General features: G+C 41.4%; 1 protein-coding gene across 1 annotated transcript; it reads left to right on the forward strand.

Moving 5' to 3' along the window:
- Positions 1-11,296: 11,296 nt before the first annotated feature.
- On the forward strand, positions 11,297-58,737 carry srcin1a (SRC kinase signaling inhibitor 1a; the record flags this gene model as incomplete). The annotated part of the gene is made up of 21 exons (XM_083895884.1): positions 11,297-11,321; positions 12,146-12,525; positions 17,901-17,927; positions 27,505-27,700; positions 28,761-29,089; positions 30,585-31,402; positions 32,160-32,261; positions 32,649-32,776; positions 35,251-35,271; positions 35,968-36,113; positions 39,120-39,295; positions 40,130-40,260; positions 41,354-41,501; positions 42,520-42,826; positions 42,919-43,183; positions 43,731-43,870; positions 43,965-44,117; positions 44,556-44,684; positions 45,903-46,784; positions 49,255-49,392; positions 58,234-58,737. Exons 2-21 carry the CDS (start codon positions 12,169-12,171, stop codon positions 58,735-58,737), a joined length of 5,097 nt encoding a protein of 1,698 aa, XP_083752010.1. The 5' UTR covers positions 11,297-11,321; positions 12,146-12,168.
- Positions 58,738-60,948: the final 2,211 nt, after the last annotated feature.

The following is a 60,948-nucleotide window of genomic DNA, read 5'->3' on the forward strand; positions in this document are numbered from 1 at the left end:
TGTGATCTATTCAACTTTTTTAAAACGACAGCTTTAAAATCATTATTTGTGAACGTAGACATGAATGACAGAGGCAAAGAAAGAAAATAATAAACTTGATGAGCCTCATTTGTCCTTACTTGCATTTATATGAAGTCAGTGTAGAACATAGTTCTGTATTTGAAGAAGAATCCTGGTACAGCTCACATGAAAAATGACTGTAGAAGGACCTTTGAGAACAATAGCAGTGTTTCTACCATGGGGAAGAAAAGATAACAACTGTCTACGTCAACATAAGTTATGGCCGCATGAGACATCGACTCGTCACAACTTTTTTGTCTAATTTATTTGCCTTGAGGTTCCAACTGTAAATTGGATGATCATGCTATTATACTTATGTCTGTAATTCGAAATGCACCACGAATAATTAACAAATTTAGAATCAGAATCATTGCTCATGATACAGCTATACTCCAACCAAGAACAGCAAATAACTGATATTCACACCTATACTAAGATATTAATGGTAAAAAAGAACAATGATTATATACAATGAAATATAAATTATGTGTCAAATATAATATAACAACGGAATAAATACATACAAATATACAGTATATAAAGAATATTTGAACCTGGTTTTGTTCTTGATCCTTATTGGTTGGATGTTGTGTTTAATTCATTTGATTTGTATAATACTTATATTATTGTCTGTGTGATCTGTGAGTGTTTCTTGGCCAGGTCACTCTTAGAAAAGAGATTCTTTAATCTCAGTGAGGCTTTTTTTTTTTACCTGCTTAAATAAAGGTTATATACATAAGTGAAGTGTGTTTACCTAGGTTGCCACTGGTGACGCTGTTGCCCAGCTCTAACGTTCATCTATCACGCTGTGTTCTGTCATCACTTTCAGCCTCTCAGCCCCAGCAGGTTTGCTGCATTGTACAGCTCTGATGAATATGTTCGCTTAGATCGGGCTTGAAAACAAACCAGGTTAATTCTCATATTTGAGCAGTGCCTCCATCTCCTCATATTCCATCTCATATAGATGGAATATTTGGATTTAAATATGAAAATAAAATAATATCCATATTTCTTTTTGTACGTTTACAATCACCTGATTGCATGAAGTATTGTTTTTCATTACCCAGGATTCATTACCTGAGCTCTATTGTGTATTTACAGTAGCCCGAAATGAAAGAAACCAAACATATTTTTGAGTTTTGATGGAAACTGAAGGTGAGAGTGATATACAGTATATTCAGCTGCAACTTCACCAATAAATGTTGTTCACTTTTACACACTGCAGCTTTAAAGTAGCAGCGGAGAGGAATAAATGCAGCGTCTCATTAATCACATCAGGTGTGGTCTGCAGTACTTTCCTCCTGGTTCTGTTCTTTCTTGGTCCATTTCCCTCTGCACGTAGGAGGTCTGCAGCAGTTACACCACACTGCAGACCAAAAATGACACTTGACGTCGAGTGCGACGGTCTGTCATTGTGCTGGACAAGGTCAGACACCCAGAAGAACCGTTTCCAGTGGGAAAGGATCAATAACGTATCAGATTAGCAGCAATAAAAACAATAATGAATTGTTGTACGTACATATACAAATGGATATTTGAGTGGTCTGCTCACTTCTGCCCTGTAGTCTGATACTTGTACTATTTGTATTTGTAATTTGCATGTTTTTATGGTTGATGTTTACGTTCATGTGGCAGTGGGCCAAGTCTTCTTCTTTATAGCTGCAAGTGCCAAGGGGTGAATTGTCCCCCATTTCATTTTATGGGGGGTGATATTAACAGCGTTTGGAAGAAATGTTTAGAACAGAGATACTGAGTCAGGAGTTCGAACACCACTCGTAAGTCTTTTGCAGTGGTTCAGCTTTGACGCTGTACACAGATGCTTTAGTGCAGGTTTGGATGTTGGACTCTAAAAACACTCGCTTACACCTGCCACTGCTTTATTCTCCACGCAAGGGGCGCTCGGCTGCTGGTGTCGATCCCTGCTGACAAGGGTGGGGTACACCTAGGTCACAACGCTGTTTCTTGATCAGCACATAGAGACATGACATGACAAGACTATTTATGTACATTCCAATTTAGAATGTCCAAATAACCCCTGCATGTTTTTGGACTGTGGGAGGAAACCAGAGAACCCTGAGAAAACCTATGCTAACGTGGAGAGAATATGCAAACTTCCTTGTGAGAGTGGATGGTTGTTTGTCTCTATGTGTCCCTGTGATGGACTGGTGATCTGTCCAGGGTCCCCACAACCTTCATGTGGAGGATAAAGCAGTAGAAGACATTAAATGGCACTATAAACTACTTACTTCACCTTTAAATAAAAGGTGAAGTAAGTAGTTTATAGTGCCATCTAGAGGAGAGGCTGAAATTTACAACAAAGAACTGCTCCTCCTGAGCGCTACGGTATCCTCAGCCGGTCAAATGTCGTCCTCGTCGTCTTTCTCCGTGTCAGCAGATGAGGTTCGTGAGGCGAGGGAGAGGGTGAGCTACCGCGGCCGTAGCAGACGAAGCGGAGAGAGTGGAGGCGGGACTTCCGCTACAAGTAAAGCGGCGCTTGATTTGTTCTCTCGCGTTTGTCCTTACAGGCTCCTGTAGAAACATGGCGTCGTGGCAATGCAGTAGCGGCCCGTGACCATGTTATTTTACATGACTTTTTGAAACACTACAAAAATGAAACCAAGAATATTATACAGCGACTAAACAATGCAGGAGCACATAATATGTATACAAAAGTGGATTTTGGGTCAAATAAACCCATAAATACTACACAGTGTCCCTTTAATGAATGTTTACACCATATACATTTAGTAAAGTAGTTTAAACACCCTATTATACCCTATTTATTGTTTGTTTTAAACAAAACTGACATGAGCTCATACCTAGTCCACACTGGACCACCTGAAATGACAGTTTTGAGTACATATAATAAGATAAGATAGTGGTTTATTCGTCCCACAGTGGGGACATTTACATTGTCACAGCAGCAAAGACAGTAAAAATAAAGGTCATACATAATAAACATACATCTCCACATATGTTAAAGTACAATATAGAAATAAGACAATGTGATTTACAGTAGATATTTATACAATACCAAAGTGATCTCTGAAAGCAGTTGAAGGTTAAATGAACAATAGACTTCAAGTCATTATGATGCTGCTGTGTTTTTATTTATCTGATATTTTCAGATCTTTTACTCACAGAAACACAGTGAAGGGCAGTGTCAAGCTTTTATTTTCTTTAAAGGAAGTGACTTTGACGTTGACGTTTTGTAAATGTTATTAATTATTTTACAATCCCAACTTCCTGTTGTTGTGAGAATGAGACGTGTCTCAGATCCACTGTCTGATGATCGAATGACACTTTTATCTCTGGAAATTAGTAAAAAAAAAAACTAAATTTTTTTTGGGTGAAGCGCGGCCCTTTAAGTTATGCTGCACTGCATCTGCCTCCATGCAGTGCAGTTAGGGGCCTTTGACTGAGCTATTTTCCACCTGTGGACACCAAGTCAGTGTTGCACCCTGTGGGGATGTGAGGTACAGGCTGCGTTGACAGAGGGAGGTGCAGCTCTTTGATGTTTTCCACACTTATCTAAACATCCTCTATCTCCCATCGACGGCACCGTGTTTTAAAGTCGATTACCTTTGCCTGTCTCCGTCTAGCTTCTTATTCAAGGTAGCACCTGCCTTCCCGGTGAGACAAACTGAGCAGCACTGATGTAATGAGGTGTGGCTGGTGTGTGTTCCTCTTCACAGCCAGTGGCAGATGTACGTGGACCTGCTTTTCGACAACAGCCTGTAATTAAGAGGCTCGCTCTTTCCTCTCCCCTGCTACTGGACTAATGTTATTACAGAAAAAGACAGCCGGCTTCTACCAGGACGACAAGAGAAACAAAGAGATGCATTATGCATGCTATAGCTCTCTTTACTGTGTGTCCCTGCCACATTTTATCGGCCTATCTTCTTCTCGAATTTATTCTCCACGTGAACACACACATTGTTTGTCTGTAGCGTCAGATATACAGCCCCAGAGATGCAACGGTGGAGCCGTAGCATGCTCTAATTGTCTGAGAATGTGTGCCTCCTTGTATTAACAGGTACTTTTCCGTGCCTCCACATTACTGCTGCAATTTTTTTGGACTCGCTTCTGCGATATTCCCCAGTGTTGCCCAGGGAAACAAAGTTTGGCAGTGGGAGGGTTTGTGGGTGGGAGCGAGACAGATGGAGACAGAGGAGTGAGCGATTAATGAAAGCATGGGTGTGTCGCTTCTTATTGTGCTTGTTTTGATGATTGACAGGGTTTTCCCTTCACCTTGTGCAGCACATTGCAGGCGTCGCTGTCAGTTTCACATGACACCGCCTGGAGCCGTCTGATGAGCTCACACTGCTATTACGTCGAGCAGCGCACACCAACCTTGCTCTGATGGCTTGCTCTCGCTGCCCGACCATCTATTTCACCCCTTTTAACCCTCCTCTCCTGGCACAGTGGTGCCTCTAAGCTTTTAGAGATTACCTTAATGGAGGAAGAAAAAAAGTGAAATGCACAGTCCTGCTGGGTTATGTGTCTTTTTAAGTGTATAGCAACGAGCGCGACCGGCGAGATCAGAGCGATGGAAACAAAAGTTCCCCTTTTTTTCAAGTTCAAAGTCTCTTTCGCTCTCTGAATCCAAACGTCTGTCTTAATTTATCCACGGGAGTAGTAGCACGGGAATCACTTGCCAGTCACTTATCTGGATTAGTGTCATGATCACATGCATTTCCTGTAGAATACACTTAAAATTGTCGTGCTTAACTTTTGATTGTCACACGTTGCTGATTAAGCTCCACACATCGTTTAGGGATTTTGCTTGATTTTGAAAGAGAACTAAATGCTCTTAAAAATTTGGTTCTCATCATAAAAGCGTGCATAGAGTGGTCCTGTTGCACATATATGTTAGTTATGGAGGTCTACTTACATACATTAACTTGTTTTTATGGTCAAAAACCTCCTAGTTGCTGTAAACAAGCCGATAGAAATCTGTTATTATTGAAGCTCTCGTCAGCCGTGCTGTTTCAGACAGAAATCTCACCCCCAGAAGACAGACTGTCTTGTGATTGGCCAATACAGTGACATAATCAACACACCCGCTCTCAGAAGCGCAGCTCCCCCCTCTGGAACGGTGGATGCACTGCTACTCATTATCAAAACTTTGTTTTAACGGGCATGTCCCACCGAGAGGAGACCCAGAGGAAGACCCAGGACACGCTGGAGTGACTACGTCACCCGGCTGGCCTGGGAACGCCTTGGGGTCCCCCCGGAAGAGCTGGAGGAAGTGTCCTGCGAGAGGGAGGTCTGGGCGTCCCTTCTCAGACTGCTGCCCCCGCGACCCGGCCCCGGATAAGCGGTAGAAAATGGATGGATGGATGGATGTTTTAACAGTGTTTAAAAATAGCTTCTTCGCGACTCCCCGCCGCAGTCCTTTTTATGACTTTGACCCAGAGTCAGACCCAGAGTCAGAAGACACTGTCACTCGTGAAACACCTCCACAACGGACGTTATTCTTCTTCTGCGGTTCAATGTACGCAACCGGATGTGCCCGGACTAGTGCCCGGACCAGCACGATCTGCTGTTCAGGAGAACCGGTGTTTACGTAACCGGACCGGGTTTTTTCAGAGATCTCGCTGAGCCCGAGATTACAATAAAACACAGCGTTCTCAGCAGTGGCTGAACTGTTTGTTTCAAAACTTCAGGGCTTCTTAAACAAGGTAACGACGCAGATACACATTAAACAACAGCGTTAATTGGAACTTCCAGTCTAGGTCCACGTTAAAAATATGAATATTTACTATACAAATTGAATCCAAAGTCGTTACATGAATGCACGTTTTGTGAAATCCAGAACGACCACACTGTGCAGCTCCTCAGTCAAACTCTACAAACTTGTTTGAGTTTGAAATACACAGCGTAGAAATGCTCCAGGCAGTAAAGGACACTGTGAAAGCAGAAGAAGATAGCGGTGACCTTTTGCTGTTTTGAGGTGACAATGGATGACACAGACACACTGAACTGTCCTCTTGTGCAGACAATCAAGACATCTGAAACGTGGCACGTGGAAGCATTTTTTGGTCTTAGACCATAGACGACCTAAAAACAAACAGACTTTGTGCAGGAGAATATCTAAAATCAAAGGATTTTGTAATGAGGATCAATAAGAAGTGGAAAATACATTTTGAACCCAGCAGCTGCTTCTTCAAATTCAACGCATTGTTTTTCATCTCCTTCAGAAAGACAACCACATACCTTTATAGTTGTTTGTATAATAATATAATCCATAATAATGCTAATTAAATACAAGAATAAGCTGTGGAAACTGTGAATGGGCATTTCTGTTGAATAATGTGACACTGCAGCAAACAGGGTTGTTGGCTTGTGACCTGCAGGTTTTTTAAAGGCCTGATTGGTAGTTTTATATATTCCCACTGGAGGACAATAAGTTACAATTGCCAGCAGCTGGAGACCTCGTTGATTGGCTTATTTCCTGTTGCCTGTAGCCTACAGCAGACACGCTGGATTTGCAGCGCGCTGTTTCCACCTACCTCTGCTCAAATGTATTTATTTATTTTATCTTTTCCACACTTTCTTGTCTGGTTGATATTCAGCTGGCCTATCGTCCCTGTGCTGTCACAGCTGGCAGCCCACAAGGAGGCCTGCCATACTTGTAGTAAATTAGGTCGTGTATAGGGAAGAGCTCACCTTGCCTTCCACAACCACCTGGATAACAACATAGCCTCTGGTCAGGACCATGCTTTATCAGGATCCTGGGGAAAACTTAAAAATAATAATAATAATAAATAAATAAGGAAAAACTGTTTTCTTTTAATTACACAGTGTGACATAGAGGGATAATTGAAAGTTATGTTGATTCTGAGCTGAGTCTGTGAAATGACTGAATGATAAGACGACAGACTGCATATGTGAGAAAAACTTTACATGTAAACCACAGCTTTATTGAAAAAACAAAAGAGAGGATACAACAATTTCAACTGTGTATTTTCACTCTTATACGTAAATTATAAACCTCTATGTCTATATACTATATTCAGTGCTTTACACATTTATTGCTCCACCTGTCATAAAAACTAAATATTTTAGACATTTTTTGTGTAAAACGTAAAATGTTACTGTCATTTATTTGGCAAAAAATAAACATGAATTTCACAAACTAGTCAAGCAAGCATTAGTCAATTTGACATCTTAATAATAAAGAAATAATAATGTGTTTTGCTCCTTTTGTCAAAATAGGTCATTTGAAAATTCATGGATAAGAATAATAATTATATTTTAGCATTAGAAAAATCTAATTTCGGTTAAAGAGCTTCTATACTGTTGTATTAACCATTACAGAAACATAAAAACATGATTTTGATAATTACCAATGCTGTTAATTTAGGGCAGATGATGTGGTCTAGTACATTTTGTTAAGAACTATTACACATGTATGTATAATGGCACAAACCTCCACAGCACTGAGGTTTGTGCTAAAGAGCCCAAAACACACAGTCGTGAGACACAACAAACAAACAATAACAGTGAGAGCCATAGTGTTTACCAGTGAAAGCTTTTCAAGAATCCAGAGTTTAGTGTTTGTTATTGTGTGTCGTCTGCTGCATTCATGAAACATCTCGAACACCCGTACACTCACTGTGACCCACTTAAAATGCCCAAAACATGAAGCTATAGTCCATGTATATATATATATATATATATACAGTATATATCTATATGTGCATATGTTGAGCAGTGCCCTCTTTCCCTGACTTGAAGGTCCAGATAAGAAGTTGGCTGCAAAGCAAGAAAAAGTCTGTACTTCATGATTTGGCTGCGGTGAAAAGCAGAATATCATATTTTTGTATGTATACATATGTATGTGTGTTGATTATTATTGTTGTGGGAGGGCTGGCAAGCGCTTAATGTCGCGGCCTGAAATCACTGACGTGCTTTATATAAATAACCCCGTGAAGGTGGCTGAGACGTGACTCACGTTGAAAAGTTACTTTCTTATTGAGGAGCTTGATCCTCGGATCCATGACGGAAACACATTTTAGGCTTCACTGAGTCGGACTGCTGAAACAGACTACATCACTCACAGGTTTTTTTTTTTAAATGCTTCAGAGTATCTTTTTCCCCGTGCAGGTAATTTCTCCTCCCCAGTTTGTCTTGTCTTATCTCTCACTGCCCACCAGAGCAGGCTCTTTTTATTTAGTCAGGTTAATGCTCCTGAGTGTGCTCTCTATCTCTGCACTGCAGCCCAGGCCTCATTGGCTCCCCTCACAGATTGTATCGCCTCTGATTGTGGGCTCTTGTTGCCATTCAAGTCACTCATTATTTAGTCGACCAACAGGCTGCACCTTTTCCTGGAGGCTCTGAGACTTTAGTTTTTTTTGCTGTGCTTCTTGGACATGCTGACAAACACTGCTTTCTTGTGATAAAAGGGTTCAAACCATTGAGGACCTTTTATGTAGGTTTAAATGATGCTCGCCTTGTGTGGGCATGCACTGATTGTTTTGGCTGTCAGGCTTATTGTCTGCAAGATTATGTGGAAATGCAGTTTATTGGCTGTGAATGACAAAAGTAATGATACATTCTTGTTCCTGTTTTTTTTTACTCTTCTGCCCACACAACTTTTATTTCCTTTGTATTTAAGAAGAGAGTTTTGTAAACGGCTTTGCAGAGTATTCACAAACTTCACTTTTTGGGAAAGTTTGTGGATGTATTCCAAACCAGAGGTACTGTTACACAACTAAGTTTGGGCCTTTTATCATTTTAACCTTTGGCATTAAACGTTCTTAAACGGAGCTGTTGCTGATGTTGGTTTGTGTGTAAAATTAGGCAACATTTATTGTTGAAGTTGCACGTTTACAGCTGAATATCTTTCACCATGTCCTTCATTTCCCAAGTGTGTACGAGAAACTGTGTAACCTTCAAACATTGAATTTACAAAACATCATCTTCATTCTCTGCTGAATTAAAATGGTTTTTTTTGCATAAATATTTCACACTGGATTACACAGTAATGTATGTGAATTAATTCACACCTAACTAACTATAAGTTATCAGACTGAAATCACAGTTTCAAACAACACATTTAATAAATTGGAAATATATAATGTTGGAAGTAAAGCTGAGCCGATTATGTACATTATTTTATCGATAATTTGTTTGGTTCATAAAATGTCAGAAAATGTTTCCTGAACCTCGAAATAATGATGTCTTGTTTTGTCCACAAACCAAAATGATTCAGTTTGAACGATCTCTTTGTCAGATCTCAGAACGAAAACCAGAACATATTCACATTGAAGAGGCTGAAAAACCAGAAACCTTTTCAAAAAAACCTCTAAAACCAGATAATCAATTATCAACATACTTGAAGATTAATTGAATAAACAATCAATAATAGGTTAGTTGAATAATCCCTGCAGCCCTTGAAGTTTGAATAATAACAATAATAACAAAATATGATATATTCAGTATTTTCCCGGCTACTTCTCATCAATAAAACTTTCTAATTCTGATTGGGAGCAGGTATGTTGAAAATGGAACTGCATATTCTAGATATTTTACCCACAATCTACTCAGCGTTTTACTGTTGTACAGGATCTTCAGGCTCAATAAAAGGCCAGAGCACATAGACCCAGGCTTTGCCAACCATTGTAATGGGACCCTGTAGTCAGGTCCTGGTTAGCTGATGCACAATAAGCTCCAGTCTAATGAAGTGTAAAGCAGAGATCTGGGAGGGTGCAAGGAGGGCAAGAAGAAAACAGCCAGTGGCCTTGGTTTGTAGCGTTACACTGGAGCTCAATGCTAATACTATTAACTGGCAAGTCAGTCCATTCTGCCTCTCCTCTCCTCCCCTCTGCGCAGTTTATCAGCACTTCATAATGTGGTGGATGCAAGGGCATGGTGCAGAAACAGCTGATCTCACTCGAGTACGATCTCTCTCTCCATCTCTATCTCTGAGAATGAGCAGAGTGAGAAGTGGGTTCAAAGCCGATGCATAGTTTGATCTCAGCCCCCTCTGCCCTTCGTCCACCGGGGAGTGTTTCAGCCTCACATCTGGCCACCTTCCCCCGCTCGTCCTCTGCGTTCATTAACAGTCCGTTTGTTGCCTCTGCTGCTCACACGCTCTGCTCATGCTAACGCTACTGATGAGCATTTAATGTACAGATGGTCCACTTTGTTCAGTCCTATTAAGCCTGGGCACTTTTTCGTTCTTTTTTTTACTTCAACTGGTGTCGAATGTCAGAATCAGTGGTGTTTGCTGGTCTCTGAAACAGACAAACTCAAATGCTATAATAGTGTGTTTTTTTTATTTACAGTTTATATGTACAGATGAAAATGGTCTGTATCGCCGTGCAAATCAGGACTGAGTCAGGAAAGGCTCCGTTGTTGTGTATGTTTCTGCAATGCTGTCCCAGCATCCTCGCCTGCCGACTGCTCTATTGACTCTCAGAGAAGCTAAACTTCCATGGAAGTGAAGTTTTTGTCCAATCGAACCCTATGAAGAAAAAAAAAAAAAACTATTCTGTGTCGTCCCATAGAGAACAGTTAAAGCAGAGCTTCAAGTGGTGGAGGCTGCTATGGTACATTCACCAAAAAATATTTTTTTAAAGACTCTGTTTTAATGAGATTTTTGAGATAGCGGAGAAGATTCCCGTCTTGGTCACTGTTGTTCAGTTTAATTCAGTTTTACTTTTGCTTTGGGTTTAAGACATTGGGAGATTATCCTGTCTTTAAGTGATATTGATGGAATTGTTATTAGTTTGTCAACTTTGCACAGGCACCTCAGAACTTTGAGGTTGCTCAGACAGAACAACATATTTACAGAAATGTAAACACAACACAGTACATATTTGACGCTGAGCTTCCCTTGCTGTATTTGAGCCATCGCCACTGATCCCTGATTATTTTCCACCTGCATAAAACGTTGAATAGTGATAGTGATTAAATGTGCATTTTTTTTTTTTAGAAAACTCTGCCTGTGTGAAAAATGCATGGAAACTCTCATTTGACATTCTCGGTGGGGTTATTGAAAGACACTATTAACATTCATTGCAAACCATTTCCCCATATGTTGACCTTTTTGAATTCATTATAATGCATTCATGATGCATTAGCCAATTGTAATTCAGACAAAGTGCTATGTCTTTCTGAGATTGCACTTTTCTGATGATCATGTGATGATGTCCTGATGTGTTTGTTCGCACATCTGTGCTCAAACACACAAATTAACTCTTGGCATGTTTCTCTTCTAGCCAACGCCGGGGCCTGTTATCCTAAGCAAGGTAATGGGCGAATGGCAGCCTGCTTTTTTTTTTTTTTTTTTTTATTGTTTACCACCACTTACCATCTTTTTGTTTTTCCCCAGTCATATTTTTTTGTTTGTGTAACCATACATATCCTCCCTGACTGTCTCCCTTTCTTTCCTGTGCACCTTCCACTGCAGGCTGTGTTGTCTATCAGTCACAGATAAAAAGCCAAACGCTGTCAGAGTGATGCGCCTCCTTTATAAAAGGACAGCAGAATGGGTAAACCCCAGAGACGGGACACAGAGAGAATATGTAAAGAATGTAGCAGAGGGTGTCAGAGGATTGAGGGAAAGCTCAGGGAGAAGGACAGGAGTGGGCGTGTGTGGAAGAACAAGGTCAGAATCGCTCCGTTATGTTCCCACCTGACTTTGAGTTGCACCATTTTCAGTATCTGTTTTCCCACTGTTTTCTAAGGAAACAATAAAATCACAAGCAGGTATATCACTATGGGACGTATAGCAAAACAAATTTGGTTTGAGCCTCTTCCTGTGATGTATTACCGAGGTATTTTACTTTCCTCATTTTTCTTCCCCTCAGAACTTGAAATCAATAACTTTGCAGGAAAACTGCTCTGTGCTGGTGGCAAATAGTCTAACATCCCATCCCATTTTCTCTCTCTTTCTCTCTGTCTCTCTTGCTTCTGTCTCTGTGCCGTAATTTCCCCACTCTCCTTTCTTGCATTCACGTCTCCACCCTGATCTCCTCTGCATGCTCGTGTCTTTTTGCACATGACTCCCCTCCTTCTTTCCGTCCTCTCCTTCATCCTCCCTTCTTCTCTTCTCTCTCTTCGCCCCCTCCAGATCCCGAGCGCGGTGGCAGTCACATGATCTCCACAGATGACTTGGAGTATCCACGAGAGTACCGGACGCTGGACAACAGAGGCCGTCGCTTCTCCAATGTGGGCCTCGTGCACACGTCGGAGCACCGGCACACGGTCAGTGCCGCCCAGAGCCTGGAGGCCCTGACCAACCTGCACAAGGCGGACATGGAGCGCAAGCGGGATGCTTTCATGGACCACCTGAAGAGCAAGTACCAACAGCAGCAGCAGCAACAGCAGCAGCAGCAGCAGCAGCAGCAGCTGCAGCATCCGCACCACAGCCCGCACCACAACCCGCCGTCGCCCTCGCCTTCCCACGCCAGCATGAGGGGCAGTCAGTCAGAGCGGGCAGCACGTGAGCAGGTATGAACTGCACCACCTCATCAGGATTTTTAAACAGTGACCAGTTAGTGACTCACTCACACGTCCATACAGCGCAGCATTTTTTCTATCACACTGTAACATCAGGAGAAACTTGGGGTCAAGTGTCATCTTCAGGGACACATTAGTTGGGGATCGAACCCATAACTTTCCTGTTGGAGGACAAGGCACAGTACCACCAATCCACACATCATCGTTAGTAATGCATCGATTATTAAATGATTTTCCAGTTTTGATAATCGACTAGGTTGGTTTTAGTGTAACTTAAATTAGATTTTTTTTGGTTTCCTTGCTCTGTTTAAATAAATCATTAAAACCGATTTATTTTGGTTTGTGGTCAAAACAAGACACAAGAAAACATCATCTTTTTCAACAATTAATGAAATAATTGTGAGATGCAGAGCTATTAATTAGTCAGCTAATGTTGTTCTGAGGTGGATTTTTCCACTTAATTACGTTCTTACGTCTACATGTCTCTCTCTTGACAGCAGAATTTGTTAAATCTGTGATTGGATTCAGTTCAGTTACCGTTGTCATGTCAATGGTTTGATTTGATCCGCTGCATTGCAATGCAGTGTTCCATATCAATTAGCAAAAGCTGTCAGATGAGAACATGAGTATGTTTTTTAAACATTTCTTTACGAATGAAATTGAAATGAGTCACAATCAAAAAGCAATATTATGTGGCTTTAACTGATTGTGTGCTGTCACTGTGTGACTCACAATCGTCCATGTGTGTGTACCTGGCCGTGTGTGTCTTAGAAATGATTATTTTCAACATCCCTATCATTACAAAAAATGACTGAATGTCACATGTGGTCAAGGGTATTTATCATTTAGTTGGAGCCATATTTATCATTATTTACACTATTTCTTGTCGGATCTCGTCAGATAAAAAGCAGCACAGCGATTCACAATACGATGATGGAGTCATGGACAACCTGCTCCCTGTTTGTCTGCAGAACTTTCATTGAGGAGCCACTCGTAACACTCTGGGGATAATGTGTTTTTCATCTTTTCATAGATATTTATCTCCTCCTTTCTCTCACTCTCTTGCATCTCACACACACTCTCACACACACACACTCTCACACACAAACACACTGTGTGAGCACCGCTGCTGTTTGTATTTTAAATACATTTTTGTGTAATAATGACGTGACAGAGAAAAAACACATCAGGCGAGAATGAAAGGGAGAGCGAGTGAGAGAGTGAGGGCGGGTGAAAGACAGGTGGAGTCCGTAGTTGCTGTGGCAACCTCACCCATATATGGCTAGTGGGGATATCGCATTGCAAAGGTCAGGTTGTGTGAATAGGGAGGAATTATAAAGACAGAAGCGAGCGAGAGGAATAACAAAAAACCACCACAAGGCACTCAGTTTAAAACAAACAGACATAATCAGCAGCTGTGAGAGTGGACGGTCCAAAGGTGACAGGGCATTTTCACTGCACTGGCGAGGAAACAGCAGCAGCAGCACCAGAAGCAGCAGATTCCTCGTCATCTCGTGGATGTGCAGAGCGTGGACAGAGAGGGAAGGAGGAAAGCGGGGAGGAGGAGGAGGAGGAGGAGGAGCTGGAGAGGAGCAGAGCACCCAGTCAAGCAGCCCACTGCTCAATTAGCCAGCACCAGCAGGAGCCAAGCATCCATCTGTGAAGGAGTTAATCGGCTGGTGTTGTAATGAATTAAATAAAGAGTTTCCGCCGCATGTGCTACTGAAGAGAGGGGGGGGGGGGAGGAGATTGACTGAGGGGAGAAGGAGAAAGAGAAGGAGGGGAGGGTAAGAGAAGCAGAGGGTGGGAGAGACGGGCAAACAAAAAAAAAAAACGCGATGAGGATTTGCTGCACCTGACGGACAGCCTGAGATGACTGGAGTGGTGGAAAGGCACAGGTGCACTGCAGGTGAGACGGGACTGGAAGCCAGCTGTCATAGAGATGTGTGTGTGTCTGCATGTGTTTGTGTGTGTGATTGGGAGGGGTGGGAGAGTAGGGGGCGAGGATGTGCCGGCCGGGATTAGTTTCCACGCCTGTTGTGTTTGTTGTGGTTGTTGTGGCGACAGTGTGTGCGTATGCTCAGAAGCCAAAGCTCAGACTAGACGAGGGCTGAGTGGACGATACTGTCAACTGCACACAGAGAGTCCTTTTTTGTCCGTCTGTCCTCTGGGTGAGCATGCGTTTATGTTGTGCAGACTAGTGTGGCTGTTTTTGTCTTTTTTTTATTTAACTTTAGAGAAAGAGTCCAAAGGCTGCGGTAACGTGAACCAGAGCGCAGGGAAAGAAGTGACGGGGAAAGAGAGTAGGAATGATGGAGAAGGGAGGGTGCAGAGAGGATGACGACATGAGAAAGAGACGGGGGTGGAGGAGGGGTGGTGAGAGTGCAGGCTGCTTTAGATGCTGGTCAGGTAACACTCTGCTCTGCTCTTGTGAGGCTACGTACCTCTCATTGAGCTTGGCGGCCAATTCCAGTGAGTGCACATCCACGTTTGTGTGTAGATCCATGCATGAATGTGTTTACGTTGCAGTCAGGGAATACATTTAAACCCCCAAAACCACTCAAGTTTAATCCAACTGACATAAGTTGTACAGCCTCCACAGAACTAATAGCATATTCATTTCAAGAGCTTCAATCAATGTGTCATCAGAGATTAGTCTGTCTTTATTTAGTAGAAATACATTAAATGCACTGATGTTTGCCAGGATGGATGTAACATTACAGGGGAATGACATAGTGTCTCTCTCACACACACACACACACACACACACACACACACCCTCCCAAAGACATATTTAAAGTCCAAGCTCAGTGCATCTGCCTCTGTCAGCAGAGCAACAGCTAGAACAGCACAAGGTGCTGGAGCATAATTGTGTTAACTTAACCTGAGAAGTGTGAGTAAACCTCATTAAAGCAACAAACAGAGAAACACCGGCAGATACAGACACACACACACACACACACGCACACACACACACACACACACACACACACACACACACACACACACACACACACACACACACACACACACACACACACACACACACACACACACACACACACACACACACACACACACACACAGAAAACCACAAATCACTCCTGAAACCATTAAAAGCCTTCACAGTCATTTGGGTTTGTGGGGGAAAATAAAGTCATTAACGTTGTCTGAACAAGTGAGCGGCAATTATTTATGATGCGCCAGTGATGCCAATGAGCTGCTGTTAGTTTAAGCAGATTATCCTGGATGAAACTCGACAGGCACTGACTGACACACTATGTGGTGGTCAAATCCAAACTGAAAAGACCTAATGTGTGTAGTGTCATGTCTCATCACTGACACTGACCTACTTTTTTTTCCCCAAGTCTGACTGAGAAACAGGTTTCTGAAAACCCACAGTAAGGTGTGATTCTTTTATACTTTCAGAACCCTGACTCCATGTTTTCTCAGATTAGATACAGCCTCTTAAAGGTGTCCCTTTATTTTATTATTGGACCATTTGTTCTTAAGACCAAAATACATGTATAACTAACAACTACCTATAGCTCCCGGCGCCTAGTGTGAGTTGATTTCTGTTGTTTGATATAATTAACAAACTGACATTTGCACAAGATAAAATAATTCTCGTTGATGGTTTGTTTTTAGATGATATAACGTGGTGGATGTCGAGCAGCCTCATCAAAGATCTCCTAAAGTCCAGTAATGTTCATAAAACATAGCATACTGCAGTTATATGTCAAGAAAGCAAACATGGTTTCATGGTTTCAGGCAGTCTGTCCCCACTGATCGCAAAAATAATGGATTAATCCAAGAGGGTTAGTGATGAGACACTTCCCCCCCCCCCACACACACACGTTACACCAGCTGCCGTCCAGATAATGAAAATATGGTCAGACGAGAGTGCGTCGACGTATCAGTCAATCAACCAATCAAAATGAGAGACGACAACTCCCGTTAAACTGGAGTTGTCTCGGCTGTAATTAAATCAGCTCACACACAAACAACACGAAGCAAGACTTTGTGCCAAAATGCGAGTATAAAAAAAAGCACTTGGATCACGGCCAAATGAGTGAACATAATGAGAATGAGATTACAATTAGGTAATAACGATGGAAAATGCTGCTGCTAATGCTCATGTTTACTCAAATAATATCAATCGTTTTTTGAGACAGTATGAAAAAGGAAGGCTGATAATGAGAAAAAAATAAAACACCAGACATCATAAATCAAAACTTTTTTTTTCCTCCCTGCGACAGGGAAAGTAATGTGGGTCCTGGGGAAGCGAAGCTGGATGGACTGAAAAGTGCCTGCAGATAAGAATAAGAAGTAGAATAACAGTTTGGATTGGAATTAAAATTCATGAACTCTGCCCAGTCCTTCTTTTTTCTTTTTTTAAATATTCCATGTCATTTTTGTGGTTTTCCTGCACCGTCATTGGCTTGGCCTGGCTTTCTGGGCATGAGAAATTCACCCTCCCGAGGCCACGCACTGGCAACATATGAGCACTTTTTCCTACATTGCAGCACAGTGGGAAAGGGCCGTCGCACAGGCGAGATATACAGCGCCGAAAAATGAGCAGGTGAGGTGGCAAAGCTGGGATGAAAAGAAAAGAGCACACGACAGGTGGATTCAGAGTGAAATAGACAGTGGGGGGAGAGGGGGGGCTGAGGAGGAGTGGTTGCTCGCCTGTGGTGGAGAAGTCTGGGAGTGAGGCCAGAGTTGCAACAACAGAGTGGGCTGCTGTTTCATTCGATTTCGCTCTTTTCATTTCTTCACCAGAGCCACAGCCAACAGTGCAGTCTTGTTTCAGGTGCATTGTAACCAGATGCCTGCAAAGCACAGGCTTCAGTCTTCACAGGCTCACACAGATGAGATGAACACTTCTGACGCCTGTGATTGTGATTTTAAGGATTTGTTTGTTTTGATAAACCTGTCAAACATATACCAGTATCATGCTCTGAATCTCCATACATATTTAATAAAAAGCATTCCAAAAAAAGAACAAATAAAGGCAAGAATAATCGAGTACCTTAGAGAAATAGTAAGCATTATTAACCCCATTGTGTTGTATCTGAAAAAGAAGGCAATAAATGTCAACTTTTTGTCCATAATATATTCTTTCAACTAAAATGTTTCAAACATGTTAAAGCCCTCCGCTTTGTTCAAAAAATAACTCAATGATTCAGCATGAAACTGTTCCATATATTAAAAAAATAATAATAATAATAAAAAAAAAATATGCACAAAACTATTCATGATATAAAAACTTTCTTTTTTTTTAAACCCCCATTAGGACATACAGTCAGAAAATATCTAACTCTCTGCTTTCTTTTTCCTCTTTTGTCCTTCATGAATCTCCACAGCAACAGCCCAACTACTGGAGCTTTAAGGTCAGTGCTCTGTGTCAAAGAGTCCCTGTGTGTGTGTGTGTTTGTCCTTCCTGTGTGTGTGTGTGTGTGTGTGTGTGTGTGTGTGTGTGTGTGTGTGTGTGTGTGTGTGTGTGTGAGAGAGATTGTGGAGTGGAGTGCTTCAGGTTGCTGTAGCAGAGGTGTCAGAGTTAGTGACAGCCTAAACTTCTCCAGCTCCATTTAAACTGCAGAGCCAATTCCCCCAGGATTTATGAAACCGCATCTCCACCTGCTTGGGTGCAAACACACCCAGAAGTCACGTGACCTCGCTGAAATATCACTCCGGCTCCGACTGAGACACGGAGAAGAAATTAGAGGTGCCGTCGAAGGGCGTTATTGAAACAATGCTGTGACATTAGCAGAGACGCATGAGCCGTGACTTTAGCTGCTGAGGGTGATTTATTCATAGATTGCAGAGATGAAATATGGAGTTGTGTACGCTGAAATGGCACTGGCATCAAGATGCATCGAGATGTTGAATTTAAAGAAAATTTGCGTATTGTAATGTGTATTATTTTGTCGAGGCGTCTCAAAGACAGAAATGCAGGTTAAACAACTTATCAGTGTGTGTGTGTGTGTGACTGTGTAAGAGGAAGAGCCTCAGGCTTATCTATAGTGTAGTCTTCCGTAAATCCCTGCGCACAATATCATTTGGACAGGGTGGAAATGTTACTGAATATCAATAACCATATGCCCTGACCCATGGGGAAGGCTCTGCTATTTATCTCTCTCTCTCTCTTTCTCTCTCCCACAAGTACTTTAACTTCAAACAAGAGTGATGTGAAGTGGAATTTAAAGCATCGTCCGTGGCATAAATCTATTACCCAAGCAAACGATTTGAACCTCTGCCGGACCCTCAGGTGGGCTGCAAAACACTGTAGGTGTGTGACGGTGAAAATTAAACCCGTATGTCAAATCATCAAGTTCTTTAGAGGGAATGATGTTTCCTCTAAAGAACTTGTTTGTTGCAATCGTTAGTGTTTGATCTCCTTTTTGTTTTGCTCCTGCAATTAACCCATAACGGATCTGTGTCACAGGAGCACCTTTGGTCAATTGCTGTGTGAATAATACACAACTCCTGATATGGACATCCTGGGGGTGTGAGTTATAGGTCACATCTTCAGGCTTTACAAAATGCATTATTTTGTCTTCTTATGTGTTACAAACAGGAGTGTAGTGATAATTGTGCAGAAGTTTTCTTTTATTATTGTTCATAAAAACGAACCAATCACGATTTGAATTCAGTCCGTTTTTCAAAATTTTGAGTACTTTTTGCTCAGTTATGTTTATATAGTTGGGGGAAAGGAAACACAAAATATTTCATCAGATTGCCTATAGGTTGAGCAGAAAAACAGGATATATTGCATATTGCATATTCTTATAGCCTCTGTATATGTTGTAACACAGTAATGGTAAAAAGCAGCCTAAATACTCTGCTTTCTTAGGGATAATCATTGTAATTCTTAACTAAAAAGTAAAAAAAAACTGCTGAACTGCTTAGAGCTTATAGAGCAGGGGTTCTCAAAGTTTTGATACCTGACGGCCAATTTAGGAACCCAACATTGGACTGAGGGCCGCCAAAGGAAAGGAAAAGGAAAAAAATACAGAAATAAATTATTTATTTAATTTAATTTAATGACCAGATTGCAGTTCTACAGTTTAGCGTTAAGTAATATAAGCGTTAATATAATGTAGTTTAAGCATTAATATAATAACGCTTTATAATTTACTGGGTAATTACCCAGTATTTTGGCCATTGTTCTTACCTTCTAATTACAGGTAAATACCAAGTAACACATAATATTTATATATAACCAAGTAATATTTCTGTTACCATATATTTACTGGATAAATAGCTAGTAATTGGGGGCTGTAGCTACCTGCTTATTACCCAATAATACACTAAAATTCTCCATATAGAAACCAGGTAAATACCCAGTATTTTTGTTTACACTTATTGGTCTGTATCCAGTAATGTCCAATAAACATTTAAAAAGCTTAGTGGCTCCTGGATTAAAACTATCAACTGTAATTCATTGTGGTATAGAGCCTTTCGGTTTAGAATGATGAAAACGGGAGAAAAGACAAAAACACGTACAATTCGAAATGAAAAATCACTCGCCAAAATAGTTGCAGATAAATATTCCTGCCAGTCATCTTATCGTTTGCTGTAGTTATTGTCGTTGGTCTAAAAAACTCTAAAAACTTTTTATTCATGATTTGGTTCCTTCTTGTCACAGTAAATTGCAGTTCAGTCAATCAGTTGATATTGCTTTGCAGCGGCCAAGAAACGGAAAAGAAAAAGACCGTCTTTATTTCACCGTAGAACCCAAGTCTCCTCCTGGATTCTGAAAATAAGCACTCCATGATTACACCTCTTTTATTATTACACCAATGACAACAATTCCAGGTGTTGGCTATGAAATAACAGACATGATTGTACCTTAAAACCACGCCTCGCCATGTTTTGCGGCTGTGATCTTCTGTTCTTTATGTATCCGTCAGAAAAGAGAAACGCGGCAGCTGTCGGAGAAATCATCTCCGCCATTTTGCTCCCTCTCCTTCTGAGCACTGCAATTGCCTCCGCACACACTTTGCAGCAATTTGACAGAGCAATTTATGCCGTGCATTGATGACGCCTGGTTTTATGAAGACATGGGATTCGAGGAGTGCTGGGGTTTTAAGGAATTGTGCAGCCGGAGCTGAATAGTGGGGCCTGAGAGCTGAGACACAGAAGAAAAGAAAAAAAAATCAAGAAAAATAATGATAGTGGCAGGAGAGAAGGCGCAGACAAACGGATGTGAAAGATGGATTGATTCAGGGAGCTGTTTTCTCTCTATTTTGTCATATTGAGAGCTGTGAAATGTTTCTTGTGTGGAAGAAGAGTCGTGTTGTGGGTGAGGGAATACTCAAATACAGACAGCGAGAGCTATAAAAAACAAAAGAAAAAACCTGTGCTGCTCTGGCCTCTGCCACTGGAGACCAAGAAAGATGAAAATACAGTGACATGAGTCACCGCAGCAGGAGTCAGAGGAGAGATTTGGGGGAGAACAAATGAGTGACGGGATAAAAAGTGAAGAGAGGAAGGTAGACGACTTGAGGCAAAGATTTTGTTGAGGAGAAAGACATGACTCGGAGGAGGAAGAAGATTGAAAACATGCAGATTGAAGGGGTTTGAGGATAGTGACTTTAACGACATGTGACCATTTCATATCCACGAGCCAGAGAAGTCGTTTTTTACGTCATTTTAGATAACGTCAAGTTGTGCTTGACATTTTCTGTAGGTGATGTTTTTCATTGTATTGTCTTACCTCTAACCCTACAACAAGAGAACTGTTGTAATTAGGGAAAAGATCAGATAGAAGAAGTCTAGCAACATAACTTTAAGGTTTACCTTCATGTTAAATTGCCGTCACCAAACCCCGTTCTCGACAGTTATTAATACAGACGTACACATGTGCTTTTACATGCTGTTATTTCATGCTCTTTGTTTGTATATTTTGAATTGTAACCCTTTACCACCTTAGCCTCAAAATATTTTTGATTATTTTAACCTATAAGCGCCTGAAGATCAGTGATTTAAGGAAAAAAAGTGATTTTGCCCATTGTTCCAGAATATCCTTCAATATCTGGCAGTTATTTACATATGACTGGATGTTAAAATAGTGTATTTATAATTTAAAAACGAAAAAAAACAACACATTTTATTTAAAATGAACACTATAGTTGTACCTGAACACCAGTGTGTTAAATTCGAACAGTATAAAATATATTTAATACAACATTTGTTTGAGTCTTACCGTAATAACCACAGGTTGGCTTTGACGTGCAACTTCTCAGCTTTCAGAAGCCACTGGAATTTTTTCCCATTTGTTTGTGATATTGTTTCAGATATCGCCCACATTCATCATGTGTCAGTGGCAAAAATGTCTGACCCCACTTAGCTGTTTACATTTGAAGAACACAGCAGGTTAATGTGATATGGGTCAGTTCACAACAACGGGAACAGTTTCAGTTCTCCAACTTTTTTTTATAGCACCTGAGATAATATTGAGCTCTCGAAGTAAACACCACTATCACCAACGTAGAAATACAGTGGTGCAAATAGGCCGAGCAAAGTCAGCAACAGACTTTTATTATTATTATTTATTATTTGTTTCATTTTCTACGTCAAAATTCCATAACTCCGATCACATGCCCTGGTATATGCAGTAGAACAGTATTTCTTATTTTACACTATAGAAAACGCTCTGAGAACCATAGTCATATTGTATTTCCACACGGGCTCACTCTGATATTTGCTTAAAATGTTACCAGGAATATGTCATTTTCTTATACAGCACCACTAGACAATGTCAGGAAAGTATGATACAATATTAAAGCTCACATAGAGTGGTCCTGTTGCACATATATTTTAGTTATGGAGGTCTACTTACATACATTAACTTGTTTTTATGGTCAAAAACCTCCTAGTTGCTGTAAACGAACCAATAGAAATCTCTCTTTTCTGACGGTGTTCCTGAGCCGCGATATTTCAGACATAAATCTCACACCCAGAAAACAGAGTGTGTTGTGATTGGCCAGCCAGCATAGAGCCTTCCCAACTGTCTTGTGATTGGCCAATACCGGGAAGTGACATCAGCACAACACCTGCTCTCAGAAGCGCAGCTCCCCCCTCTGGAACGGTGGATGCACTGCTACTCATTATCAAACAATGTTTTAACAATGTTTAAAAAAGTCCCTTTTATGACTTTGACCCACCTCCACCTCCACAACGGACGTTATTCTTCTTCTGCGGTTCAATGTACACAATCGGATGTGCCCAGACCAGGAGGATCTGCTGTTCACATGACCGGGCCGGATTTTTTCTGAGATCTCGCTGAGCCCGAAATTACAATAAAACACAGCGTTCTCAGCATTGGCTGAACTGTTTGTTTTCGAAACTTCAGGGCTTCTTGAACAAGGTAATGAAGCAGATACACACTAAAAACTGCGTTAATTGGAACTTCCGTTCTAGGTCCACTTTAATGCTTCCACAGTTACAGGAGAATGAACAACATAAAAGTGCATGAAGATGTGCTACATGCATTAAGTCTGTAAAATGCTGTCTAAATTCTACAATTGTGGCACCAGCATGAGCAGAAATACCAAGACAAATTCACTGAATCTCATCAAGGATGTCGCGACAGCAGTGGAGGGAAAATTGGCCAGTAAAAAACTGAGAATGCCACAAATCCATCCACTCGTCTGATAGCCGGCGTATTTGTTGTTAAGGCAATTAATCAAGTGACATCCTTCAAAATGTTCTTCAGACAAGCAGGATCTGACCAGGAGTTAATTAACATGAAGATGAGCGGACATTACAAGTAAAAACACAGGATTTGGTTTGCTGACAAATAAGATGGCGTTGGGTGAGCTGTCCACAAAAAAAAAATACCTTGACCTCAAAACAGAGCTCTATGTGTATGAATGTGCATGCACCCATGCTTTGTGTAGACAAGCACACCAAACAGGAAACAACATGGTGGGAGGTTGAATTGATTTTAAAGCCGTGTGTAGCCTCGGGTCTGTTGTCTGGCTGCCGTGTCCTGCTTTCCTCTCCGTTCGCTTGTGTTCGGTGTAAGATCATCCTGTTCCTGACTTGTTCCTCTACGTCTTTATAAAAGTGTAGAGTTCTCAACAATAATTGAGTGTTGCAGAGAAAGCCTGGATCACTCTCGGAGAAAAGGTTTGAGTTCTGGGGGGGAGGGAGGGAGGGGAGTGAAGAGGAAAGAAAGGAGGAGGTAAAACCAGTTTGTGATCACAATGATGTTTAACATGACTCATACGACCAGATGCATGACCAGATGGTGCGTTCACATATATTTACACTGCAAAATGACTACAAAAAGATATTCTCTGTTTTCATATCACATAAATCACCAATATTGCAGTCAGTGTTTGGAGGCGGCTGTAAAGCGGCAAACTGACTGAGAGTGTAATGACAGCTGTGGTAAACCTGCACACATTCATGCACAAGGGTTTCATCATGGTGAGACAGAGCAGACCATTATTCAGTCACTTTCCTGACATGGATTCCGTTTTTGTTCTTCTTCTGTTTGAGGTGCTTCTCACAAATTGAACATGCAGACATTGAGAGCAGTGAGCTCAGTCATTCAGCACCGTGTTCTCACTTCCCTTTTTTTTTTTTGCTTTTCATAGAGAGCATTTAGCCTTGAGACAGAACGAGATGACTTAAGAGTTTGAAAAACAAGTTTTTCTCTGAGACAAACACAGGGTGTTGAAAAATCAATATATTGTTAGTCTTTTTGGGGCTGCAATGATTATTAATCGAGTCTTCTGTGTTTTTAATAATGAAAACATGTTTCTTTTAGTTTTCAGCTTCTTAAATATGACTATGGGCCCACACAACAAAGCAATCATTAAAACCGAATAACTTTGTTTTGTGGACAAAACAAGACATTTGAGAATGTCATCATTTTCCGATTTGAGCAACAGTTTCCAACTTATTTTTTTAACCAAACAACTAATCGATGAATTGATTCATCCATTATGAAAATAATTGTTGATTGAAGCCCTAGTATTAAAATAATTTTAATGAACATGTCTGTAACATGCTTTGGTCAAAATACCATAAGAATGAAGCACCACAGCAGTTCAATCACCCTGGCAAAACAGCCCTGTTCAGAACGCTCTGTTTAGTAGTATCTATTTAGGTCCACCTTAAAAAAAAGGGACCCTTAAGGGACAGGAAATGACATCAGCCACAGAGGCTACTGGGAGCTAACAGCAGTTAGCATTTGGAAAAGTGATCATTTGCAGGCTCTAGCAGGCACATTGCCGTCATATATAACATGTATCCACTGGACAGATACATCCTCTGTGGCTGGAAGTTTGTGTAGAACTCTGTGCTGCACTGTGGAGCCAAGAATAGACTTCCGTTTTTTTGGGATACCGTTGCCCTCGCCAGCACTCTCGCATGTTTTATGGACAAAGCGAATTCCAGGAATTTAGCGCATTGTGACGTCCCAGTGAGAGAGGAAGTCAACATGGCGTGGTTTATCTCCTGTACTTAGACTGAGGAGGACCACAAAAAACATGAGTGAGTCATCTTTTTTCACACTTTACCGACTGATAGGGCCTCCAGAGTCCCAAATACAAGGATTTAAATGATTAAATAGTTCATTTTGCGTAACATGTCCCCTTTAAATACAAAGTTAGTGCATTTATACCTGAGGTGTAAATGTGCGTGTGATCGCTCTTAAGACATTATCATTCATTTAATGATTTCAATGCAGGATTCAAATCATAACATGCTACTGTAAATACTGTTATGTGCAGCATCATATTTCCACTCTCTGCAGCTCGTCAGGATGTGTCAGATGTTTGCTGTACGTGCTGCTTCTCTGTGCTGCTGTTGACTTTCTGTTCAGTGTGGTCACAGTTTAGATAAATGACCCCATTACAAAACATGGTGCGTGTTATCTGTCAGAATCAGGCCGTCCCTGTGTGTGTTCTCAGACACGATCACGTGACCACTATCATTCAGGGTGCAGTGACTGAATTATGTACACTGTACAAAGGAGCTTTCAGCATACATCATAAAAATGATCTTTCCACTTCTCGGACATGATGGAGCATGTGACGTGCCTCTTAAACATACATCTAAAAAAGCAAGGCTGTTGATTTAAAAGCGTGAATTACCAGTGATAACACTTGTCACATGACACAGGGTCTCCCTACACTTTATTACTGTAACGCTGCAATAATTTGTTGATTAATTGACTGACCAGCATTCAGTCGACACTCCTGATTTATCTCATTTTAATTAGCTACACCATTAATTGCTTAACTAACACATCTATCTGGCAGCAAAGACAAAGAGTCTACAGTACGAGTCGTACTTTATGTCATCTTCACGACCCTGAATCTTGGGTTTAGCACCAAGTTGGCACTTAACAGAAAATGCATTTCATTTTTTTTTCATTTTTGTGGGTCATAAAGCAAAGTATTGGACAAATTAATGAGCAATTATCTGCTCATAGTTTCGATATTTTTATCTTCAAACCACTACCTCAGCTAATAAAAAAGCAAGTGGTTTGATCATTTATTGGGTTTCTCTGATACACAACATTAAATACGGCACAGTTTTAATGGAACAGATTATATGGAAAAATATGTAATACACAGTGTTGTAATTTACAAATGCTTTGTTACTGTACTTAAGTACAAAATTCACATATTTGTACTTTACATTGATATTTGTATACTATCTTTGTATCTCGATACTCCCAAATAAAACCAGAAAAAGAAGAGTTAATGGTCCGAATTTATAAATAGTGCTTTTCTAGTCTTAAAGAGCTGCTTTACATACTTCATCATGGGGTTCAGTGTCTTACCAAGAGCCATGAATTGAACCCACAATCTTCCAGTGCTCAATCCTAACTCCTCACTGTTTCAATTCAAGACTTTTACTTAAGTAATACTAAAAAGTGACTTCAACTTCTACCTAAGTAATTTTCTGGTAAGATATTAGTATCCCTTTTCGGTACTTTAAAGAAGACTGGTATTATAAACTCTCGCAGCAGTCCCCGTTTATTGTGCAGTGTTGCCTTGTGGCTTATTGTTCATTCAACAGAATCATTAATGGATTCATGAGTGTGTCCCGTGTTTATGAATGAAGTCAAACCGCTCGGTGAGTTAATGAGTGCGGAGATGCCTCCCGTTAATTAAAGACCACATTAATGAAAGTCACAGTCGATCCATGCTGAGTTCTGACACACAGGAAGGCAGAGGAGGAAATATTTGGGTAGAGGGGAAAAAAAAACCTTGTTCACGGATGAGGAGAGAGAGACACAAACTACTGTCCTATGTCCAATGATGTGTCTTCCCTCCGCTATCCAAACAATCTGCAGATGGCATTCAGGGAGCTCATTACAGCGGCCTCAGAGCTGGAGGAGCTGCTGCAGCAGTGGGGGATCAGGGAGCCAGTTCAGTGATCTCAGCCCCAGCTGCACTGACAGTCTCTCAGTGAAGGATGCCTGGGCACGGGCCAGCAGGATAAGCCCACACTGACAGCCTAGGATTTGCATTAGCTTCTCTTTCCACCCCGCAAGCATACATTTGGAGTTTGTGGCTGCACGGGGACAAGAGTTGAGATGGGGCCACTTGGGATGTGTGCAGTGTCAAGCAAACGTGCCTTATCTTATGCTCTGCTGAAACACAACTTCCCGTATTAATTTTGCTCCTCACCCACCTTAGATGAGTCACACGGAGGCTGATGCCCTCGAGTGCCGCGCCACTTGAGTACAACTTTATTGTGTTTTCTCCTCGTGTCAGATACTGTGACATTGGTAATTCTTAGAGAATGACTGGGAGCTAAACTATTGTCAGTGTCTTATTAATCCTGTAACATGCTTCGTTGTGTGGGAGTCTCATTTGGGTGTTCACTGTCTTTTTTGTTCGGGTTTACTCCAGGTCCTTGTCCAAATCCATTCTCTCCGCCTTGATTTTACCTCTTGGTGGATAACTCTGTCTCCGTGTGTTTTTTCACCCACAGAGCCGCAGCCCACGGCATTCCCAGTCTACCCAGTCTGGGCTTGCCGACCAGGCCGCCAAGCTCTCCTTTGCCTCTGCTGAATCCTTGGAGACCATGTCAGAAGCCGACCTCCCTCTGGGCTTCAACCGGATGAATCGTTTCCGCCAGAGCCTGCCGCTGTCCCGCTCCGCCAGCCAGAATAAGCTGCGATCTCCAGGTTAACATTTGAAATGCTGCTGAAAGGGTTGTGTGACTACATGCTGTTGGGACTTGAGACTTTAGGATTTGCAGCTGTCTGTTCACTCCATATACCTGGTGATGTGAACTACTGTGCTGGAAAAATAGTTATACTCACTTTATTTTCCATAATAGTTTTGGTTTAGTCCAATTTCTCTCTTGTAGAGAGCTTGAGAGCAGTCAGCTCTCTTTACACTTAACCAGGTAGTGAACTTACTGTTCCAGTTTATTCAGCCAGAATACACAAGCAGACTTTTTCCTATGAGGTCTTTGCAGGTGCACTATGGTTATTTTAGTGCCTATACTTATTTGACTGTGACATGGCTGCAGACCTGTGTAAATCATGCAGGACTGAAGATGTGCTCATGTGCAGCTGAACTGCAGACGTAAGAACAGGTTTACTACTAAAGGGCATTTGCAGTCTGGAGAGGATTAGTGTGAGGCTGGTCCAAACACATAAAGACCAAGGTGTGTTTTTATATCAGACTTGGGGAGATAAAAAAGAAGTGGCTGTAAAACTAAAGTGGCAGTGACTGATGAGGGACATTTTGAGTGAGGAGTTCAGGCAGAGGGAGAACAGCACAGCTGCCAATCTTCTTTACTCAATGTCTCTATAACTTCTGTCTTTGTCTTATTCTCTCTCAACCTTAGCTGCTGTATCTTACTTATTTTGCTTGACTTTTAATCACTGGTCTTTCTTTGCTTTGTTTGTTGTTGTGTTTGTCCCACGGTGTATGAAGATGAATATCCAGGTTAGTCAGGCATCAGAGTTGCCTTTTTCCTGTAAAATCAAGGGTTGCAGCAAAGTTTTCTATGATGTGTCTTTTTGGAGAATCTATTGTTCATTCTATCATAATTTTTGCACTTTATTTGTGCATTGACACCCAACTCAGTTGTTTACAGTGTCAGTGAATATTCATGCTGACATTTTGAAGGTGCAAATCATTATCTGGATCTCAAATTTGTATCCTAATTAACAACACTGTAACCTACAAAACAAGTCACAAGATTTGATAGAATTGCTAGTTGTTATCCACCAGTTGCTGACTCTAAGCGTCTCTCCTCCTGTTTAGGCGTGCTGTTCCTGCAGTATGGGGACGAGACGCGCCGCGTGCACATCACCCACGAGCTGAGCAGCATGGACACGCTGCACGCGCTCATTGTCCACATGTTCCCTCAGAAGTTGACAGCAGGTATGCTCAAGTCCCCCAACACAGCCATTTTGATCAAGGATGAGGCACGCAACGTTTTCTACGAGCTCGAGGACGTCCGGGACATCCAGGACCGTAGCATCATCAAGATTTACCGCAAAGAGCCCATCTATGCTTCCTACCCTGCCGCTGCACACCTGGCCAACGGAGACCTGAGGGTGGGTAAAAGCTGAGAGAGAGAGAGAGAGAGAGAGAGAGAGAGAGAGAGAGAGAAGAGATGTGTGAGTGGCAAACTGGGTTATTTAAAGAGAAAATACTATCTGATCTTCTTCAATTCTGATATATGACAACTGAAGTTCTGTAATAATGTGTCTCTAAAAAAGAGGAACAGTGCAGTTCTCTTGCGAGGTGTTTTATGTAGTTTAAGGTACACTTTGACAGGCTGATGCAGTGTGAATGGTTTTAAAATTTAACTGGTATTCCTCCTGGGGATGTATTGATGTTGCTCATCTTTGGGATGCCCATCTGTTGCTGTGCAGGCACTAGAGAACAATGTTCCTCTGTAAAACGAGCATTTTAACATCTGACGCTATTTCTGCTTCATTGAAGATCAAAGAAGCCGGTAGGGAGTCTGCAAAATTTACACAACCCTGCATCCCATCTGCAATATTCCTCACAATACAGAGACCTACTATTAAAGATACAAATAAGCAGTAAAGAATTACATGCATATCAGGAAATCTTATAAGCTAAGTTTTTATTCAGTAACACAAATATTAATCCGTGTTCCACATCATCTTAAACATTAAGGGTTTTATACACAGCCTATCTCTTCTTTATAACCCCTTCCTTAAGACTCATTCCATGCATGTACTATGCATAATAAATGTGTGGTACAAGATTGTGGAGCAAGAATAGAGGTGGCAAGTCAAGGTTCAAATAGAGGTTTATCTATTCTGTCCCTTGTATAAGCCTTACCTATTCAGAATGTGCAAATCAGTCTCCTATAGCTGTGGAAATATGTTTATGAAGTTGTCTGTGGCCATACAGGCTCTTGTATTCGTGCACAAGATTTATCAGTTTGTTGCATGGTGCTGTGTGACAAGACAAATGAAAAGCAGAAAAATGGGTTTCAACTTAAGCAACAAATGAAGGATGTATGAAAAGGCAAAGCAAACTACTTGTTTTTTTTTTGAAAGCTGCAGGCATAAATGCTGCGGCAGACGTAAAATGCACAGCAGGTAAAGTGAGGCAAACGTGGGTTGAGAAAAGCGCGCTTAGAGATGTCGTGATGCTGTGTGAAGAAAGGCAGAAGGAGCAGAAGTAAAAAAAAAAAAAAAGCCAAGTGGAAAAATGGTGAACATAAATATTTTACTGGGCAAACATCATCACGACTCTGCTGGAAATAAATTGATCGATTGACCTCTTGAAATGTTTCCATTCTGGCCCACACAGTCTGTTATTTCAGTCATTTCAACTTTTTTTCAATTGAACTTATATAAAATAAATAATAATAATAATTTCTACATCAAATTCAGCCATGGGAAAATTAATTGGTCTTTAGAGAAATATTTCTTCCTTCACTGACATCTGCGGATTGTGACAGCCTGTCATGTGTCAGTCAGATCTAAGTCATGTTCGAGTCTGACACATGGCGAACACTCTCGTGTGCAGATCACCATGGTAACACTCAGCCCTGCTTGTTCATTTCAGAGGGAGATGGTCTACTCCTCACGCGACTCTTCACCGACTCGCCGCCTCAACACCCTCCCCTCCTCGTCGGCCTCAGCGTCCTCTGGCTCTCCGTCCCGCTCACGCCTCTCCTACAGCGGGGGGCGCCCTCCGTCCTTTGCCGGCTCCCATCCTCAGCATGAACAGCCCCGACACTCGCACCATCCCTCAGCCAATCACAGCGCTAACGCAAGCCTGTCGCCCTCACCCAGCGCCATCCTGGAGCGCCGCGACGTCAAGCCCGATGAAGAGGTTTCGGCAAAAAACATGGCATTGATGAAGAATGAAGGGCTGTATGCAGATCCCTACAGCTTAGTGCATGAAGGTCGTCTTAGCATCGCTTCCACCCAGTCTTTAGCTGCCATCGGAGACCCCTTCAGCTTCCCCGTTTCCAGTGGCCTGTACCGTCGTGGCTCTGTTAGATCCCTCAGCACCTACTCAGCTGCCGCACTTCAGGGAGACCTGGACGACTCTCTGTACAAACCGGGAGGTTCACTCTACTCTGACACGTATTCCTCAGCCACCCTGGGAATGGGTTTTCGTATGCCGCCCTCATCACCACAGAAAATCCCTGACATGCAGCTGAGGGACAGGGACTATTCCAGCTCTCCCAGCAGAGCGTCGCCTCTCCGGCAGACGTTTCGTAAGGACTCGACCTCTTCCTCTGTGTTTGTGGAGAGCCCAAAGTCAAGGCCCAGCTCTGGGTCAGAGCCTCTGTGTCTGACTGCGGGGCCTGGGGAGGGTGGCAGGGCCACGCCTGGCTTTGGTACTTTATCTGGTCAAGACCCTGACAACAGCAGGTCAGTACCAGTTTCTGTAAAATTTGACAAAAGGTTGCCTGGTTATCCCATGTTTGACATTTGCCTCCCAAAACAGTGCTTCTTTTGATTTCACATCAAATTTTCATTATAATCTTACAGCATGAATGTGTGTAACTGATCATTCTGGCCGTCTGGGGCTATCTAAGCATATCTATACATGTTTTTGTGATGCATTTTGTTGATATTTTTTTTGTAAGAACTTGTAATCTAAGATTTATGTGGGAACCGTTTAATTTCTCTTCATCATTAGAATTTAAATGCCATGTCCTGATGTTTATGGTTATCATCACAACATTACAGATCTATTTATTCTTAGACTGTATATAGGTTGTTCAAATAATCTGTAAATAATGTTTGACTCAGTCAAAATGAGTCCTGCAGGAACACAGGTGAAACTACATTATAGGTAGACCGATTAATCATTTGGGCTGATCAATCTGACCGTTTATTACCAGTTTTTATTTCAAATATAAGTGCCAAATACAGAGTATTGTCCAGCAGATTTATATTATGTAATTAATTGTATCATTTGTTATATTTAAACTGTTATATATCGGCCAAAAAAACAAACATTATCATCGTCCATCAGTCATAGGCTGAAGATCAGCATCAGCCATAGAAAACAACAATATTGGTCAACTCCTTAACTACTTACTGTTTCTTTTCATGTAATTATTAGACTCAATTCTCATCCATGTTTTTCAGTTATCTACAGCTGTACCTTTTACTTTCTTAGGGATCATCGGCTGGAGCGGATGGAGGCCATGGAGAAACAGATAGCGAGCCTGACCGGTCTGGTCCAGAGTGTGTTGACCAGAGCACCGGACAGCGACAGCACGTAAGACTCTCCATTAAACCCCATTAACCCTCTAAAACTCACAGACACGGCTTCAGCTCAGACACATTATTGACAGGAACAGCAGTGGTACCATTATCAGAGCCATTATCACTTCCATAGCAGTGAAGTGCTACATTAGTTTGTGTGAGCCAATCACAAGCACTAAACACTAACTGCACTGCACAGCACTATCGATTCATGCACAGATACGCGGGCTTTTCAGCGAATGCTGAGTTCCTCGTTTACTCTGAACATTCTTGTCATGAACAGAATATGGGCCCATTAAGAGGAAGACTTGTTAAAGTGATCAGTCTTAAAGAGAATCCACCAGTCGTACCATTAGCGTTAGCACTGTAATTGGCTTGCCCTGTGGCCATTGATCCTCAGATGCGGCCTGCTGCGTCTCTGCATGATGGCGGGCTGCCCTCCGGACCAAGGGAGCGAGTTTTCACGGCCATTACCTTTCTCTTCCAGCGAGAAGACCGAAACCAACAGTGACGGCTCCGCCACTGGAAGTGAGTACAGCAGCGCAACTGAGACTATAGTCCGCTTGTTACTAACACTGCTCAGGGTTCCCACGGGTCTTTGAAACCTTTGAGAGATTGTGAATTTGAAAAACATCGCCCTTAATAGAAATGGGTCATTAAAAGTTCATGAATTTCGTGTAAGAAAGAAGTTAAGCTGATATTTAGGAACTTGTTTCTTAAGAGGTCATCTACTGTCTCATGCCCTGCATTGTCGGATGGAGGTCGTACCTATGTTCCCCGGGTCCTATGTTCCCCGGGTCCTATGATCCCTGATTTTCCCAAAAAAGGTCCTATGTTCCCCACTTTGTGGAAGCCTGGGTGTGGAGCTCCAGGGTAAAGGGTTAGGGTTAGGGTTAGGGTTGGGGTAAGGGTTAGGTTTGAGAGTTAGGGTTAGGGTAAGGGGTAGGGTCCTATGTTCCCCGGGTCCTTTTGGGTGAAAGCGGGGAACCCTTTTTTAGAAAAAGGGTCCTATGTTCCCCGGTAACATACAAAGCGGGGAACATAGGACCCTTTGGGTGAACAGCGGAGAACGTAGGACCCTTTTTTAGAGAAAAGGTCCTATGTTCCCTGGTCACATACGAAGCGGGGAACATAGGACCCGGGGAACATAGATACGGTCCCATCTGATGTACATAGACTAGGCCTAACCTTGAGTCATAAATACTAACCCTGTTATGGACACTCTCCACTGTCTCTCTCTGCAATTGACGTGAGATTCCATGCAGAACAATGAGCGAGTAATGTTAAGCAAGAGAGAGCAGATAATGTGATGTCTAGAAAATGCAAATTCCAAAATCTCTGTCTCACCAAAGAAAATTGTCCAAGATTCCAAGGACAATCACTTGTCCGATCAATTAAAGTGGACACCATGGGTGAAGCAGCTCTTACAAGTTGCCCTCCCATCATAAGCTGTGTCAGCACATTCGGTCTCCCGAGTTCTAGAAAGTCCTTGAAACGTCCTTGAATTTGTTGTCAACCAAGGTGTGGGAACCCTGATTACTGCCTCTGTGCTAATCCCTGCTCTCTAAAACTCCCTTATCGTTTCCTTCTCCTACTAACAGTGAACTGGTTGTTTTAAATCATCTTTCACAGACATAACTGTGATCTCTCCGATACTTTAATTTGAGTTTCTGCTCTTCGCTCGGTGCGTTGCTCCTCTCTCGTGACAAGGAGTAATGTGTAATTCTGCTGTGTGTTATTGTCACGCTGTCACATGACTCAGCAGACAGCTGCAGCGAGTGGGAGCGTGATGGTAGAGAGGACGAGGAGCTTTTTGTGGACATATTTTACAGTTGTAAATGGAAGAATTGTGAACTGTGAGTGTGTATGAAGCCTTGTCACTACTGTAGCAACACCATAATTTTGGCCACTTGGTTTGTTTTGTTTTATAGAGCCAGTAAAGAAATGCATTGAGTGATCATTTTACGAATTATTTTGTGCAGGTTTCGTGTTGTGGCAATTCAGTCAATTACAGGAATAAGGAGATATACTGTTTATATTTGTTATTAGTGTAGAACCTTTGCTTAAAATCTATCCTAGGTACAAAAGCTACTTGTAAGTAAAACGTATTGAAACCAGTGTTTGGTATCAACAGTATTGGCCATGCACTTTGTATTACATGGATCCCAAATTTTGCAATCACACACATCATTATAATCCAGTCTGATTAAGTTTCCATCAATTAAAACTAATAAGTTGATATGTGACTAATCTTTGCAACCCTGGCAAAGTGTCACCTACTTTTCTCGGGACTTAATTGTCTGCCAAAGTACAACCCAACCAAACATTCACTGAAGATTTAAACAGTATTAATTTATAATTCCCCTTTATTCTGCTTCTGTTTAACATTTTCTTTATTCTTTTATTTCTATTGAAATTGACACGTTTCATTCCAGACTCCTTAGTTGCTATTAAAGAAATGATGTCAGTGACTGAGACAAGCTTAAACTTTTTCTAAATACATAGAAAAAAATCACTATGTTGGCAACACACAAAATTGAGGAAACTGTAGCTTGTGACAGCGTTGGAGCTGTTCAAACAAACAAACAAACAACATACAAGGCTGTAAACATGACAGGGTTTAAGACAAATAGCTCTAGTGGGGATCATTCTTCAGCATCTGTGGCCTGAACGAAACCCGGTATGATTTCACTTTCCCCTGATTTATTCCTCACATCCTCTACTTCTGCTCTCCTGTTTTTCCTCCCCTGTTCATGTGTGACCAGACCTTCACAGCTAAAAAAAAAAATCATTGTCTCTGAATCTTCCTCACACATTGAACCAGTGCCAGAAGACTTAGCCATCACCAGGGTCATTTTCTCTGCTGTGGTCAATACAAACGCTCTCCGGGATCATCGTTCTATTGATATGAACTTTCAAGACCTTCCCTCTCTCTTTTTGTTTCCTCCCTTTCACTCTCTCATTAATTTCTTGATAACCGGTTGAATCTTTTTATATTCCAGCTGGACGGCTGAAGCGCAAAGGTAGTTGTCATCTCCTTCTCTATCACCTCTTGCTTTTATTTCTCTCCTCTCAGACACCTCTTGTCACCTCTCCAGCCTCTGTTTGGGTGTGTGGTTTTCCTGGGTATAGCTGGCACCTTGTCTATCCTCACGTTTCCACCGAGTGCAGACCCTCCCTCGTTCTGTCCCTGTCTGCACTGTTTGAATCTTCTGCCTGGTTATTCCTTTGGGAATTATCACAGGGTTGTTTGTCTCAGACCGAGCACTTCCTTTATTCGTGTGTGTGTGTGTGCGCGCGCGCGAGTGTCACATACAGTCTGTGTGTGTGATTACCTTGGGAGTCAAAGGCCATACTCATAAAGCCTTCTATTAAGATAAGAGCATGGTTATCCCCTGTGTGTCTCTACTGAATAGATGAATTACACTTCTATATTGGTTACTAATAGCATGAGCTCATGTTTCTCCCTGTGGTCTTTTAGAGTTTTATGAGTATGGCACTTTTTTTTTTCGCATTCACACACTGTGTGTGCGTGTGTGTGTGGGTGTGTGTGTGTATACCCAGATTTCCTGTATGCCTGAGTGTGTATTTGTGTGTTACTGTTGTTTACACTGTACGTCATGCTATTGCTGACGGACCACAGCCGAGCACACTAACCAATTTTGTTCTCCCTGTGACCTCCCTGTGACCTCCCGTGTCCTATACTCTGTAATTGACAGCTCACACACCATCAGCACCTCTAGCTTTGATGCCGCCGCCACCTTCTAACAGCATCAGCCGCTTGCAGATGCATCTCCACCTGCAAGGCCTGCAGCAGAACGCCACCGACCTGCGCAAACAGCTCGCCCAGCTGCGTAAGACACAGGTATATACCACTCACCATCGAAATCCTTTAAAGGTGCATTATGTAATAAATCTAAAGCAACTAAAGGTCATAAATATGTCACGGAGACTCAGGAATAATGTTCATATAACAAACTGAACTCACCAACAACAGTATAGACAAAATATTTGCATTAAAAACATGTTTATGTTTTGAAATCATGTTTTGGCATGTGGCGCCACCTACCGCCGTCTACCAGTCATTGCAGTCAGTAGAGTCTCAGCTACCGAGCAACCACAGGTTGCGTCAGAAAGCAAAACCTAAAAGACCTCTGTATTTTGAATTTGAATGTAGTAACTGTTTTTGGCCACATTCTTACTTATGGCACCTTTAAGAATCCTGAAATTTTTATTTTTATTTAAAAAATTTATTGTGTGCTTTTAATTCTAATCTGCTCTGGTTTGTAAATATTTCTTGTGGTCATAATGAATCTCTATTTAACAGAGAGTCCCAATGAGATTAAGAACATCTTTTTCAAGGCCTGGCAAAAATAAATAAATAAATTGTAGACATAAAAGACAACGGAAGAAAACTTTTTTCCAGATACTGTACATGTGACTGTACCCAGATATTTAATGAAAGTTATTACTACATATCTACCTATAATCCTATAGTTACAAAAAAACATGAGTTATTGGCTCTTATAAGTATTTTGCACATTAAATGTGTTCTGTAAGTATTCCACTGCTTAGGTAAGACTTGGTGAAGAGTGTCATCAGTGTAAAAAAATAAAAATAAAATTGGGGCCCAACTTATTGATACAATTATTAAATATAAGTTGGCCTAACATATTTATTTAACAAGTCAGGGTGATACAGTCAAAAAGGCGGAGCTCAAATGCCATATTATCAACATAACTGATATGAACATCCAGCAAAAGGATGACTTCAAGCAACCAAGGTTATCACAGTTGCTGTGAAATGATTCTAGCCCAAAGTCCGTCTGTATATTATTGTGTTTCCATGCAGTTATGGTCACCTGGAGTATGTGTTCAGAGCCCCGGTTGTATAATAACACTGACAGATGTTTGCCACTGGATTCCAGCTGGTGATATAAAACGATATTAAGAGAAGAATAAAAAAGAAAAAAAAAAAAAAGCACAAGGAAGATTTTGACAAATTTAGAACTGATGCTAACGGCTCCACTTGGATTTGTGCCTCCACCACAATGAAACTGAGGCAAATAAAATGTTATGTACTTGTGGCAAAAAAAAACACACCAGCATGTCCCCCTAGAAATAATTCCTGTTCAGTGGATTATCCAGTGTGACCAGGGTTCATTTTCAGTGCTCCAAGGATAAAGCTTCACTTTATTTGATTTAATGGCAGTAAGAATGATTCTTTGCAGCGTGTGATTCGTCCAGAAGTCCACAAATGTACCCAAAGCTAAAGGGAACATTAAATTATACTGTACTGTTTCCACATTATGAGGGCAGGAAGAAGCCGATCTGTATTAAAAGCGCTGAGACAATTGAAATGCCAAAGCAATGATCCAGTTTCACAGATCCTCATCAGGCATCTCTCGATTAGTTTGATTCAGCACTACGCCGTGTTTATTTTACATATACACCGTCACTCTGTGCCTGCCTGTCGCTTTTGATGATTATTTGATCTTCACCTTGTTTCTGTACGCACAGAAACGCACACACACAATATTATTGCCTGACACATTGAGAGCATTGTACCTTTTGGAGGACGTACAATGAAATGTAGAGATAAAAGCCCACTTCACATTGCGTGGCTCTGTCAGTGGAAATACAGAATGTCATGAGGCGGATGAAGGGTTAAAAAAAAATGTGGAGAGCGGGTCCTTATTTATTCCATTTATCCGCTGATGCAAGCGGTGCCATGGTTACAGTCGGAGCAGTCAGGAGATGCTGTCAGAGGCAGAGAAGAGGTTTCAGTGTCTCACAGGGGGTAAAAGAGAAGGCAGGGAGCAGTGACAGATGATAGTCGCACAGCGCCTCTATTTGTTCCATGAGCGAAGTTCACGTTTGTTTGTTTTTTTAACTAGCTCACAGCCCAGAAATGAAACTCTTTGCTGTTTACCTGCCTGTTTGCCCAAGTGTGACCTCTCCACTTACACCCATATTTGCTGCCCACGGTGATAGACCAGCACATCGAGTGGCTCACATGTGGCTCATGAATTATACAGAGGAATGGTGCAGGAGGAGAAGCAAGCACCTGAAAGAGACTGAAGACACTACTGCAAAATGATATATATTAAGATTATTCTCTATATCGTTTTTACATTATGTTACTACATTACCCTGCTTTCCGCCTCCTCCATCTGCATCAGCGCTGATGGCAGGATAATAGGGTAATACTTTTAAACGGTAACAATATTGTTGTCTTGCTTCACTTCCTGGAACATAAGGCTGATCAATAATTAATTTTTCTTGCGTACCAGGTGCTTTCATCTCAGGGAGTTGTATTACATCCACTAGTCTTTGTAGAATATTCCATTCATAACACTGAAAGTGGTGCAGGGTTCACGCTCAGTGCCTCTGTCTTTGGACATTCTTCATTCGCCTTGGAGCTTCCCGGCTTTCAGCAGATAGGGAGCTATAGTAATATGCGTGTTCTGATACTCACAACACAAACAAACTGCTTGTTTAAGTGCCTTCAATAACAAGGTATTCAGTGTAACGGATGAGCATGATAGAACTAATGTTCCTCTCAGATAACAAAGTTTAGAATAAACCCCGAGGCCCAGAGGATAGGGCAGAACAAAATGTGCATTTGCTGTAAATCACTTAGCCCTTTTTTTTTTAAAGCCTCCTCTTTGTCATCCCTGTTGCTGGGATGGAGGCAATAGCAGATTTCATGGCTTCGACAAGCTTTTCTCCTGAGGCCATGAAGGCTAACCCTGATACAATTCTTTTCCAAATAACCTGCTGAGTATGTAACAACCTCCTGCTGAGGAAAAGGGCAATAAATGCTAACTGTGATGTTGTCTGAATGTGTTTGAATCTCCGTGTACGTGCAGATGGAGAACCAGGATTCGGTGAAAACTCTGCTGAAGCGGACAGAGGCGGAGCTGAATGTGCGCGTGGCAGACGCCCTGAGGAAGCAGGAGGATCCTCTGCAGAGACAGCGCCTCCTCGTGGAGGAGGAGAGGCTCAAGTACCTTAACGAGGAGGAGCTCATCATCCAGCAGCTCCAGTCAGTAATAACAGAGGAAGAACAAGAATTCATGATCACTCAAGTCTCGCAACCTCTTATCAAATCTGTCTGTAACTTCACCACAGAGGGATTTTTTGGTTCCGGTTCAATATACAAACTGACAGTTATGTGGTTTAAGATGATTGTATCGTGTATTTAATAATGCTTTAAACACGGCAGTTCATATATAATTATAATGAGTTGACTTACAGGGTGACGCAATGATAGGAAGAAATGTAATTAATCCTGGCATAGAGCAAGATGCTTATTAAGATCGGAAATACGAGACCGTCCAACGGCTAATTGAAGTGACTGAGAAACCAGAGCAGTGATCTACCTTGTGATTTAAAAGTCAGATATGTTCAGCGCGGTTATAATTCCAGGATTTTACTGAGAGCATTTCAGTAGTTGCTGAATCTTTCTCTGAGCTGCATTTTGATCACAGACTAATTGGCTGAACTGTGAGATCACTGCTAATCAGTGTCTGTTATTCAGCCTAGCTAATGGCCAATTTATTTTTGCTTAATTATACATATAACTTTGATTTCGTACATAACTGGGGGCAGATGTATTGGACTAAATATTAGAGCTGAACAAATTGACATTTTGTATAACTCCTCTGTTCCACGTTTTATTTCAGTTGTTGCGTTCAAATGTTTAAATGCCAGTCTGTACTTCCCCCAGTTCAGCTGTCCAGAACTGCCGAGGAGACGCTTAATTGGCAGAAGTTTTACCCAAACTCAAACGGAATAGTTTTGAGATGAATATTCACGAGTATTAATGTGCAGCATAGAGGAATCCCTGGTGTTCAGCCTTCTGTCTGTTCCATCTCAGCGACCTGGAGAAGTCAGTGGAGGGGATCCAGAAGGAGTCATCCGTCAACCACAAGCTCGTGTCAGTGCAGGAGTTGGAGGAGAAGGCCAGTGTTCTGAGGAAAGTGGGAGAAACACTCACAGAACTGAAAAGTGAGTCATATTCTGTGAACAGAGAAAAAACTCCGGCAGTTTATGTTGCACTAATTAGTCACCAAGGCACGGACTATCTTTTAGTCACCCGCAGCCACTCTGCCAAACATTTATTTAAGTACAGTAGTCTCAGATTGCTCAGTTTGCTCACTGCCTTTTAATGAACTCCCCTGCTCATTTACAGTAACCTAAAAATGTTCTGTCTGATTACATTAATGCATTGGTTCTTAAAGTGCGGCCCGGGGGCCAATGGTGGCCCGCAGAAACCTTTCTGGCGGCCCGCAATGAATGGCCAATAAGTGTAAACAAAAATACTGGGTATTTACCTGGTTTCTATATGGTGAATTTTAGTGTATTATTGGGTTATAAGCTGGTAATAAGTAGGTAGCTAGTAAATATATGGTAACAGAAATGTGTTACTTGGTATTAACCTGTAATTAGAAGGTAAGAACAATGGCCAAAATACTGGGTAATTACCCAGTAAATTATAAATTATGTTAATGCTTAAATGACATTATATTAACGCTTATATTACTTAAAGGTGCATTATGTAATAAATCTAAAGCAACTGGCCATAAAATCCTCCTAATATGTCACAGAGACTCAGGAATAATGTTCATATAACAAACTGAACTCACAAACAACAACAGTACAGACAAAATATTTGCATAAAAAAAAAATATTTTGCAGACTGCAAATCATGTTTATGTTTTGAAATCAGTCAGTAGAGTCTCAGCTGCAGAGCAACCACGGGTTGCCAATAACGTCAAAAAACGAAACCTAAAAGACCTCTGTGTTTTGAATTTGAATGTAGTAACCGTTTTTGGCCACATTCTTGCATATGGCGCCTTCAACGCTAAACTGTAGAACTGTAATCTGGTCATTAAAATTATTATAAATGGGATTTCTTTCAGTTTTTTTTTTCTTTGGCGGCCCTCAGTCCAATGTTGGGTTCCTAAGTTGGCCCTCAGGTGTCAAAACTTTGAGAACCTCTGCAGTAATGGCTTTCACTGACTTCGACAAACAATAATAGATTTGTTGTAGGAGAAACAAGGTTGGCTTCCCGTGTAACTGACACGCTTTTCTCCTGCAGATCAGTTCCCAGGCCTGCAGAGCAAGATGCGGGTGGTTCTCAGGGTAGAAGTGGAGGCCGTCAAGTTCCTGAAAGAAGAGCCGCACAGACTCGACGCCCTTTTAAAACGCTGCAAGACTATAACTGACACCCTCGCCACCATGCGCAAGTATGAGCCTACAAAAAAAAGAAAAAGAAAGCAGAAACAGAATGAATGGTGGCACATACTAATGTAGCAGTCAAGACAAAATATTCACATTTCACTTGAGCTGTTTTTTTGGCTCATGTCAGACAGAAACACAATTTAGCACAAAGCTTTCTTCACAGCGTTCAACTTGGACCTGCTCCATGTGAGAGCAACAGTTCATCAAAATCTGCTCTATTTTTAAAAGCCTATTAAAGAAAGTCTGCGTGTGTTTAATATTAGATCTGTCCTCGGAGACCAACACGTTTTAATTGATCCTTTAAATATTAACACAAGCATTTTGTTCAACAACCTCATAAATAGCAACAGTTGCAGCGAGATTTGTCTATAATTACCTCACATGGAAACTTGCCCACTTGTAATCAGTTGAAGGAAACATCACATTTTCAGGCCTTCTTTGCTTTTTGTTTGTCAGCAAAACATGAATTTACATGAACTGTGACGGACAGACAGACTGACCTTGGGTCAGGGATGACTGATGAGATATTATCAGATATCAGAGATAGAGTTTTCCAAAATTATAATGTTATTATCTCCAAAACAAAACTAGACTAATTATTCAAAGTAGGAATAAAACAAAGAATCACTGAAGATGAATTAAACCTGATGAAGTTAATTTGGCCAGCTGGTGTTATTACTGTGGTGAAGGCTCTTTTTAGTCACATGAATTAAGGCATTTTAAAATTGAAGTGTTTAAAAAAGAAGAGTGTGGACTGATCCTCATCTTCTGGTTCATTATAAATTTGTGGGTAACTAAAATGTGTTCAAATGTTCAGGTCTCAGTAGTTTTTAGCTCTCTGGAGGTTTTTAACATTCAGCAACAAATGTTTTAGTTATGGATAATTCATGCCTGACTAGCCTGTCCAGCGTGATTATCCATGCCCGACATCATGAATAATTCAAAACATCACACCCCTGAAAATTAGTTAGATTAGTATTAAATTTCCTGTTATTAACAAATCCATCTTCCATGCCTTGCCAGACAAGCGAATGAGGGGGTTTGGAAGAAGCAGGAGGACTTTTCCAGTCCTTCACTGAAGCACAACGACGACTTGCGGAAGTTGTCAGACTTTGACATTCCCACTAGCTCACCTATCATCATCAATGACCTTGGAGGAGGCAACAGTCTCTCTAACTGGAGCCCCCACTCCAGCATTAGCCGAGGTCACGGAAACCCATCTGGGCCCCACAAGGACAATTATCCACCTGTTCCCCACAAGGGCAAAGCCCTGGAAGAGCTGGAGCGCCGCGCTGCTGCAGACAAAGCTTTGTCCGTGGAGGTCCGACTGGTAGGAATTATTTTTTTTCCACCACTTGCGATATATAATCTGTAATGCGTTGCATTACATGAAGTGTTTAGACCAAGTTCTCAACTCCACAGGCGGCGGAGCGGGACTGGGAGGAGAAGCGGGCCAGTCTTACCCAGTACAGCGCTCAGGACATCAACCGGCTGCTGGAGGAGACCCAGGCCGAGTTGATGAAGGCAATTCCAGACCTGGACTTTGCTGCCAAGCAGATTAAGCCCGCCTCCAATACAATAACGTCCTCTCAGAACCTGCAGAGTGGGACAGCGACCCCAGAGCACCGCGTTAGCAAGCCCCAGCACAAGCTCACCGGGAAAGACGGCGGATCCAGGCGTGGCTCTGGTATGTGCTTCAATATATATCATTTTTATGAATCGCTGGCAGATTGACAATTTTATACAACAAAAGCTTTGTTTTTCCAGATAATAATGGACTTTAAAGGTGCCATATGTAAGAAAACGGTTACTTCATTCAAATTCAAAATACCGAGGTCTTTTAGGTTTCGTTTTCTGACGTAACTGGCAACCTGTGGTTGCTCAGCAGCTGAGACTCTACTGACTGCAATGATTGGTAGATGGCGGTAGGTGGCGCCACATGCCAAAACATGATTTCAAAACATAAATATGATTTGTAGTCTGCAAAATATTTTTTTTTATGCAAATATTTTGGCTGTACTGAGTCTCTGTGACATATTAGGAGGATTTTATGGCCAGTTGCTTTAGATTTATTACATAATGCACCTTTAATGGAAAAATACAGTCCTTCAAGTCCTTCTAAGTTGCATTTCATATAAAATAAAGAAGGTTTTACCCATGATATAGGATTAATATCACCTTAAACATATTAAGCAAGATGATTCTCAATATGCTCTTACTCTTTCCTGTTCCAGATGAGCTTACAGTGCCTCGATATCGCACAGAAAAGCCCTCCAAGTCTCCTCCGCCACCTCCACCTCGACGTAGCTTCCCATCTTCCCCGGGCATAACCTCCCGCAGTGGAGAGCCTCTCATTCCTGGTAAAAGTATAAAGGTAAGCTATAGGGAGGTGTTCTTTTGTAGAAATAAGGAGTATTATGGTAAGTTTCTGAGCTTTGGACTCATTTTTTTCGTATTTGCCATCGTAGAAGTCTGAATCTGAAGAGACTGAAGGACAGAAGCCTCATGTGAAGCTGAGGAGGACCATGTCTGAAAACCCTCGTCCTGCATCAACACCTCCTACACTGGCCTCTGGGGACAAGGAGGAGGGAGAGGAGGAGAAAATTGCTGCTGAATTGGAGGTAAACTTCACCAGGGCTTGTGTGTGTGTGTCCTAATGAAAGCCGTCTGGTGTTAAACGACTGGGGAAACTTAACAGTTTTTATTATATATGTTACAATCGCAATCTGCCGCTGGCTCTCTACAAGTGCACATTCACACACAGTGTGTGCGCAGATATGCTTATTGTCACTGCCACATGTTCGAGCAGCAGGTGCCGTATGTCCCCCCCCCCCCTCCCTGTGGCAGTGGGTGAGCTCAGAGATCACATACTGCTCAGTCACACACATCATCACCCAGGGCTCACAGATCAGTCACACAGATGGACCCTGATGGCTGCTTGGAGTGCATTTGAGATGGCCTGCCTGAAAGTTGAACTATGAGTCAGTGGCAACTGGTTTTGATTATTCAGTAGCTGTTGTGTTTTTTTGTTTTTTTTAACCTCCCTTTTCCCTTCCCAGCTGTTTGAGCGAGCCCCACACAGGTTCACCTTACCCCCATCCAATTCCCTGCCTGTTAGCCCTTTCAGCAGAGAAAGTGAATCCCCCTACAGACTGGACCTGAGGTCTTCTCAGACCCTAGGCACTCAGGTAATACTGATCCTGATTAAACCCCGATCTCTTTTCCTTTTAACCCCTTCACAACAACTGGAAGCCTCCTCCTGAGCCACTGCTCAGCTTCTACACAGATCCACTCGTGTCCTTCTTTCATCTCTAAAGTGAACACAACAAAAGCCATCTCACACTCATTTAATGATGTGTCAGTCAGGGTTTATAGGATCCTAACCTAAAACTCGCATAATACATCATGAAATGTCACTTATTATTATTATACTAGAATGCAATAGTGTTTTGAATGCTGCATATTTATACTATTGCATTATATGTTATTTAGAAATTAAACCATCAAAATAATGCCCATCAGAAAAGTAGGAGCTCCAGCTATTTAGTGTGTTAGTTCATCGTGGTTTCCAATGGCAGTTGGAGAAGCTCTGAGTCATAATAGCGCTCTGGTTTAAAATAACTTTTTTGTTATTTTGTTAGAAGGAAGAATTCACATCTTTACAAAAGCACCTACACAGTTCTCCTATAAAGATGTGTGCACTTTTTAAGTTTCGAAAAAGGAGGAATAATACTGATAACTAGTAACTAAGTAAAGTAACAGCTGTAATAGTGATAACTTTATGAACCCATATGAACCTTCCACTATCCATGACTTCTTCTGCGTGCAGTATCTTATAATGAGATGATATAATGCAAGATAATTAAAATATAAGATTAATTAATGAAATGAAAAGAAAAAAATAATTTTAAGATAACTTACATTTGATGGAAATTTACAATTCTAGAGGACAATTTGATTATTTGTGTCCATATCAGTTTTGGTTGTAAGCGTCAAGATTAAAATTTTTATAGACAATCTATAACTGTCCAGCAGTTATAGATTGTCTTGTTAACATTTTTTGAAATTCAAAACAACAAACACTTCTCCTTCACTTAACATTGTAAATAACCCTTTAATTTCTGTGAAATCATACTTGATTCACGTCCTCACATTTAACAACTTTGTATGAACGTATTGCTTTTTCAGAATAACCTAAAATGTGCTCTTCTGCCGGTTAAAGTGTGTGATAGTTTTATACTTAAGGGAATATTTCTAGAAATATAGTACACATCACCAACTCTTTTTTCTGGTTGTCTTATTATACAGTGCGCATCACTCTCACTTAAAGTTCTGGAAGTTTGCTGAATCTAAATTCAGTTCGATGTGTTTGACTTTGAAAGCTCAAGTGCTCTCCTCATTTATAGGGAAGTGGCTCGTCTCCTGTCCCCCACATCGTGTTGACAGAGTGTTCCCCGGTTTTGCCCACTTCTTCAGAGGATCCCGTCAGAGATTTAGAAAATTCCTCCGCGGAGGAGACTCCAGCACAAGTTGGTACAGAGGCTCAATTCACAAAGGGAAGGGATTCATGCGGGAGCTCTCCTCTGCGGGAGAAGCAGGACGTGGAGTTAAAGCAGGAGCTTGCTCTGCTGCTGACTGAGAGGGAGATGAGGGTGGTGTCTTCTCTTGAGGCCCAGGAACTCAGCAAAACTCTAGGAGAAGTTATAAAGACTCTGACCATCTTACCACAGACAAAAGAAGTCTCTGAGGTTCAGCTGGGAGACAGACCGCTCCTTGTGCTCTTCAGGGAGGAAAAAACTGTCAGGGAGGCTTATGCGCTGTTGAATTCCCTTCTGGATTCTTCCAAGCCGGTGCCCAAACCCAGAATAAAATCCTCCCTTTGCTCGGGGAGGCAGAAGACTCTGGTGGAGGCTCTGAGGAGAGGAACAGAGACAGGGGAGAGGACACTGAAGCTCCAGCACAACACTGTTACAAAGAAGAAACCTGCTGCGGCAGAGCAGGGTTCGGAAAACACTCTTGAGTGCAGCGGCTCCGTGGACCGGCTTGCCAGTCGGAGAACAGCAGATGTGCGACGCAGCACCTACAAGAGGCTGGACAGCTTGGAGGAGACAATTCGAGAGCTGGAGAACACCTTGATAGAGATCAGCGGACATCCAAGTGCGGAGCAGCTCTACACTGACACAGCCATCAGAATCGCTCCAACACAGATGACTGGTAGTCCGTGCTCAATGACCAAGAAGCCTCTGGTTCCACCCAAGCCGTCATCAGCGAGCGCAACAACAATCCAGGTTCATTTCTTACACCCACTGTGCAGATTCCTGCTCTGAAGCAGCATGTCCTCTTCTTTCTTTCATCACTTCCTTACTCTGGGTGTTTGCTGGGAATTTTCAAGCGTCTGATGTTTGCTCCCCGACTTAATCGGCATCAAAATTGTGTCTCTAATTGAATCATATGTAGAGGGGACAGACACAAGACTTCCTCCTGTCTCGCGTGCTCTGTGATCAGTGGCAGAGCTGTTGTCCTGCTGAGCTGATAAATTGTTTCCTCACTGATCTGTCCTCGTACTGTAAACTTTGTTTATCTAAATGGAAATAAAAAAAAGTTCCATAGATGATACAAACATTTCTAATTTCCTCCTCTTCCTCTAATTTTCCACTTTTCCCTTTTACCTCCGAGTCTGTACATCTTCTTGTCTTTTTCCCTTCAGAAGTGTTGGACTCTGTACATCAACTCTTGTGCTTTATGGGGGTCCAGTGTGTAAGAAATGGTGATATCTACAGTAACGGTGAGACTGCAGATTGTAAGCAGGAAGGATGTACTCTCTGTGAGGTTGGTCCTTTCAGGCTACTGTAGATACATGGCAGTGCAAGATGGTAGCCTCTGTAAAGCAAGACCCTTGTCTGATGTACATACTGTATAAAAGGCTTATTCTAAGACTAAGGGTGAATTCCAATTCCTTGCTTAACCCTCAATCTCAAAAATGTGTGCTCCCTCTAGTGCAAGTGCTGTCCCGATTCTCAGAAAAATTAAGTTGAGGGGCAGGTTTAAGGGCTGTATCGCCCTCAATATTGAGATTTTCCGAGACCACCCTTGGGAGCAAGGGCTACCCAGAATGCATTGCGTGTTTTAACATAAAAAAGATGGCGCCGAAAGCAGCGAAACCAGTGCGCTACACATTAAGTATTTTCTTTGTTAATAGAGTTATTAGAGTTATATAACAATTATGAAAACAATTATGAAAACCATTGTATTTTCTTAGGCCCATTTTATGGATTACTTACATCATTGTTGTGTAACATTTCTTTTTTATTGTACAATCTTTTGTCGGCCGGTGCAGACACGCGATCGTTTACTATCGTTTACTTTTCAATAAGTCGTGGTGTGTGGTAACTGTCAGCTGAATATGTCCGTGGTTGTGGTATTTGTATGAGTATCATCTTATAACTAACTGACAACCTAATAACTTGACTGACAAACGGATTGTAATAAATAATCGTGACGTTCTGCTTCTTTTTTGGAGTTGACAGACTGGACACAGCTTTCACGTTATTCTGCCCCCCACAGTCTGAAGACGTATCTGCATTTAAGGGGTGTCCCATTTCTAAGTGACAAAATAACCCTCAACACTTGGTTTTGAGGGCATTTAAGATTAAGGGTTGAGCTTGAGGGTTAAGATTGAGGATTAACTCTCCTACATATTACACACTGGACCTTTAAATGCATTTTTTTGCAATGTGACATCATAATTGGTTAAACCAAATTTGGTGATTTGGTGTGAAACCCAAAAAGAAAATCCAAATAACTGCTGTTGAACATTCATGAGAACAGAATCCAAACTCCATTACCAGATATTGCCAGTAGCCTCCTTTCAACTCCACCCCCACTTGTCAGCAACTCAGCTAAAAAGTATAGTGATAATCAAAAAATTGCGTTGCTGTTTCAGCTGCCACCGCACAGAGACGTCTTGACAGCTTGCACAGCGTTCTCTGTGCCTCTTAATGTAAACCACCCACTCAGGGCAGGACTGCGGTGCTTGATAGTCACACTGTCACAGTGAGTTTCAGCCCTCTGATGTCTAGCCATAGCGCATTCCCATGGACACGGATTAGGATTACTGCTTCTTGACACATTATTTCATCACTCTCAACTTCTCCTGCATTCATTCATTCAGTTTCAGCACGGTCCTTACACCTACTAGTCCGGTCCAACATTTATTTGTACACTCACATAATTCACACTGTTTTCAGGACATTTAAAAAAGAGTTGAGTGTGTTTTATATCAGTGTCAATATTTCGAAATTCAGCCTAATTTGTGAGGAAGAGAGCCTTGTTTTATGAGATTACTGCAGTTAATCTCTTATTAGTTTTTCCTTTCACTTAATGTCTCTGTGAGCAGAAAAGGCACAGCTGGGCGGAAATGTCACCCTGTGTGTTTGTTTTTGTGCAAATTGTTGCAAAACAGAGTAGCTCAGCTGGAAAGATTTCAATCAGAGTCTGTGCAATGTCGCTTCTGATGCTCTCTTCCTTTTTTGTCGCTTTTTCTGATAGATGTTGAAGCTCGGCAAAAGGGGATAGGTCCGTTTCATGTTGTCTCCAAGTGCTGATCTTAAAAATCTCATTGTTGGAATCAGTCACGACGCAGAGTTTATGTCTTTCTTAGGCGTAAGCTCAAGAAACTAAAGAGGAAACTCCCTTATACTGTGTCCACGGTCTGTTTAACGCTTCCTGTCCTCTCTTCTCCATCTATTCTCTCCTTAGGGAGGAAATAGTCCCGCTGTTACGAAGATGCTCCACTCCTCAGCTACCTCCAAGCTGAAGCACCTGCAGCAGAACAGCACAGACAAGACTAAAGGTGGCAAAAGAGAGGAGTTCCTGAAGATGCAGGGCCAGCAGCAGGTATTGTCTTCATATTCTGCTTAATCTGGCAGCAAGTGTGCAGATGGGATGGGATTGTGACAGTCAATAGCCAGAGGTGGAAAAAGTATTAAAATATTGTACTCAAGTAAAAGTACCAAAAATTTGATGAAATATTAGTCAAGTAGAAGTAAAAGTAGTCATCTGAAAATGTACTCAAGTAGAAGTAAAAAGTAGTTCATTTGAAATGTACTTTAAGTAAACATGACTTAGTTACTTTGCGTGGGCTGTGAAGGTAGTAGAAATATGACAAGGGGTCAGAAATCCAAAACTATTTTGGAACTCACATCATCATTTGTCTGGTTCTGGTGTATATTTCCCCCCTGTAGGTCTTCATTGTGCTGAATTTGTATTTTTACTCAGTAACGGATAGGATTTATAAAGTAACTAAGTACAATACTTGAGTCAAAAGGTACTCAAGTAAAATACAAAATCCTGATTTTAAATTGTACTTAAAAGATACAAAATACACACAAAAAAGTATTCAATACAGTAACTTGAGTAAATGTATTTCTTTACTTTCCACCTCTGTCAATAGCATGTTTGAAAACAGCATGGTAGAAAAAAGGACTTTAAACACAGTAAATCATGTTTAAAGAAGTAAAAAACTATTGAAAGGGTAAAGTGATCAAATCTAGAAATACAGAGAAAAGTGAGGGGTCTTTAAAAGCCATTTCAGAAGGTCAATAGTTAATTAGTAGATTTAATTTGAAGGGGTAAGCCGTTCCATAAATGTGAGGACACCTGATCACAAGTTTTTAGAGGAGTTTTAGACACATTATTAAACATCAGCGCTCTGATTGAGATGTGAAAATGGAGGAGCTCAGACAGGTACGATGGTGCCAGTGCTTTAAAAGCTTTAAAAACCAACAAATAAACTGCAAAATCAATCCTAAAACAAACAGTAGAAGTCAGTAGACGGAGCACAACACTGGTATCAGCTTTCAGGATACGCTCTGTATCGGCAGCTGCTGTTTTTTGGCACTGTAAGTCCAGGCCCCAGACATATATATTTTTTTTAGGTATTTAAAATAGACTTGAACATAATTGGGGTATAAAAATGATAAAAGATGGAGACCATTATTGAAAGGCATTGGCTATTACTGTGCTCTCAGCCTGCAGTTGAGGTAAAGAGAGGTAATGAGTCGTGTCTATTATAAAGGAAGACAAATAAGAGAGTTCCTTAGTTATGGAACAGTATTAAAAACATTTTTCACACAGGGATTTTAAAGACCTTGTTCGTCACATGGGGACAAATTGTCATTACGCTGACCTGCCCACAACTTCAGCAAAGTTATATATTTTTTTAAAGTCAGATAAATGTGTGCATTTTAACCTCTGTGAGGATGTGAAGTGTCCAGGATTGCAGCCAGCTGCACTGGGGGCAGCCCATAGCTGATCCCCCTCACTCATCGTAAACTGGACACTCTATATTGACCCCAGCCACATTTACACGTGTACTCCTGTGCCGGGCCCAAACCAATGGAAGGGTTGAGCCAGGAACGGCATCCGACGTAAAATCTCTCCCAAATTTAAAGGTGTGGATCATCTGCTTGTGGCGCCCCCTAGAGAGGGAGCAGCCCAAAGACAAAATAAATAAATTCATTAAAAGCACAATAAAGCATTTCTCCACCACACTTTGCTCCTCAATGTACAATCGTCACAGTTTGTGAAACAGACATTAGCTTATTTTTTATTAATTAAATAACATTTGAAACTGGTTTATTTTAATTGATTATAAATTATCTGAAGCCACATAATAATAATAATAGTAATAACGATAATGTTACAAAGTGCTTAACAAAAAGGAGGTCTAACAACACAAAACTGTGTAAAACCAAACAATCAGTTCACTGAAAATTAATTTATGACAGCCTGGTCACGGTGAGTTCAGAAAGTCTGAAAACTTTTAATATCCTGCCTTTACACATGAGTTTATATACAGTACATTTGCCTTAAAGCTCACTTTGACATCTTTTTTTTTGCTGGCGTTTTAATCGCCGGCATTTTAGTGCATGAACGTTTGAAAAGACTGGACATAAGGATGTTAGATTGCACTCTGGAGGCCAGGAAATTGAACCGTTGAAGCATGTCAGTCCGGTTAAGCCAAAGGATGATTTTTGCACGGTGCCTGTGCTCGGGGGGGGGGGGGATCTTAATGTGAATGTAATTTGAAAAATAACAGGAGCAGCGAAGTGCGCCTAAAGCCTCGCACAGCACCGACCATTCACACAAATTCATTCTTGAAGATAGCAGAGAAGTAAGTGCGTCAGGCACAGGGGGAGATTTTCAGCGATGGAGGGGAATAATGAAGCGGTGGTCACCTCAGACTGAGAGAAGATTGGAAGGAATCTCCGCAGTGATATGTCATAATTACCCCTCGAGTCAGTGGTAATCACAGATTTTTTCAATATGAAGAGGGCAGTTATATTTCACCACGGGTCTTTTCATGAGCCTCTTTTTTTGCGTCTGCCTTTCCTTCTTCCACTTTTCATTTCCTCTGCCCCTTTTTTCCCCTTTTCACTTCTCCTCCCATTACTGGTTTTTGTTCGAAAGCAGAGTGGATTTCCACACTTGTCTGATGGAACTAAAACTAATCCTATTATTTCAGTATGACACTCGCATGCAGCACTCTGTCCTCTCAGACTGTAGGAAGAAGCGGCAAAAAAAAGACGCCGTTTGTGCGAAAGCGTTACCCTCGAAGTGACAGTGGACGTTCAGAGCTAATTGACAGCGTGGGAAGTCGACGCCAAGCTGTTTAGGGTGGCAGCAAAACTGCAACTGCATGACGAATAACAACACTGACCCAAACCCAGAGAGGAAACAGTGAGCTGTCTTCACAATTAGTCAAAAAAAAAAACCTGTCATCTGTGGCATTTTTGAAATATGAGGTGCAGCGAGAGATCAGGCAGTCGATTAGTACACGAGTTGGGAGAAGTTGAAGATGAGGTTTATCAAAAACAAACACAGGAAGTACATTCACAAGGAAAAGAGATAGATATGATAAAATCAGAGCATCATAAAGTTCCTGTATAAAGTATCTTTGGTAGAATTTAAAGTCACCTTTTATAATATTACTCAAGTAAAAGTCTTAAAGTATATGACATGTATTGTACTTATGTATCAAAAGTAATTTTCTGATGTACTTAAGTTTTAGAAGTATTACAAAAAGTGAGGAGTTAGAATTTATCCACGGTGGCTCAGTGGTAGGACAAGTTGTCTTTCAATTGGAAGGCTGTGGGTTCAATTCCTGCGAGTCTATATGTGTCCTTGAGAAAGACACTTAACCCCCGCGATGAAGCGTGGAAATGCGTGAATGGCAAAACTGTAGTGTGAAGCAGCTCATCAAGACTTGAAAAGCTCTGTATAAATACAGACTTAAAGAATAACAAAGACTTTGTTATTCTTTAAGTCTGTCTTGTCTTGTCTTTGCTACTTTAAGTAGCAAAGACAATTAGAGGAAATTAGAGGAAATCTAGTGGAGTAAAAGTAAAAGTTGCTAGAAATACAAATATTCAATATGATTCAGCCTTATTCATCCCATTATGTTTAAGGTAAAGTTGAAAACACCCACAATAAATAATACTATTTTCCATTATTTCCATTATTAGTCACATCCATTCTGAAAATGAGTCATAAAAAGAATACATTATTGTCCTGTAATTCCTTGTCCACAGTTGAATTCTTATTTTTCATTTATTTCTTTGAAGGATTTCAAATTCAAATAAATGTGTGCCATACACAGTCATACTTAGCACAACATGTAGTGAAATGCTTTGTTTGTGTCCAGTCCCCACAAGTAAGTAAGTAAGCACTTTAATAATAGAAGAGTAACAAATATAAAAAGTGACATGGTTTTATCATTACATCTATTTAATTCCTAAAAGCCAGCCTTTCTTTCAAGTCTGTTTTACTTCATAATGGCGTGTTTTTTTGTTTTTTTTTCTTTGCCCCGTAAAACCTTTATGACCATTTTTATCTCATGCCTTGCAGCTGATGGCGTCCCTCTGTCTCTGAAGCAGATTTAGCCCGTTAACCTTGTGTTAGCGACGGCAATAACAGTGTCAACGTAATGGAGTGAGTCAGCTGCCCAGCAGTAATTAAATTCAGACAAAGAAAACAATATCTGCTTTTATTTATTAAGATTAAGATTTCCTTTGCTGCTTAAAAAAACTGCAAATAAGACGAGGTTGTGAGATATTGGTTTGTTTATTATATCTTACTTATACAGTATTATCTCATAGTGTCTCTTGTTCTTCAGTATTTTCAAGAAATAAAAGTGTAAACTTGGTGGGAACAACTATACACAGATTTTCTGGCAGCGGTTGACGTAGTGTAGTCACGATGCTGAGAAGCCGGCGTTGTGTTGTTGCTTTTTCGACAAGCTGTTGCATCTGAAGTAGCTTTGAATTAGTCTTCAAACTTCAAACTAAGAGAGAGAGAGAGAAGCACAGATCGTGACGATTTAAGATACAGATGGACGAGGCAAATAATCTTTCCAGCTAATCATTTTAAACTCAGGATAATGAAGCAGATGCGTGTGGACTGTGTTGGAAAAACATCCTGATTTTCTGCTGTAAACCTCATCAATTTTTGAAGAAAGCCGGGTGATTAGCATACAGACTTTAAAAGATGATTACGTTTAAAACATTTAAAAATCTAGTGTGGAAAAGTTGGTATTATTTTCATTTAGGAAAACATTTGTTTTGTTGCTAACTGAAGGCTAACTGATGTTGCTAAATTTTACATACTGCACCTTTAAAATTCAGTAATCAGTAATGAAATCAGTGATATTAAAATCAGCCTCTGTCTTTCCAGGCTTCACATATTGTGAAGTTTGAACTCCATAGAGAAAATCAACGTTTTTAGCTCAGGGCGACACAGGTGCTGCTAGGCAACTGCTGTCTTGTTTACCAAAATATGTTATCTCTGTAAATCCAAAAAAAAAAAAAATTCCAATAACCGATATCACAAAACAGCATATGTGAAGTTATTGATGGGAGCAGCAGTGGCTCTACAACCCCTGTGTGCCCTGATGTAAAATCGTCAATTTTTTCAATGTACAATGTGCTACAGCCGAGTGAGCGGTTTACAAATTTACACAACTTCAATTGTCTAAGTACGATATAGATCTGTGAATTATATTCTTAAGACAATTCAATCTCCTGCACCAAAGCTCATTAAGTAAATTAGTGTTTTGTAACTACAGTTTTACCCCCACATGAGGCAGCATTTCCCCCTTATTCAAACTCCCTACACTGGTCACATCTTTCACTGATATAGTTGTTCTGATAATCAGACGTGCTCACCTTGACATGTCTTTTTGGCCCACAGCTTAAGGTAAAGGCGTCTCTTCAGAACCTTTCCTGGACATGACTCCCTTAATGTAACCCCAGAGTTTTACCATCTTTCCAGGTCCCATTTGTGCTTTAATGTGTTTCTCTCTTGTCTCCTATGACCAAAGAAATAATAGCCATTTCAAAGAGGCATGAAGTCAAAGAAAGAGGCACAGCACCTTTGGAATCCCCCAGCGGTCGTCCCACCCACAGCTATAAATATATAAATCATTTTTAAATTGGTGTCAATGGCACTTTCCCCACAGTGACAGCACCAATTCACAAGAAAGGCAGCTGGTGTTTTTTCATATGTTGTGGAAGCCAGCTGGACAGACTGTTTCTGACATTTTGTATTTGGTCAAAAATGCACATTTTGCTCATTGTACTGACGCCACTCTTTATTTTTATATAAATATATATATAAATCAGGCAATATTAAAGGTGCCATATGTAAGAATGAGGGAAACTTGGCTGAAGAAGAGGGAGTTTACCGCAGGATAATGGTGGAGAAATCTATGTTAAGAGATGCCCCATCCAACCTTAAATACATAGACTTTATGCACTTCGTTCTCTATGTTGTGAATGACTTTTAGACTGACGTCTTGTTTTCTTCACTTAAGACAGGTATCGCTGTATGATTGTCTTGCAATATATTGATTATCAGACAACCGTTGTATTGCGATATTATTGGTATCGTGGACTTTGTATCGCATATCATATCATCACAGAGACGAGCGTCCAATTAACCTCTGTATGTTTTTGGACAGTTGGAGAAACTCCACACCACACATACCTGAACCGGGATTCAACCTTTTGTGCATCACCATGTGACTACTTCAGACATACAAATGTATGAAATAACATTTTTACGACTAAAGGCAACAGTTTTAGACTCTTTCTAGCCTATTATTCTACTATCTATTCAGTTTAATTTCAGTATGGCCCAGATACAAGTCAAAAAGATTAAAGGTGCATTATGTAATAAATCTAAAGCATCTGGCCATAAAATCCTCGTAACATGTCACAGAGACTGGGGAATAATGTTCATATAACAAACTGAACTCACCAACAACAACAGTACAGACAAAATATTTGCATTAAAAAAATTATTTTGCAGACTGCAAATCATGTTTATGTTTCGAAATCATGTTTTGGCATGTGGCGCCACCTACCGCCGTCTACCAATCATTGCAGTCAGTAGAGTCTCAGCTGCCGAGCAACCACGGGTTGCCAGTTACGTCAGAAAACGAAACCTAAAAGACCTCGGTATTTTGAATTTGAATGTAGTAACTGTTTTTGGCCACATTCACTTTAGAGAACCTTCATTTTTAAGGTTCTCTGGTGTATCGATTATCGTATTGCACGAAGAACGACGATATATCACCAAATCGATCCATAGTCCAGCACGTAGCCCGCCTTTTGCCCTCTCAGCTGGGTTTGGCTCCAGACCCCATGACCCTCATGTGGAGGATAAAGCGTTGGACAATGAACAAATGGTTTAATTTGTGATCATTAAGATATAATGTGAAGGGCTAAGAGGCTTAAAAATAATAATAATGCCACAAAAGATGAACAATATTGTTATTTCAAACATATGTCCATAATTTCATCATTGCAGATCATATCTGAGTATTGTTGGCATCTAACTAACCAAGGTTGGTTGATGAGTTGATGAGTGTTCATGAGGAAGTGAAAAATCCAACATTCCATTGTTCACTTCCTCATGAACACAGTCCTTAAAATATTCCTGCAAAGAAACAGACTTTATCAGTGGAGCATTAACTGCTCACTGTCAGTGTTGGCTCTGATGTTATCTACGCATATAAAAGTTAACAGAGTCGTTTTGATGGCGTTCTGCGCCGATGTGCTCGGACTCTCTGCTCAACAGAGCTTCACTTAGAGGCATTAGAGCATCCGGGCACGAGGATCCTTCAAATCAATGTGCTGGATAAGAACCGACAGCTCCAAACCACAATTTCTCCACATTTGCTTTGGCGCAGATCATGGGAACGGCGCATGACAATGTGAATCGCTTTTGTCACGCCACTAAAACCCTATTTCATTTTCCCATTTGGCCTCTTATTACTTCTGGCGGCGAAACTGGGCTAATTAAAGGTGCTGGGCATGAGGTGAAGGTTGTGAGGGAGCGTTTTTGGCAGGAGTGTGAGAAATGAAAGGCGCCTGCTCTGCCATGCTCACAAACCAGAGTAAATGTGATGGCCAGACCTGAGAGCAGCAGCAGCAGCAGCTCTGCTCTCTGGGGATGACTGGCAGCAATAGAGCAAGTGAAAACCTCCCCAGTCCAGGCACACACACCTGCTCTCCTCCCATACTGAGCTAATCCCCAGTTATCTCCATAAAAACAATATTTAAACTTTTATAGCCACAGCAAAAAAATTTTTAATAAACTTTATAAAGAAAAACTTGTTTCTGTTTCCTGGACTGAACTTGCCGTCACTTTGTTAAAGAGAGACAAATACTGTACATGTTGTGACTGCATTGCACATGAGTTTCATGTGTTGGAACAGTGCCACCTGCTGGCTCTTTCCGGATTACATGAAGGGACCATACTTAGTGAACAAGGTGTTCTTGCAAAGTCAAGGATTGATGCTATAGAGATGAGGCAACACTCCCCTTTACTGTAGCATTCTGGGAAAGCATAAATTTGTGCCTGGCCGTAGCGTAACATAAATATGCAAAGGACTGTGGGTATTTATGCTGCAACTTCAGGGTCTTAAAATGTCGCAGAGCGATCCTTCCCTGACTTTGAGAAACACCAGCTTGTCTGTCTATCGGGTAACAATCATTTGCCAAAATAAAGTTGGTCAACACTCTCATTTGCAGTTGACCACCTTCACTGTTGCACCCTATGATTGAAAGTTGTGTCGGCTCATCATGCGTATAGATGCGACTTGCCTGGCATCACACATGATGACAACCTGAATAACAATCTCCTGTGTTTGTCTCTTGTCCTGTGTTCACCCTTACCCGCCCTTCGTCCCTCCACCACATGTCTCCTCCTGCGGAACAACCTCATCCACACCCTTCACCCTGCGTGACCCTTCATCTCCCGACCTGCAACCGTGACCCCGCAGCAGTGAGCGACCTCTGCGTGTCCAGCCTCTTCAGCTCCCTTCTTTCTTTTTTCATGTCTCCTTGACGACAGAGCGACACATAACCTGTGTGCCCCGTTTTCTTTATCAACTGCCTTTACATCTGATTGTTTTCTCCAAAATCTACACTGAATCCTGTTCTGTGTGTGTGAGTGTGTATGTGCGTGCGTTTGCGTGTGTGTGTGCAAGCATGCGTGCATGGGCATGTTTGACCATAACAGTAAGGGAAGGTGCTGCAGGTGACAGTGCTCAGCAACGACCATTTTTAAGATTTTTTATTTTCCACAAATTCCCCTTTGGCCCTTGAAAAATCGTCTCTTTCCATCCCTGCCTTCCCCACTTCCTGTCTCCTGTGTCCCTGCTCTACCTTGAAGGCCTTGGGGATCAACAGGAGCAGCAGCAGCAGTATTGAGCCGTACCTCTCTGGCATCAAAACGGGCGTTTACCCCAACCGAGTGCCCTCTTCATCGGCAGTGTTTGCCCCTGGTTTGAGGAAGTATCCCCAGGAGGGGGCGCTACCATCGCTGACGGCCTCTTCCAGTCAAGCAAAGGCACTGCTGGCAAGTCTGTGTGCCTCCGGCCTGACTGCAGAGGCCCTGCTCCTCTCCTCCACCCTCCGTCAGCACCGGCTCCTGCGTGAGCGGCGAGCCTCCTCCCTGCCTCCGTCAGGCAGCCGGTCCTCCTCCTCCCCTACTCCTGCTGCTACCCCCTCCTCCTCCTCCTCATCTTCATCATCTTCCTCACCCACCACCCCTACTGCGTCCTTGTCTCCCTCCTCTCCTTCCTCGTTGAGTCCTCTCACCTTCTCCTCTGAGGATCACAAGCACAGCAGCCGAAGCTTTGACAGCCGGCACGTAACCCCTGGCAACTCCCTGTGATGAAGAAGAGGAGGAGGAGGAGGAGGAGGAGGAGGACACATTATGAACCATAAAGAGCATTTAAAAAAAACAAACAAAAAAACAAAGATGTCTCTTGGCCTTTTCTTTTCTGTTTTTTCGGCCCTGTGAGTCACCGTGTATTTACGAAAAAGAACTACCGTACTGTAAAAGGAGTCGCGATCTTCTTCTTGGACATGTTTCGGACTCCGATCCGGTTCCACAGTTCCTCTGAAGTTCTCATACACAGTCATACTGCCAGTTTCAAAGCTAGAGAGCGCACAAACGGGGCTCCTCCCACCAGCTGCCTGCTATAAGTTGATGCGGTCTGGAGGAATTCACTGACAACACCGATCTCATATAATACCCTCACTCAAGTGGGTCGTTAGCACAGTAGATATACAGTATAATTATCTTGACTGTGACTTTTATTATAGAAAATAGGATGCAATAATCTCAAAGTGAGTCCTGTAGTCGTGTGTGTTCTGGATAATAATTTACTCTCACTCACCTGCGTCAGAGCAGAACGTGAGTCTGCTCTGAGAGACAAAAAAAAAGGAAGTTAAGAAAAAAAATCAAAAGTAGATCAAGTTGATGGTTGTGGTTTCAAGCTGTTTTGTGTTAAAGGGACATTTGTGGCTTTCCTTACATCCCGTGTTTTACATGGTTTTACATTCTGAACTGGTGCTAGTTTTTCCCCTCTGTTTGTAAACAGAGTTTACACAATTGTCCCCGATCTCTGAGAAAACATCAACTCAAAAAAAAAAGAGATGGATTAACTATGAGAAATGATACTATTATGACACTAAAAGCACACTGCAGCGGGCACGTCGTTATTAAATATACATGCGACAAACCGAAGGGAAAAGTGCAAATCATGTACACAAAAATAGAAAATGTTATTTAAAAAATGTTGTATATCTGTGTGTGTGTGTGTGTGCCTGTGTGTGTGTGTGTGTGTGTGTAAGATCTAGTAAATGATGACAATCAGGATGTTCGGTAGCATCTCACAGGTCGCTGTGGCATCTTAGCACCTGACATCACAAATCATCCCAAAGACTCGAGCACATCTAACTACGACTGACATACATTCTGTCGCACACGTGAAGACACTTTTTTTTTTGCAGAAGCACAAACTTTATTCTGCTTTTTTTTTTTTTTTTTAATGCTATATTTACCAGAATGAGATTTCACCCTTTAAAGAGTGTTTTCTGTATTCATTAGCAGGTCTTATTGTCTAATGGGATACTTTATCTTTCACTCAAGTGTGTTAATTGCACTTGACATATTTAGAGAGTTCTCAAAAGAGGTAGAAGAAAGAAAGAAAATAGGAAATCAAGCACAGTTTTCTCCCGAAAACATGAATCTGGTTAATTGTGGCGAGCACAAATGTTTCCTGAAGTAAAAAGAAAGAGATATAAATAATAGCACATTATTTAATGAATTCATGTATTTATTGCCTGTAAACATTTATTACGAGTGTGAGGCCTTTGATGTTCCTCAGTGATAGAACTTTATGTAAAGCACATGTTAGTGATTCACTAAGTGAAAATAAAAAACCTGCACAAGGAACAGTATGAAGCTTCAACAAGGTGATACTTTTGGTCGCATTGAGATTAAAACGTGTGCCCATGTCAAAGAGCAGGCGGCTCGAGGAGAGAGTGAGGAGATTAATTGTGTTTGAAGGCTACTTTAATTAGGGTGGCTCTGAGTTGCTTTTTCTCCATTGATAGAGGGCTTTTGATATAAAAGGACCCAAAGATGATGAGAGGAAGGGTTTGACAACATGGCTGTTTTATTTCCCTGCCCCTCGTTTCACTTTGCTTCAACTGTTTTTTTCTGCGGTTTTACCGGGACAATGCTTAATAAGGCTTCAGTTATGAACAGTGCTGTATGGAATTATCCCTTATTTGACCCTGTTCAGACCTGGTATTAACACCCTGTGATCCGATCACATGACAATACACACACATCAACACAACACAATTAGAGACTACATCCTGAGCTAGCTTAATTTATTTGTAGCCACTGCCACAATAGTAACTTTTTCATATGATTTCTGGTTTTTTTAATAGTCAAAATCTTATTTCATGCTATAGCAGTGTGAGTAGGGCTTTCATGCCCTAAGCCCCCTGTCACTCAAACACACATACACACCGACAAACAAGTGTGTAAAGTCAGACATCATTTTGTTCTTGCAAACAGTCATGATGT

Source organism: Microchirus variegatus (genome assembly GCF_963457635.1).
Source record: "Microchirus variegatus genome assembly, chromosome: 10".
Taxonomy (NCBI): Eukaryota; Metazoa; Chordata; class Actinopteri; order Pleuronectiformes; family Soleidae; genus Microchirus; species Microchirus variegatus.